A 72,089-nucleotide genomic window follows, 5' to 3' on the forward strand; every position below is an offset into this window, starting at 1 on the left:
TACTTAATGCAATTGTCTGTTGTTAGCAACTTAATACTGGAGGGGGTTCGGATGATAACCTGAAGGTGGACTTTTTAGGCATAGATGCATGCTGGATAGCGGTCTATGTACTTTGTCGTAATGCCCAATTAAATCTCACAATACTCATCATAATATGTATGTGCATGGTCATGCCCTCTTTATTTGTCAATTGCCCAACTGTAATTTGTTCACCCAACATGCTGTTTATCTTATGGGAGAGACACCTCTAGTGAATCATGGACCCCGGTCCAATTCTCTATCTTGAAATACAATCTCTTGCCAATCTTTGTTCTCATTTTTACAAACAATCATCTTCCACACAATACGGTTAATCCTTTGTTACAGCAAGCCGGTGAGATTGACAACCTCACTGTTTCGTTGGGGCAAAGTACTTTGGTTGTGTTGTGCAGGTTCCACGTTGGCGCCGGAATCTCTGGTGTTGCGCCGCACTACATCCCGCCGCCATCAACCTTCAACGTGCTTCTTGACTCCCTCTTGGTTCGATTAAACCTTGGTTTCTTCTGAGGGAAACTTGCCGCTGTGCGCATCACACCTTCCTCTTGGGGTTCCCAACGGACGTGTCAATCGCACGCATCAAGCAAATTTACGGCGCCGTTGCCGGGAGATCAAGACACGCTGCAAGGGGAGTCTCCACATCCCAATCTCTTTACTTTGTTTTTGTCTTGCTTAGTTTTATTTACTACTTTGTTTGCTGCACTAAATCAAAATACAAAAAAATTAGTTGCTAGTTTTACTTTATTTGCTATCTTGTTTGCTATATCAAAAACACAAAAAAATTAGTTACTTGCATTTACTTTATCTAGTTTGCTTTATTTACTACTGCTAAAATGAGTAATCCTGAAGTTGAAGTTCGTACGTTTAAGCAACGAGGGGGAGAATGTTTAAGAGATGCTTGGTATAGAATTAGTGATGCCCATAGTAGGTGCACTATGAAACACTCCACCACTATCTTACTCAGGAATTTTTATGTTGGTATCTCTAGCTGGAACAGGTATGTTCTTGATAGTCTCGCGAAAGGTAACTTCCTAAGTACTCCTGCATTAGAAGCTAGCTGCATTATTGAGAGTCTATTTGGAATACCTCCTGTCGATGAAGTTAAAACTGAAATCTCTCTTGAAAATGTTATGAAAAAATTGGAAACCATAGAGAAAAAATTTCTAAGTATTGAAGCTAAATTGGAGATGTTACTTGATAAAACTGATGAACTTGATAAATCCTTAGGAGAAATTGATGAAAGAATTAGTGTCCTAGGAACTTGTGCTGTCCATGATGATCAAATCAATAGGATTGACGAACTTGAAAAAGCTATGGGAACCTTGGGTTCAACATTTTCTTCTCTTAAATATAAGGAGAAAGCTTATGTGGGTAAGGAGCAAAAGTTTATGTATGTCTCTAAAATGCCTAAACCAAAGAAATATTATTATAGGCCTAAAATTGACAAATCCCTTAGTACCACTACGGATGGGGGAGCTTGTGATAACAACACTTCGTCTCTTGATAATACTTGATACACACTTTCTGCGCCTAGCTGAAAGGCGTTAAAGAAAAGCGCTTATGGGAGACAACCCATGTTTTTACTACAGTACTTTGTTTTTATTTTGTGTCTTGGAAGTTGTTTACTACTGTAGCAACCTCTCCTTATCTTAGTTTAGTGTTTTATTGTGCCAAGTAAAGTCATTGATAGTAAAGTTCATACTAGATTTGGATTACTGCGCAGAAACAGATTTCTTTGCTGTCACGAATCTGGGCTGTTTTCTCTGTAGGTAACTCAGAAAATTATGCCAATTTACGTGAGTGATCCCCAGATATGTACGCAACTTTCATTCAATTTGAGCATTTTCATTTGAGCAAGTCTGGTGCCTCGATAAAATTCGTCAATACGAACTGTTCTGTTTTGACAGATTCTGCCTTTTATTTCGCATTGCCAGTTTTGTTATGTTCGATGGATATTTCGATTCCATTGACTTTCAGTAGCTTTATGCAATGTCCAGAAGTGTTAAGAATAATTGTGTCACCTCTGAATATGTATATTTTGATTGTGCACTAACCCTCTAATGAGTTGTTCTAAGTTTGGTGTGGAGGAAGTTTTCAAGGATCAAGAGAGGAGTATGATGCAATATGATCAAGGAGAGTGAAAGCTCTAAGCTTGGGGATGCCCCGGTGGTTCACCCCTGCATATTCTAAGAAGACTCAAGCGTCTAAGCTTGGGGATGCCCAAGGCATCCCCTTCTTCATCGACAACATTATCAGGTTCCTCCCCTGAAACTATATTTTTATTCCATCACATCTTATGTGCTTTGCTTGGAGCGTCGGTTTGTTTTTGTTTTTTGTTTTGTTTGAATAAAATGGATCCTAGCATTCACTTTGTGGGAGAGAGACACGCTCCGCTGTAGCATATGGACAAGTATGTCCTTAGGCTTTACTCATAGTATTCATGGCGAAGTTTTTTCTTCGTTAAATTGTTATATGGTTGGAATTGGAAAATGATACATGTAGTAAATTGCTATAATGTCTTGGATAATGTGATACTTGGCAATTGTTGTGCTCATGTTTAAGCTCTTGCATCATATACTTTGCACCCATTAATGAAGAAATACATAGAGCATGCTAAAATTTGGTTTGCATATTTGGTCTCTCTAAAGTCTAGATAATTTCTAGTATTGAGTTTGAACAACAAGGAAGACGGTGTAGATTCTTATAATGTTTACAATATGTCTTTTATGTGAGTTTTGCTGCACCGCTTCATCCTTGTGTTTGTTTCAAATAACCTTGCTAGCCTAAACCTTGTATCGAAAGGGAATACCTCTCATGCATCCAAAATACTTGAGCCAACCACTATGCCATTTGTGTCCACCATACCTACCTACTACATGGTATTTCTCCGCCATTCCAAAGTAAATTGCTTGAGTGCTACCTTTAAATTCCATCATTCGCCTTTGCAATATATAGCTCATGGGACAAATAGCTTAAAAACTATTGTGGTATTGAATATGTACTTATGCACTTTATCTCTTATTAAGTTGCTTGTTGTGCGATAACCATGTTTCTAGGGACGCCATCAACTATTCTTTGTTGAATATCATGTGAGTTACTATGCATGTTCGTCTTGTCTGAAGTAAGGGAGATCTACCACCTTATGGTTAAGCATGCATATTGTTAGAGAAGAACATTGGGCCGCTAACTAAAGCCATGATTCATGGTGGAAGTTTCAGTTTTGGACATATATCCTCAATCTCATATGAGAATAATAATTGTTGTTACATGCTTATGCATAAAAGAGGAGTCCATTATCTGTTGTCTATGTTGTCCCGGTATGGATGTCTAAGTTGAGAATAATCAATAGCGAGAAATCCGATGCGAGCTTTCTCCTTAGACCTTTGTACAAGCGGCATAGAGGTACCCCATTGTGACACTTGGTTAAAACATGTGTATTGCGATGATCCGGTAGTCCAAGCTAATTAGGACAAGGTGCGGGCACTATTAGTATACTATGCATGAGGCTTGCAACTTGTAAGATATAATTTACATGATACATATGCTTTATTACTACCGTTGACAAAATTGTTTCATGTTTTCAAAATAAAAGCTCTAGCACAAATATAGCAATCGATGCTTTCCTCTATGGAGGACCATTCTTTTACTTTTATGTTGAGTCAGTTCACCTATTTCTCTCCACCTCAAGAAGCAAACACTTGTGTGAACTGTGCATTGATTCCTACATACTTGCATATTGCACTTGTTATATTACTCTATGTTGACGATTATCCATGAGATATACATGTTATAAGTTGAAAGCAACCGCTGAAACTTAATCTTCCTTTGTGTTGCTTCAATGCTTTTACTATGAATTATTGCTTTATGAGTTAACTCTTATGCAAGACTTATTGATGCTTGTCTTGAAGTACTATTCAAGAAAAGTCTTTGCTATATGATTCACTTGTTTACTCATGTCATTTACATTGTTTTGATCGCTGCATTCACTACATATGCTTTACAAATAGTATGATCAAGGTTATGATGGCATGTCACTCCAGAAATTATCTTTGTTATCGTTTTACCTGCTCGGGACGAGCAGAACTAAGCTTGGGGATGCTGATACGTCTCCGACGTATCGATAATTTCTTGTGTTCCATGCCACATTATTGATGATATCTACATGTTTTATGCACACTTTATGTCATATTCGTGCATTTTACGGAACTAACCTATTAACAAGATGCCGAAGTGCCGATTCTTTTTTCTGCTGTTTTTGGTTTCGAAATCCTAGTAATGAAATATTCTCGGAATTGGACGAAATCAACGCCCGGGGTCCTATTTTGCCACGAAGCTTCCGGAAGACCGAAGAGGAGACGAAGTGGGGCCACGAGGCGGCCAAACCCTAGGGCGGCGCGGCACGGCCCTTGGCCGCGCCGACCTATGGTGTGGGCCCTCGTGCCGCCTCTGACCTGCCCTTCCGCCTACTTAAAGCATCCGTCGCGAAACCCCCGATGCAGAGAGCCACGATACGGAAAACCTTCCAGAGACGCCGCCGCCGCCAATCCCATCTCGGGGGATTCAGGAGATCGCCTCCGGCACCCTGCCGGAGAGTGGATTCATCTCCCGGAGGACTCTACGCCGCCATGGTCGCCTCCGGAGTGATGAGTGAGTAGTCTACCCCTGGACTATGGGTCCATAGCAGTAGCTAGATGGTTGTCTTCTCCCCATTGTGCTTAATTGTCGGGTCTTGTGAGCTGCCTAACATGATCAAGATCATCTATCTGTAATTCTATATGTTGCGTTTGTTGGGATCCGATGAATAGAGAATACTATGTTATGTTGATTATCAATTCATGTCTATGTGTTGTTTATGATCTTGCATGCTCTCCGTTATTAGTAGATGCTCTGGCCAAGTTGATGCTAGTAACTCCAAGAGGGAGTATTTATGCTCGATAGTGGGTTCATGTCTCCGTGAATCTGGAGGAGTGACAAGAACCTCTAAGGTTATGGATGTGTTGTTGCCACTAGGGATAAAACATTGGTGCTATGTTCGAGGATGTAGTTACTGATTACATTACGCGCAATACTTAATGCAATTGTCTGTTGTTAGCAACTTAATACTGGAGGAGGTTCGGATGATAACCTGAAGGTGGACTTTTTAGGCATAGATGCATGCTGGATAGCGGTATATGTACTTTGTCGTAATGCCCAATTAAATCTCACAATACTCATCATAATATGTATGTGCATGGTCATGCCCTCTTTATTTGTCAATTGCCCAACTGTAATTTGTTCACCCAACATGCTGTTTATCTTATGGGAGAGACACCTCTAGTGAACTGTGGACCCCGGTCCAATTCTCTATCTTGAAATACAATCTCTTGCAATCTTTGTTCTACTGTTTTTCGCAAACAATCATCTTCCACACAATACGGTTAATCCTTTGTTACAGCAAGCCGGTGAGATTGACAACCTCACTGTTTCGTTGGGGCAAAGTACTTTGGTTGTGTTGTGCAGGTTCCACGTTGGCGCCGGAATCTCTGGTGTTGCGCCGCACTACATCCCGCCGCCATCAACCTTCAACGTGCTTCTTGACTCCTACTGGTTCGATTAAACCTTGGTTTCTTACTGAGGGAAACTTGCCGCTGTGCGCATCACACCTTCCTCTTGGGGTTCCCAACGGACGTGTCAACTGCACGCATCAGTTGGCTGCTCTTCTTCTTCGTCTTATCTTCGACGACTTGGCTTCCGTCGGCCACATCCTCCACATACTCGTTGCGCGCCGCGACAGCTGCCGTCGCCCTCGCCTCCTCTTGCGTGAAGAACCCCGGGCTCGCAGCGGCGGCGGCCATGAAGAACCCCGGGCTCGCAGCGACGGCTGATGGCGTGTATTTCACACGTTCGTTGGGCAACCCCAAGAGGAAGGTATGATGCGCACAGCAGCAAGTTTTCCCTCAGAAAGAAACCAAGGTTTATCGAACCAGGAGGAGCCAAGAAGCACGTTGAAGGTTGATGGCGGCGGGATGTAGTGCGGCGCAACACCAGGGATTCCGGCGCCAACGTGGAACCTGCACAACACAACCAAAGTACTTTGCCCCAACGAAACAGTGAGGTTGTCAATCTCACCGGCTTGCTGTAACAAAGAGTTAACCGTATTGTGTGGAAGATGATTGTTTGCGTAAAACAGAGAACAAGTATTGCAGTAGATTGTATTTCAAGAAGAGAATTGGACCGGGGTCCACAGTTCACTAGAGGTGTCTCTCCCATAAGACGAACAGCATGTTGGGTGAACAAATTACAGTTGGGCAATTGACAAATAAAGAGAGCATGACCATGCACATACATATCATGATGAGTATAGTGAGATTTAATTGGGCATTACGACAAAGTACATAGACCGTCATCCAACTGCATCTATGCCTAAAAAGTCCACCTTCAGGTTATCATCCGAACCCCCTCCAGTATTAAGTTGCAAACAACAGACAATTGCATTAAGTATGGTGCGTAATGTAACTAGTGACTACATCCTTGAACATAGCACTAATGTTTTATCCCTAGTGGCAACAGCACAACACAACCTTAGAACTTTCATCCTGTCCCAGTGTCAATGCAGGCATGAACCCACTATCGAGCATAAGTACTCCCTCTTGGAGTTACAAGCATCTACTTGGCCAGAGCATCTACTAGTAACGGAGAGCATGCAAGATCATAAACAACACATAAGCATAACTTTGATAATCAACATAACAAGTATTCTCTATTCATCGGATCCCAACAAACGCAACATATAGAATTACAGATAGATGATCTTGATCATGTTAGGCAGCTCACAAGATCCGACAATGATAGCACAATGGGGAGAAGGCAACCATCTAGCTACTGCTATGGACCCATAGTCCTGGGGTAGACTCCGCACACAACACCCCGGAGGCGCGCATGGCGGCGTCGAGTCCTCACGGAGATGATTCCCCTCTCCGGCAGGGTGCCGGAGGCGAGCTCCTGGATCCCCGAGATGGGATCGGCGGCGGCGTCTCTGGAAGGTTTTCCGTATCGTGGTTCTCGATGCTTGGGGTTTCGTCACGGAGACTTTTTATAGGCGGAAGGGCAGGTCAAGAGGCGGCACGGGGGCCCCACACTACGGGCCGGCGCGGCCAAGGGGGGGCCGCGCCGCCTATAGTGTGGCCCCTCCGTGGCCCCTCTTCGTCTCTCCTTCGGACTTCTGGAAGCTTCGTGAGAAAATAGGCCCCCGGGCTTTGATTTCGTCCAATTCGAGAATATTTCCTTACTAGGATTTCTGAAACCAAAAACAGCAGAAATGAAGAATCGGCACTTCGGCATCTTGTTAATAGGTTAGTTCCGTAAAATGCACGAATATGACATAAAGTGTGCATAAAACATGTAGATAACATCAATAATGTGGCATGGAACATAAGAAATTATCGATACGTCGGAGACGTATCAGCATCCCCAAGCTTAGTTCTGCTCGTCCAGCAGTAAAACGATAACACGTATAATTTCTGGAGTGACATGCCATCATAATCTTGATCATACTATTTGTAAAGCATATGTAGTGAATGCAGCGATCAAAACAATGTATATGACATGAGTAAACAAGTGAATCATAAAGCAAAGACTTTTCATGAATAGCACTTCAAGACAAGCATCAATAAGTCTTGCATAAGAGTTAACTCATAAAGCAATAATTCAAAGTAAAGGCATTGAAGCAACACAAAAGAAGATTAAGTTTCAGCGGTTGCTTTCAACTTGTAACATGTATATCTCATGGATATTGTCAACATAGAGTAATATAATAAGTGCAATAAGCAAGTATGTAGGAATCAATGCACAGTTCACACAAGTGTTTGCTTCTTGAGGTGGAGAGAAATAGGTGAACTGACTCAACATTGAAAGTAAAAGAATGGTCCTCCATAGAGGAAAAGCATCGATTGCTATATTTGTGCTAGAGCTTTGATTTTGAAAACATGAAACAATTTTGTCAACGGTAGTAATAAAGCATATGCATCATGTAAATTATATCTTATAAGTTGCAAGCCTCATGCATAGCGTACTAATAGTGCCCGCACCTTGTCCTAATTAGCTTGGACTACCGGGTCATCACAATGCATTGTTTTTACCAAGTGTCACAAAGGGGTACCTCTATGCCGCCTGTACAAAGGTCTAAGGAGAAAGCTCGCATTGGATTTCTCGCTATTGATTATTCTTCAACTTAGACATCCATACCGGGACAACATAGACAACAGATAATGGACTCCTCTTTTATGCATAAGCATATACCAACAATTAATAATTTTCTCATTTGAGATTTGAGGATTGTTGTCCAAAACTGAAACTTCCACCATGGAGCATGGCTTTAGTTAGCGGCCCGATGTTCTTCTCTAACATATGCATGCTTAACCATATGGTGGTAGATCTCTCTTGCTTCAGACAAGACGAACATGCATAGCAACTTACATGAAATTCAACAACGAAAAGTTGATGGCGTCCCCAGTGAACATGGTTATCGCACAACAAGCAACTTAATAAGAGATAAAGTGCATAATTACATATTCAATACCACAATAGTTTTTAAGCTATTTGTCCCATGAGCTATATATTGCAAAGGTGAATGATGGAATTTTAAAGGTAGCACTCAAGCAATTTACTTTGGAATGGCGGAAAATACCATGTAGTATAGGTAGGTATGGTGGACACAAATGGCATAGTGGTTGGCTCAAGTATTTTGGATGCATGAGAAGTATTCCCTCTCGATACAAGGTTTAGGCTAGCAATGCTTATTTGAAACAAACACAAGGATGAACCGGTGCAGCAAAACTCACATAAAAGACATATTGAAAACATTATAAGACTCTACACCGTCTTCCTTGTTGTTCAAACTCAAAACTAGAAATTATCTAGACCTTAGAGAAACCAAATATGCAAACCAAATTTTAGCATGCTCTATGTATTTCTTCATTAATGGGTGCAAAGCATATGATGCAAGAGCTTAATCATGAGCACAACAATTGCCAAGTATCACATTACCCAAGACATTTATAGCAATTACTACATGTATCATTTTCCAATTCCAACCATATAACAATTTAACGAAGGAGAAACTTCGCCATGAATACTATGAGTAGAAACCAAGGACATACTTGTCCATATGCTACAGCGGAGCGTGTCTCTCTCCCATAAAGTGAATGCTAGGATCCATTTTATTCAAACAAAACAAAACAAAAACAAACCGACGCTCCAAGAAAAAGCACATAAGATGTGATGGAATAAAAATATAGTTTCAGGAGGAACCTGATAATGTTGTCGATGAAGAAGGATGCCTTGGGCATCCCCAAGCTTAGACGCTTGAGTCTTCTTGATATATGCAGGGGTGAACCACCGGGTGCATCCCCAAGCTTAGAGCTTTCACTCTCCTTGATCATGTTGCATCATACTCCTCTCTTGATCCTTGAAAACTTCCTCCACACCAAACTCGAAACAACTCATTAGAGGGTTAGTGCACAATATAAATTGACATATTCAGAGGTGACACAATCATTCTTAACACTTCTGGACATTGCATAATGCTACTGGACATTAGTGGATCAAAGAAATTCATCCAACATAGCGAAAGAGGCAATGCGAAATAAAAGGCAGAATCTGTCAAAACAGAACAGTTCGTATTGACGAATTTTAAAATGGCACCAGACTTGCTCAAATGAAAATGCTCAAATTGAATGAAAGTTGCGTACATATCTGAGGATCATGCACGTAAATTGGCTTAATTTTCTGAGCTACCTACAGGGAGGTGGACCCAGATTCGTGACAGCAAAGAAATCTGGAACTGTGCAGTAATCCAAATCTAGTACTTACTTTTCTATCAACGGCTTAACTTGGCACAACAAAACACAAAACTAAGATAAGGAGAGGTTGCTACAGTAGTAAACAACTTCCAAGACACAAAATAAAAACAAAGTACTGTAGGTAAAAACATGGGTTGTCTCCCATAAGCGCTTTTCTTTAACGCCTTTCAGCTAGGCGCAGAAAGTGTGTATCAAGTATTATCAAGAGATGGTGCATCGTTATCATGAGCTCCCCCATCCATAGTGGTACTAAGGGCTTTGTCAATTTTAGGCCTATAATAATACTTCTTTGGTCTAGGCACTTTAGAGACATACATAAACTTTTGCTCCTTACCCGCATAAGCTTTCTCCTTATATTTAAGAGAAGAAAATGTTGAACCCAAGGTTCCCATAGCTTTTTCAAGTTCGTCAATCCTATTGATTTGATCATCATGGACAGCATTAGTTCCTAGGACACTAATTCTTTCATCAATTCCTCCTAAGGATTTATCAAGTTCATCAGTTTTATCAAGTAATATTTCCAATTTAGCTTCAATACTTGGAAAATTTTTCTCTATGGTTTCCAATTTTTTCATAACATCTTCAAGAGAGATTTCAGTTTTAACTTTATCAACAGGGGGTATTCCAAATAAGCTCTCAATAATGCAACTAGCTTCTAATGCAGGAGTACTTAGGAAGTCACCTTTTGCGAGACTATCAAGAACATATCTATTCCAGCTAGAGATACCAACATAAAAAATTCCTGAGTAAAATAATGGTGGAGTGCTTCTTAGTGCATCTATTATGAGCATCGCTAATTCTATACCAAGCATCTCTCAAACATTCTCCCCCTCGTTGCTTAAACGTGCGAACTTCAACTTCAGGATTACTCATTTTAGTAGTAGTAAATAAAGCAAACTAGATAAAGTAAATGCAAGTAAACTAATTTTTTTGTGTTTTCGATATAGCAAACAAGATAGCAAATAAAGTAAAACTAGCAACTAATTTTTTTGTATTTTGATTTAGTGCAGCAAACAAAGTAGTAAATAAAACTAAGCAAGACAAAAACAAAGTAAAGAGATTGAGAAGTGGAGACTCCCCTTGCAGCGTGTCTTGATCTCCCCGGCAACGGCGCCAGAAAAAGAGCTTGATGGCGTGTATTTCACACGTTCGTTGGGCAACCCCAAGAGGAAGGTATGATGCGCACAGCAGCAAGTTTTCCCTCGTAAAGAAACCAAGGTTTATCGAACCAGGAGGAGCCAAGAAGCACGTTGAAGGTTGATGGCGGCGGGATGTAGTGCGCGCAACACCAGGGATTCCGCGCCAACATGGAACCCGCACAACACAACCAAAGTACTTTGCCCCAACGAAATGCTGAGGTTGTCAATCTCACCGGCTTGCTGTAACAAAGAGTTAACCGTATTGTGTGGAAGATGATTGTTTGCAGAAAACAGTAGAACAAGTATTGCAGAGATTGTATTTCAAGAAAGAGAATTGGACCGGGGTCCACGATTCACTAGAGGTGTCTCTCCCATAAGACGAACAAGATGTTGGGTGAACAAATTACAGTTGGGCAATTGACAAATAAAGAGAGCATGACCATGCACATACATATCATGATGAGTATAGTGAGATTTAATTGGGCATTACGACAAAGTACATAGACCGTCATCCAACCGCATCTATGCCTAAAAAGTCCACCTTCAAAGTTATCATCCGAACCCCTCCGATATTAAGTTGCAAACAACAGACAATTGCATTAAGTATGGTGCGTAATGTAACTAGTGACTACATCCTTGAACATAGCACTAATGTTTTATCCCTAGTGGCAACAGCACAACACAACCTTAGAACTTTCTCACATCCTTGTCAGTGTCAATGCGAGGCATGAACCCACTATCGAGCATAAGTACTCCCTCTTGGAGTTACAAGCATCTACTTGGCCAGAGCATCTACTAGTAACGGAGAGCATGCAAGATCATAAACAACACATAAGCATAACTTTGATAATCAACATAACAAGTATTCTCTATTCATCGGATCCCAACAAACGCAACATATAGAATTACAGATAGATGATCTTGATCATGTTAGGCAGCTCACAAGATCCGACAATGATAGCACAATGGGGAGAAGACAACCATCTAGCTACTGCTATGGACCCATAGTCCAGGGGTAGACTACTCACACATCACACCGGAGGCGACCATGGCGGCGTAGAGTCCTCCGGGAGATGATTCCCCTCTCCGGCAGGGTGCCGGAGGCGATCTCTGGATCCCCGAGATGGGATCGGCGGCGGCGGCGTCTCCGGGAAGGTTTTCCGTATCGTGGTTCTCGTGATCTTGGGTTTTCGTCACGGAGACTTTTTATAGGCGGAAGGGCAGGTCAAGAGGCGGCACGGGGGCCCCACACTACAGGCCGGCGCGGCCAAGGGGGGGGGGCCGCGCCGCCCTATAGTGTGGCCCCTCCGTGGCCCCTCTTCGTCTCTCCTTCGGACTTCTGGAAGCTTCGTGAGAAAATAGGCCCCTGGGCTTTGATTTCGTCCAATTCCGAGAATATTTCCTTACTAGGATTTCTGAAACCAAAAACTGCAGACAAAGAATCGGCACTTCGGCATCTTGTTAATAGGTTAGTTCCAGAAAATGCACGAATATGACATAAAGTGTGCATAAAACATGTAGATAACATCAATAATGTGGCATGGAACATAAGAAATTATCGATACGTCGGAGACGTATCAACGGCCATGGAGCTGGAGGTGATCATCTCGTGGATCTCCTCGTCGTTCGGCGCCGCCATCGCACCGAACGGGAGCGGCCCTCGTCGCAGGGCTGGTGAGGTGCCCTCGTACTGGTTCCCGCTGCCGACGTCGAGCTCGGGCGGCGACGATGTGAACCTGGACGGTTGGACGTAGGCGCCCTCTTGGAACATGGCAGGCGGCGACGGCGAGTAGATCGAAGGGGAGAAAGTCGATGGGGAACTGCTTGTACCTTGCGTCGGCCATTGGCCGGGGAACATGGCGCCGCCGCTGCCGCCGTGAGCATGGCCCATGCTCATGGCCATGCTGATCTTCCTGGCTTGTTCGTCCTGGGCCGCCGCCACTGCCCTCTTGGCGGCGGCTTTTTTCTCCCTCTCCGCCCTGCCGCTTGTTTCGACCTGGCGCCGGATCTCGTCCGCCGGCCACTCTGCGTTCGACATACCCGGCGGCCGCTCCTTCTTCGCCCACGCCTTCCTCGCCGTCGCCTTCGGCGGCATGGTGGTGGACGAGAAGACGAGGAGGGGAACGGTGGTGGACGAGAAGACGAGGACGGGAACTAGAACTGGAAGACGAGGAGGAGAATGGACAAATTCGGCGGGAGAGTTTGGGGATATGCAAGCAAATTGGAGGGAAATCGACAGGATTTGGCTTTCCTGTCGCCGACTACGAGGGTCCACACGACGTTTCGCGCCAAATGCTTTCGTCCGGAGTCCCCGAGCGCGCCCCGGGGGACCGGGGATGGCGTGGGCTCGCCGGATGGATGAAGGGCCAAATCCGGACGAAAACGAGGAACCGGGGGTGCGACTAGGCCGAATTTAGCCATCCGGATGGAAAAAACGTTGCTCGGGGATCTCGTCGGGGAGACGAGTGGAGATGCTCTAACATATCCATATGGCTTGGACCACCACTTTAAGGAATACCACTTTACCACCACTATATGTAGCCATGGGCAGCCCAGATCGAAAATCCCGAACCTAGGCCTAGATTAGTTGGCTCGATGACCGGGCCTGTGCCGGGCCTGGTAGCTCGAAATGACCATTTAACAAAGCGGCTCAGCCCGTGGCTCTACAGCCCAACATGCTTTCTAGGCTTTTGGCTAGGCGGGGCTAGGCTTGGGCCTAGTTTTTGTGCATTGGGATTTTTTCGGCCCAGCCTGGCTCGATAGATAACCACCACAGGAGAAAAGATTTTCTATGAATCTCTTTAATCTTTCAATAACTCTCTCAATAAGATGAATAAAACAGTCCGATCTATCAACATCTATTTGGGTTGGCAAGCCCAAATAAATATCAGTACCATTCCGTAAGAATGTTCAGTTCCAAACATACTGTTGACTGCACCTCAACAGTTGTACATGGGCTGGAAAAAATACTCGACTTGGCTTCACTCTCCAGCTCTCGACGTAGCACACTAGACAACACAACTGATATTTCTCTCTCTTTAATTAACCACGGGTGATGATCAACTTGTGTTGTGCACTTGTTTTAAAGAAAAGAGTGAATTCCACTTTTTACCAGTTAGTTGTGCATTTGTGACACATATTATCCGATTTAGTGAAACTTCTACCAGAACATCTTATTTAGGAGACTTCAAACATAGTTTAGCCAGAATATAGCATTTTTATTGTTATTATTAGATAGGATAGACATGATACATCAATGTGGAGCAAAAAATTATGTAAATACCGGAGGTCCTCGTGGACGATTATGTGCAAACGTTTTTAATCCACATGTCCCATTCCTTACCATCATTTTGATATTATGGACTCCAGTCACCACCTAACACCTTGCCCAATGAACGCACATCAGAAAACAAAGGTCCAAAGCTTTTAAAATGGGTAACCTACACGAATTTTCACTCGACAAGATAATTAGTGTCATAAATGCATAACTAGAAGGTAAAAAGTGGAATTTACTCTAAGACCGGTCATAGTGAGCAGTATCATATAGGGGTATCATACATATGATACTTGTGTAGGATATTATCTCTATAGTGGATAGTATCATGGAGTAGTATCTTAATCTTGTAGTATTTATTGATTTGTAAAATCTTAATGTAAAATTGTGTACAAGATTTATTTAATATTAATTTTTCTCGTAACCCCGTGCACTATAATACAACATTCACCTATGCTACTCTAATTTTTCTCTCCTCCTTAATTAGCTACCACATCAGTATTTTTGTGGGACCAACATACATGATAATAGCTACGATGATACTAGAATAATGGCTAGCATAAAGAAAACATCCAATTGGCACTTTGTAGTTCCTTTTTGTTTGTTAGTGTCAACTGTCAAACCCCCAACACGGTGACCGTTATTGAACTTATGCGTGGTCGATCGGTCCAGACCCTCTTTCCTATTTCTCCGTCACCATTCTGCTCGCACGGGTAGAGAGATAGAGAGAGAAAAGACAGAGGAGCGCCATCAGAGGAGAAGAAAGGGGAAAGAAATTGCAACCTGTGATCCCCCATTCAGGTAACCGGATCATCTTCTCTTTGGAAAATTTTCATTCGTTATCTTGCAACAACGAGTGTTAGGTCATTTTGTGGGGGAGAGAAATGGGGGTAAATGCTGATTGCAAATGACGATCTTGATTTTGTGCCGATGCCCTTGTATGATGCATATCGATCATTCTTTTTGGAAAATTTTCACTTGCAACAGCGAGGGTTAGGTCATCTTGTGGGGCAGAGAAATGGGGGTAAATGCTGATTGCAAATGACGATCTTGATTTTGTGCCGATGCCCTTGTATGATGCATATCGATAATTATTTTTCTGAGGTAATGAGTTTTTGGATATTTTAATATCAAATTGGAATTCAGGGAGAACTATGGCAAATACAGATCTTGATAAATGACCTAAATCATATATAGCCACGGGAATTTAATTGGTGAAAGTTCCACCTCAATTTTTGTGCGAGTGTTGCTACCTTAGAAATATTACCATGTACCAATAGTTAAACTGTTACAGATTCATATCAGGAAAGTACTAACTGAAAAGTAAAGCCTGCATCTAACTTGAAAGCAGTATAACATGATTTTGCGAAAACAAATGCTGCTTATTTGCTTTGCTTGTGCCCGCTCACACAATCTGAGATTTTTCCCATGACATCAAGACTGTCCGTAAATGTGTTTCTTAATCTTATCAGACCCATGCAACAGAACCTGGGAAAGTTACAATGAAATGGCGAAAGGTTTTAAAAGAGACATACACCTTACAGACTGCAGGCCGATTCTGTCGGCGTCATCCTTCAGTTCTCTGCTTATTGCTTTGCGTGGTTATATTGTACAAGTACTACTTCAGCTGGTTCTCCCTCCTTGTGGCCACATCGCCAATCCTCCTACTCACAGGTTTCTTCCTTGGAATTATCCTAGCTTATGGTGAACCGAACAATCCAAACAATGATAATATCTACAAAAAGATACAAAAGGCTCCTCAAAGTCTGAATATCCACGATAATGCTAAATCAGTTGGGGATGTATCTCGTCCACAAATTCCATCTAGTCAGGAGAGATTAGTTAACCACAAAAACAGTGAGAAGAAAATCCATAAGGGATCTCATGGCCGAAGTTCTTCTTCTGAATCAGTATCAGGTGCATCAGATGGCTCAGAAACAGATACCCATCCAATGCTTCACGCATTTCATCAGCTCCGGTCGGCAACCAGTTCATCAGTTTCATCTCAAGATGGAGATTCTGGTAGTAACAGCACTGAGGATGAAACTGAGAATCAAGACGGCAATGATGAGAGCAGACTCGAGAAGAAAGATGGTGTTAAAGTTGTGGCATGGACTGCTGATGATCAGAAGAACATACTGAAAATTGGATGTTTGGAGATTGAGAGAAACCAAAGGCTGGAGACCTTGATTGCTAGGCGTAGGGCTAGGAAATATGTAAATAGGAACTTGATAGACTTTGACAGCAGTGAGTCCCTCCCAACAGTGGAGGAACTCTCAAAGTTTAATGTCCAACTTCCAACTGTTTTTGCACCTAGGAGAAATCCTTTTAATCTTCCCTATGATGAAGACAACTTTCCGGAATCTGCTCCATCTGCACCGTTGAAAATGAGAAACGCATTCCAGCTTCCACGCAAGCAAGAAGATGAGAGTAGCTCCACTGGAGGAGATAACTTAAGTAATGTGGAGCCTGGTACTGTTGCACCTCAACCACAAAAGAATAGAATGCTTAGGAGGCATGAGAGCTTCACAGAAGGAGCACCATTCATCACTGACTTCTGGCAAGATTTACAGCCTTCTCGGTTCAGACCATACTTTGTTACGGAAACAACGGATAATGATGGATTTACAGTTCCAATTCTTGAAAGAGAAACTAGTGCAAAGAGTTCTGTTCAAGACTCAAACAGTACTGCTTCAGTTGCTGATCAAGAAATCCAGAAAGAGCTATTGGAGGATAGCTCAAACCAAGGACAGGGACCGTCATTTAGTCAAACCGATGAACAATCTCCTTCAGCCCAATATATGAGAGAGGACCCTTTGGCACTCGACATCGACCCACCTGTACTAATTAGTGAGTCATCGGATGATGACATGCCGCTACCTGATGGGCATATATATGATTGGGAGGAAGCCCAAGGCAGTGAAAATTTGAACTTATCTCACTTGGAAGATCTTAGTGTTATGCAATACCCACAAGAAATGGAGATGACAAGCAATGATTTCCATCAAATTTCTCCACATTCAGATGATCTTGAATCGATGTCATCATCAACAGAAGCTACCGGACTTTTTGAGGTTAATAACATCGAACTAACAGGTAATGGGAGGAACACCTCTTCCTTGTTTCTAGGAATTTATGTCACCGACTCCAGATTTAATAACTGATGATTATTTCGTTCTCTCTAGGCAGGGAATCTGAGATCGATGAAACCCAGATTGGTGATCCAATCTATGATTCAAGTCCATCAGGGACCGATAAGCCCACATCTATGGGTTCACCAATTGATGCAGTTTTTCTGCAAGAAGGTAATCAAAGATTGAAAGGACTTGATTTTATTGTGAACAAAGCATTTCGTTCTTTTTCCTAAAGCATTTTATGATGCAGGTAATGCTCATAATTATTCTGATGCTCAAGCTAGCAAGGAAGAAGAGGGCTCACCATCAAGGATTGAGGTTCCTTCCAATGAGATAATTTCACCTAGTTTGTCTTCAATGGAGGCAAGTAGACAAAACGGAACTTCAGAGATAATGGATCATGCCATTGTTGATTATGGAGTCCACACAGATTCTCTTTGTCATCCAGACCCAGCAGTATCAGATATTAGTTCTCGTTCAGTTGCAAGCAGTTAACTTATCGGTACATCTTATGACTATGACCTATACCTTTGTGATTTTAGTTATAAATTAGAAATCTATCCGTTTATTGCTTAGTAAAAATGTTGATTCGTGATCTATATGAAAGCTGAAAATATCCGAGACACATCCAAAGACGTATATAACTGGCTAACTGAATTTTAGTGACTTGTGTTACATACTTGTACAGTTCAGCTATCCTATAATTATAATAAGTTGACTTTCCATGCTTCATTTCCTTGATTTTGTGTCTATCATATTGCCATTTCATAGATGATGTAGCTTAGGTTATTTCAATTATATATGTCCAGTTTACTGCAAATAATTGCTTTAAAGTATCATATTATAAAGTGAACATGTTTCTACTAGTTCCTATCAAATAGACGACATCTGCACATCGGCGCAGTCTCCCATATGCAACTTTGTTTTGAAAGTATTTTGAATGATAAATCAAGTGATATTATTTTCACTTTCCCAGTTCAGACAAATGTATTATATATTTGGAACATGAATCTTTCATGTAATAATAATCTATGCATAAAAGAAACATATTGCTTGCTGAATTCGATTCTCTCCTATTGATGGGCGAGCTTAACATGTACCTTTTCTCCTCCGTTCACATGTCAGCAGGTAAATCCAGCAGCAAGTCATATCATGTCACAGTTGAAATAAAACAGTTAATGGATTCTAACGAAAATGACAGGGACCTAAGAGCATCTCTAGTAGTGCCCGTATTTTTTTGAACCGAAAAGACGGAGTTCTCCCGAATGTTTCAGTTTCGATGTTTTTAGTCGCCGGGCAGAATAGAAACCGAAAACGCGAACTGAAAAACGGAAATCAAAAGTCACTGGAAAAATTGCTCCGATGATCATGCGAAATGAAACCAAATCTTGCTCCGATCAAGCTACATTCGAACATAATTTACAAATACTACTCAAAATACTCAACTAAACCTACTCCACCTCGCTAATTTGACCAGTAAATCTATGAAATTAGCCCCGGGATTGTCACCGGGGCTGTTAGCGGCAGAAGACGGTTTTTCCGCGCCGGCGATGCCTATGCGAGGACGAGCGCGGCCAACTATGCGAGGACGAGCGACGCCTATGCGAGGAAGAGCGCGGCCACCTATGCGAGGATGAGCTGGCGCGCGAACCTACGCGGCCACTTGCGTGCCACCCGCTTCCAAGCTCCGTCGGAGCGCGCCCGCCTCGCGCGGTCCGCCTCCGACCGCACACCCGGCGGACACGGTGGCGATTTCCCGCCGCCGATTCCCCCTCCCCTACCGGCCCGTCTTGCGCAGGCCATTACGGAGTGAGGGGTGGTGGCGGCAGACCGGAAGAGCCGAAGACGGCGACGAATTTGCTCGCCGGAGGTGGAGCGGAGACGCGGCGGAGCGGCGGCGGGGGAGTAGGGTTTTGGAACCCAACTCGCCCCTGCACCCTGCATAAATACGGGGCGGCCATCGATTTTCTCGGGCCCCCGAACTCTGTTTACGGGACGAGCTGCGAGTTCGGGCACTACTTGGACCTGAACCCGTGAAGTCGCCGAAAATTTTCGGTTCTGGCCCCTTTTTCAGTTACTCTTAGAGTTGCTCTAACAATGAGCATCATCGGCAAGGCTATTCAGAAAGAAGTGCTATCAGGCCACTCGGGTTGAAGTAATTAGAGGCAAAGATATAGTTTTCGGTACTTCAGGGACAGGATTAAAGTTTTGATCCACATATAGAAAACAGCGGCATTATTGTACTTCGCTAATGTGAAAAAAATAGCTGATATGAATTTTGGTAGTTCCAATGTGAATAACACGAATACCTTTAGGCTGTCAAAGTTCTATCTTTTGTTGGTAGTCAACAAAGTCCTGCAACATCAAAGTCCTGCAAACAACAAAAGTTCTATCTTTTTGCACACCCCATACTCAAAAGACCAAGGACCGAGAAGACAACAACAACGAAAATTGGGGAAGTTAGCGATAAAAAGATTGTTGATTAGAAAAAAACGGAGACTATTAATTGAAAGGCAACAACGCTACATCTACGCAAAATTTCCTACGGGAACACTTCACTATGCATGCACGTAATCCCGTAGAATTTTTCCTGCAAGCTGCTTCCCGTAAGTGTAACATCATTGAGTGGGGTTAAAATCTATAAGAGTGGCTACTTTGTAGTACTAGCTGACAGCCCGTGCGTTGCTACGGTTTCACTTTTTTTTCTCACAATGTAACAATACAATACAATAGTTGTTAAAATTTACGTGTATCAAAAAAAATAATCACAAGATATTAATTTTTTTTCATAAGATTCTAACCCGTCTGAAATATATATTTGACAACCATTATATTTGACATCGTTTGAATATGAAATAAGTACTGCACTAATTAATTATTTTATATAAAAAAAAATGTCCTTCTCGGTGCTCGTTAGAGTATGCCGTACAATGTATGGAATATTTTCTAGTGCTTCATTTTTATGGTACTTGAGAAAGCGTACCATGAAAAATCTTTCCGCGCAACAATACTTGTCATTAGCATGTATAGTTTTAGTGAAATACCCACGGTGTATATTGGATGAACCACTTCTTTACCATTCCATGAGAGCATAATATAAAAAATAAAATAACCAGATGCTTTCCTATAGATAAATGTCTCGTCATTATCTTAATTACCAAAGAAAGTAAAACATATGAGTTTTATTTTAGAGATACTCACATGCTGCAACTTTGCGGAATACCGGTTGGTGACTTGCGTGGCCAGAAAAATATATCGGCATCCCATCTAGGTTTTAGGTAGATTGTAATTCTTTGTATTTTTAGGCGCTGACATGATAGATTCACTGGTGCAGACGTAGTCTGCCATGATATATAAGTTAGGTAAAAATAATCAAGCAAAAAAGGAAATAACGACAATAGAGCGGAACTGAGTACCTTTAGGTATAACATGTGTGTTCGCTTTCTTGGTCTTATTATGTCGTAAATGCACCTCCTTTGCATGTGTAAAAGCCTGTGAAATATCTTCCAAAAACATTGTGTTAGGCTCTATGATGGTACCTTGTTCCGGAACATTGAAGACATCCATATCTATATTGTTCATTACCTGCAAAAGTGCAACAATTTTATGTGCAAAATTTATCGAAACAAAATAAAACTTAAACATTGGCATATAGAAACATGCGTAGAAAATAAAGACAATCACCTCATTTTGTTGTGGTTGTTTAATAGTCGATGAGCCTATGGAGGTGAGTTCTTTTGGAGTATGGATAATATGTGTTTTGGCCCCAGCCATGATCTACAAAGGTGAAACATATTATCAAATAAAAATTCTACATATCGAAATATGAAAAATGTATTTAAACACAATTTTTTTATTGCACCTCTTTTGGATATGTCAAACTCGGTGAGCTTTTGTTTCCGGCAAGCATCATCCCGTCGGGGCTTATTGTCTCCATGTGTTTATGCAATCTAAAAAGCAGAGTAAAAAATAACTGAAATAAATGATGATCTCTTGAAAAAAACACTCTCAGTCTCTCTATCCTATTCCCTCCTCATCCTAACATTTCTCTTCTTCTCTGCCCATGCCGGAGCGGTCGCTACTCACCCTACCCAAATCCTCTAGCCCGCCCGACAGTCCTCCGCGCCACCACGCCTGAGCCCTCCCGCCCGTCCTCCTCTTCCTCCCTTTCTCAACCCCGCCGACCCAATCCTCGAGCCGGCGTCGTATCGCCGCTAGTCAACCTATCCCGCGCGGCCGTCTTCCAGCTCGCCAGCGCGACCCCTTCACGCCGGAGCCCGGTCGCGCGGCCAACCCCCGCCTAAACGTAAGAATATGATCAAGATGTATCAAACTTACCGTTTGTATTGACGGTATAAGCTTGTGTGCTCTCTAAGGTTATCTGGGGGCGGTGCATGTGTGCTTGACAATGGGTTGGGCGCAGACGATGTACCTACATTGGAGCAGGATATTGCGATGGACTCGGCGGCTAGGGTGTTATGCTTAGTCGCGAAGCGAGCATTACAACGTTCGTGTTGTGCATGCCTCTCCCCGTGTGGTATGATTTGCATGTTTGCTCTTCGGTGTGCAATCTGACGTCACCTCTCAGCATCGTCCAACAATGCTATTCTGCTCGCTCCCGAGCCCTTTGTTGAGATCTGCTAAATGTTACACTACTGGTAGAATTGATTCAACAGCTAAGAAGCATACATAAACCTGATAGACAAGCACCATATAGTAAAACATCAACGAGAGAAGTAAATGGTACACTACTCTTTATGCATATTGCAAAGTACGTGGACATTTTCTCATTGCCATCATCGTGAGAAGTACCGGTTATCAGCCGGCTTGAACATGTAGACCATAAAGACCATCGAGAGAAGTAAACCTGAAGTGTGCTCCGAATACCTGGAATGGCAGGGAGAAAAAACGAAGACACGGTTCATGGACAATGACGGACAACGACCTGGTGCGACATCGTTCTTCCTGGAAGGATCTTTGTACTTTTTTTTGTTTCAGTTGGGTGGTAGAACGACCTGGTGCGACCTGTATTTTCGGTTGGGTGCTAGAAGGATCGTTATTTCAGGAAGGTATGTTGCAATGAGGTGTATAATAGGAAAGGTATCGTGATTCCTGGATCCCTATCGTGATTAACCTTCAGGTCATTATTCCTGGAAAGGTATCGTGATTGACGTTGAGGTCATTATTTCCTTAAAATGTATCTTACTGATGACGCGTCAAGCACACGCCCGTTGGGAACCCCAAGAGGAAGGTGTGATGCGTACAGCAGCAAGTTTTTCCTCAGTAAGAAACCAAGGTTATCGAACCAGTAGGAGTCAATGAACACGTGAAGGTTGTTGGTGACGGAGTGTAGTGCGGCGCAACACCAGGGATTCCGGCGCCAACGTGGAACCTGCACAACACAATCCAAATACTTTGTCCCAACTTAACAGTGAGGTTGTCAATCTCACCGGCTTGTTGTAAACAAATGATTAATCGTATGGTGTGGAAAATGATGTTTGTTTGCAAAGAACAGTAAAGAACAATGATTGCAGTAGATTGTATTCAGATGTAAAAGAATGGACCGGGGTCCACAGTTCACTAGTGGTGTCTCTCCAATAAGAAATAGCATGTTGGGTGAACAAATTACAGTTGGACAATTGACAAATAAAGAGGGCATAACAATGCACATACATATCATGATCACTACTATGAGATTTAATCGGGCATTACGACAAAGTACATAGACCACTATCCAACATGCATCTATGCCTAAAAAGTCCACCTTCGGGTTAGCATCCGCACCCCTTCCAGTATTAAGTTGCAAACAACAGACAATTGCATTAAGTATGGTGCGTAATGTAATCAATACAAATATCCTTAGACAAAGCATTGATGTTTTATCCCTAGTGGCAACAGCACATCCACAACCTTAGAACTTTCTGTCACTGTCCCAGATTCAATGGAGGCATGAACCCACTATCGAGCATAATTACTCCCTCTTGGAGTTACAAGTATCAACTTGGCCAGAGCCTCTACTAGCAACGGAGAGCATGCAAGATCATAAACAACACATATATGATAGATTGATAATCAACTTGACATAGTATTCCATATTCATCGGATCCCAACAAACATAACATGTAGCATTACAAATAGATGATCTTGATCATGATAGGCAGCTCACAAGATCTAACAATGATAGCACATGAGGAGAAGACAACCATCTAGCTACTGCTATGGACCCATAGTCCAGGGGTGAACTACTCACACATCAATCCAGAGGCGATCATGGTGATGTAGAGTCCTCCGGGAGATGATTCCCCTCTCCGGCAGGGTGTCGGAGGCGATCTCCTGAATCCCCCGAGATGGGATTGGCGGCGGCGGCGTCTCTGGAAGGTTTTCCGTATCGTGGCTCTCGGTACAGGGGTTTTCGCGACGAAGGCTCTAAGTAGGCGGAAGGGCAGAGTCGGAGGGCTGACGAGAGGCCCACACCATAGGGCGGCGCGGGCCCCCATTGGCCGCGCGGCCCTATGGTGGCGGCGCATCGTCGCCCCACTTCGTAATCCCTTCGGTCTTCTGGAAGCTTCGTGGAAAAATAAGACTCTGGGCGTTGATTTCGTCCAATTCCGAGAATATTTCCTTTGTAGGATTTCTGAAACCAAAAACAGCAGAAAACAACAACTGACTCTTCGGCATCTCGTCAATAGGTTAGTGCCGGAAAATGCGTATAAATGACATAAAGTGTGTATAAAACATGTGAGTATCATCATAAAAGTAGCATGGAACATAAGAAATTATAGATACGTTTGAGACGTATCACTTACCATAATTAGCTTGTCCGTGGAAGATTTTGGGGGGGTCTGAGACTTGATAATTTGTGGGATCTTACTTGATCGGACGAAGCGGAGTAGGGAGAATAGATTGGATGGCTAGGATCTTTTCAATGACGACCACCAAAGTGCGTTGACTGTCAAACGACCAACTCCCATCTATACCTAATAATAAAGGAGCTAAGATTTCTGCCAAAAAGTTTCGTCGACGCTTTTTTTTTGGACCGTTTTTCCCTCCCACCAACTCACATAATACTGCACCTGCCACCATAATACCGGTTCAGTTTATGATGTTTTCAACTCGCCGTGAACTTATGGCCGGATCCCCACCGCAAGCACAGACATTCGATTCGAGGAGAGCAGGAGCAAAGAATTTTTTTCGAAAATGGGCACTTTATTACTTGCGCAATAGACACGGCCTCTGCATAACTAAGATGCACACAGCCGCTCACAAATTCGTTACAAAACCACAAGGTGTTCAAAGAAAAAACTAAGTGCGAAAGCAGGACAACGTCTAGCTAGGAGGATCCAGCCGAAGGTCACGCTGCCACCCATGTTGGGAGAAAATATCCCTCGCCGTATCCTCCAACCGTGAAGACACCTCCGTAAATAGGTCCCGGTGCTCCACGCGCTGCAACAGTATCCATGAACGAAGCAAGGTTGTGCACCGGTATATGACCTGCAAAAAGGAAGAAGAAATATTATTGAAAATCTTATCATTTCTACATAGCCACAACGACCAAATGATTGCAATCGCTGCCATCCTAATAAGACGTTTAAACCTAACATCCACACCATTGAGCCAGTTGCCAAATAAATTGACAACACTAGTTGGCGGGTATAAGGTGGACCCTATTTGGACGGCTGACCATATAGACCTAGCTAACTTACATTGGAAGAATAAGTGTTTAATTGTCTCGTCTTGATGACAGAAAACACACTTTTTACTTCCATGCCAGTTGCGTTTGCCAAGATTATCTTTAGTAAGAATTACCCCCGGCGGAGATACCAGGCAAAGATTTTTGTTTTCAGTGGTATCTTCATTTTCCAAATTTTGGAATTATTATCGACCGGAAGTTCAGGCTGAATTAAAGCATTGTACATGGAAGCCACTGAGAATGAACCATTCCCAGTAAGATTCCAACGAAATACATCCGGTCCCTGCGTCAATTGAACTAACTCAAGACGCTGTAATAATTCCTGCCAAGAGGTTTGTCTGGGACCGATAAGACTTCTTCTAAACTCCACATTTGGTGGGAAATTTTCCAACACCTTAGCGATAGTATCGCTTTTGTGGCGCACTATACTGTACAATGCCGGATATTATTCTCGGAGTGTGGTGTTACCCAACCATTTATCCTCCTAGAAGCGAATTTCCGATCCATCCTTAATAGAGAAAGATCCATATGGAAAGAAAAACTTCTTTGTTTCCATAAGACCAGCCCAAAAGTGCGAATCTCCTGGTTTCCAAATAACCTGAGATAATGCCTTTGAGCCAATATACTTCCTCTTGAGGAGTGTTTGCCATATGCCCTCTTCGGTAAGTAGTTTATACAACCATTTACCAAGAAGTGCCCTATTCTTGACCTGAAGGTCTTGAATACCAAGTCCTCCACGATCTTTGGGCCGACACATCACACTCCATTTAGCCAGCCGATATTTACGTTTCTCGTTATCCCCTTGGCAGAAGAATCTTGATCGGAAATAATCCAACCGTTTTAAGACTTCTCTGGGAAGTTGGAAGAAAGATATCATATATAGTACCATATTACTGAGTACCGCATTTATGAGAACTAATCTTCCTCCCAAGGACAACAATTTACCTTTCCAACTGCTTAATCTAATCTGAAGCCTTTTCTCAACCAATTTCCACTCAACGTTGGTAAGTCTCCGATAGTGAATCGGAATTCCCAAGTACCTGATTGGAAATTAGCCTTGGCCACAGCCAAAAAGTTCAGCATACTCTGCAACATGGTCTTGGGTCTCGCCAAAATAAAACAATTCACTTTTATGGAAATTTATTTTCAGACCCGACAAAAGCTCGAATGCAGAAATAGTTAATTTTAGGTTCCGAGCCTTGTCTATGTCATGATCCATAAAAAGAATTGTATCATCGGCATATTGAAGAATGGATAACCCTCCATCAACCAGATGAGGAATAACCCCTTCAATTTGGCCCTCAGACTTTGCACGCTCAATCAAGACAGCAAACATATCTGCCACTATATTAAATAGCACTGGAGATAATGGATCTCCCTGTCTTAGTCCTTTCTTAGTCTGAAAGTATTTGCTCACATCATCATTGACTTTAATGGCAACACTTCCACCCGAGATAAAACTATTGATTAACGCACGCTACTCGCACTCGTTAGAGAAGCCTTTCATTCTGAGAGTTTGTTGTAAAAAAGACCACTTAACCTTATCATAGGCCTTTTCGAAGTCAATTTTTAAAATGACTCCATTCAACTTCTTTCTATGCAATTCATGAACAGTTTCGTGGAGGATTACAACCCCATCCAGAATATTCCGTCCTTGCATAAAAGCAGTTTGAGAAGGTCTAATCACGTGATCTGCCACCGATGGGGCAAAGAGATACGCGGGCCTTGGATGGGGCCGAGGAGCCGAGCGGCGGCTATCTCCGGCGGGGCTTGTGGTGTCTGGCAGCATGCTCGCAACCGAGAGCGGTTGCCGAACAACAGGACGCGGACAAGCGAATCCAATCCCCTCCCTTGCCTCCGATGCTCGCGCCCGCGGGGACTCATCTTTGCAGGGGAAGGGATCAGGGGTGGCGGTGGTCGGTGGGAGGCGCGACTTGCCCTGAAGTGCGCAGGCGTGGAGAGCGAGGAGAACGCGGATGTGGACGCGTAGCTGTGCAGGTAGAGGCGAGCGTGGAACTGCGGAGGTTGCGTGTGCAGTCCAACCAGTTTCTCAAGGCCTTGGATGCCGCCATTGCTGCTCTCTCGCGCGGCTTCAGCTCCAGCGGAGAAACAAGGGCGGCGGTATGGGGAGAGGACGGGGTTGCTGGAACGAGCGTGCAGCGACTCGGTCGGTGGGGCAATACGCCGCTGAGGCCGGATGCCTCCATCCACAATCGGCAACCAGGGTGGCTGAATCTATCTCCAATGAACGACGAGGTCGGATTCTTCCATCACTGAACTGCGAAGACGCATGCCACCGTAGATCTTCCCGTACCCAATCTCAACCTTCTACGCTGGCTCGGATTCATTCGTCAGTCGCCATTGCACTGCGGCCGCGCATCCACGCCCATCGACCAAGCCCAACTCCGCCTCCTCCTTGACGCGGAGCGTCTGTCTCTGGTGGTCGCAGCCTGCTATCGCTGAAGCTGATTCGCAGGCAGCGGGCGTCGATGTAGCCACAGGGCACGAGCCTCATCAGCTTCATGTCGTCATTTGTACGTACCCGAACAAGCGCACCGGTCCTCCAAATCTCTTTCCCGTCCTCTCCAGATCTCTCCCGATCTACTACTAATACCACAAACAATTCTCTGCCTAGAGTCCCCTCCCGGCCAGCGCCTATTCACTTCGCGGGAATGACAGTGTCTACGAGTGGGAACTAGATTCCGTAGCTCACAGCCTGAATTTTATTTCTATGTACTGTATGTGTGTGGATGTGCATGAAAATGGTTCAGTTTTCTTTGCTAAAAAGAAGGTTCAGTTGTGATTCTGAATTTCGAAGTTACTGTACCATATTTCTCATTCTGAATCTCAGCAAATTCTCTCTAATCAATGGATTTCATCAAGTTTTGCTAAGCTCTGGAATATGGTATCATCTGTATTCTGTGATTGAATGGGGCGAATAGGATCAACAGATTACGTTGGTGCTAAATTCTTGACATTGAACCAAATAAACACTTTGCGGGTAAATTCTCTGATGCTAGCTAGATTTCCAGTTAATAGTTCAGATGGTAGGTACTAGCTTCAAACACCCAATAATATATTTTCTTCTTTAACACAAAGGTAGTTTTGCTGAACTTAATTTTTCTAGCACTTCAATCATTTATTATGATGACCGCTGTATGCAAACATTTTGATCTCTATGATTCGAGCTTCCCCAAAGGTAATGGACATTGTTCCTGGTCCATCTCACAGATTCGACTTATATCTTATCTTTGCATTATTTCTTCTTTTTCTGCAGCCATATATCTTATAGACTTTCATATTCAACTTATTCTTCCATGTTGCTAGAGTATTTTCTCGTTTTGTATTTTAAACTCGATGTATTTCTTTTTCCGCAGCAAAGCGCGGGCATTGTCCTAGTTTAATAGTAAAGATTGTATTTGTTCCGAAGAACTAAGTGTATATTTCTAGTCAAAAGTCAACTGCAACCTTTGATCAATATTTATTAAAAATATTCATTTACAAAACCGAATCAATACAAATAGATCACTATAGACGTTGCATTTTTTTTAGAACGGAGGTAGCGGTAATTTCATCACAGTAACATTGTTCCACTGACATGTCGTCCCCACAAGCCTTAAACCCATCGTCAAGTCGTCTCCTCCGCCCGCCCTCTTTCCCTTCCCCGAAGCCGTCACCGTCATGAATTGCCGTCCGCCTCCGGTCACCGGCACCGCCGTCACCAGCACCAGCAAGAAGCCAACGACCGCCGGCTCACACGCCAACCTCCTCCCTACTTCTCCTCCCGCCGCGTCTAGTCTCCACCTTCCCCGCTTGCCGCCGCCACCTCCCCTTTCATGCAGCAACCACGCTCCCGTCCCCGCTGCCACCTCCACCCTCTCCAGGAACCCCGCCACCGCCACCCTCTACCCATCCGATGATTCCCTCTCCACCATGTCCCCGCGCGAGCAGACGGCGCTACTCTCGCGGCAGCGCCACTGGCGCCGCGCCCACGACCTGTTCGACCGTTTGCGCGCGCTCCCGAGCTACGCCCCCAACCCTGTCCACTACAACGTCCTCCTCCGCCACCTCGCCCGCGCACACCGGTGGCCCGAGCTCGGCCGCACCTGGCTCAGGATGTCCCGGGACGACGCCGTGCCGCCCTCCAACCCAGCCTACGCCGCCCTCGCCGACGCTCTTGCCAAGGCCGGTTTGGCGCATGAATCCCTCCTGCTTCTCCTCCACATGCGCGCACGAGGTGTTTCCCCTGACGAGGTATCCATGAACACCTTCGTCCGCATCCTCAAGAACACCGGCCGCTACTCGGACGCACTCATCCTCTTCACCAACTGGTGCGATGGCAGGTTCGATGTTGAATTCCTCCATCTTGAATACAGACCCGTTGATTTCCATGGGCCGATGAAATTCTTGCTAGACGACATGTCCCATGAGAAACTTCATTCTGCTGCCGCACCGGGCGTTGAGGAGGTTCCTAGTAGGAAGCCAAAGCTTGTGGTGACGTATAACACCATGATCGACCTTTATGGAAAGGCTGGGAGGCTCAAGGACGCGATGGACTTGTTTCTGGATATGCTGGCTTATCAAGTTATGCCAGACATATATACGTTCAACTCAATGATCAATGTATTTGGCTCACATGGCAGCATAGAGGAGGCAGAGGTGCTGCTAGCTAACATGCTCGTCAGAGGGATCACTCCCGACATTAGGACCTTCAATGTGCTGATGACGGTGTCTGCGTCAGTGGGGGATGTGGAGGGAGCTTTGAGGTACTACCGTCAGATTGGGAGGACCGGGTTATGTGCCGATGCTGTGAGCTATAGGATTATGCTGCAGGTGCTATGTGAGAGGAACATGGTGCATCAAGCAGAAGATGTGATCCAAGGGATTATCAAGTCTGGTACTGGTGTTCATGAACAGTCCATTCCAGTTGTCATGAAGATGTACATTGATCAAGGATTACTTGACAAGGCAAATGCATTCTTTGAAAGGCATTGCAGAGGTGAGGAGGTGTCATCCAGGAATTATGCTGCCATCATGGATGCTTATGCAGACAAGTGTCTCTGGGAAGAAGCGGAGCATATTTTCCACTGTGATAGGGGAGCTGGGGGCAAGAGGGACATAGTGGAATATAATGTCATGGTTAAGGCTTATGGTTTGGCAAAACAGTATGATAGAGTCGCACCTCTACTTGAGAACATGAAGGGCTCTGGTATCTCACCTGATGAGTGCACTTACAATTCCTTAATTCAGATGTTTTCTGTTGGTGGATTTCCACACAGAGCTAAGAAGCTTTTGCGTAAAATGAAAGACACGGGATTTAAACCAGCATGTGAGACATACTCTGCTGTTATTAGATCTTATTCCCACAATTCCTTGGTACCTGAAGCCATAGATCTGTACAATGAAATGAAGGCCTCTGCTGTTGAGCCAAATGTGGTTGTTTATGGTATGATGATTGATATGTTTGCGGAGACAGGACAAGTGGATAAGGCACTGCACTACAGCAATTTGATGGTAGAATCTGGAATCGTTCCAAATCATATTATTTTGACTTCGATAATCAAGGCCTATAGCAAGGTCAATTGCTGGAAGGAAGCGCAGATTTTTTATACAAGGATGAGGAACATGGATGGTGGCCCTGATATCATTGCCTCTAATACCATGCTAAACCTCTATGCAAAACTTGGGATGGTCTTTGAGGCTAAGGCGATCTTTGACAGTTTGACCAGAAATAATCAGGCTGATGATGTTTCGTACATTACCATGATATTCCTCTACAAGAACATGGGCTTGCTAAGCGAGTCTATTAAGATCGCCCATAAATTACAGGATTCAGGTTTACTATCTGACTGTGCTGCATATAATGCTGTTATGGCATGTTATGTGGCCAAGGGTAACTTGAGAGAATGTGCAGAATTGGTGCAGAAAATGGTGGAAGATAGCATCTTTCCAGATGCCTCAATGTTTCGGATGATATTTTCTGCAATGAATAAAGTTAATATTTCATCTGAGGAAGTGTTGCAGTTAGAATCAGCATATAATGATGGCAGGAGTTCTGCCAAGCATGCTATACTTGCATTCTTGTTTTCCATGGCTGGCATGCATGCTACTGCATTAAATATCTGTGAGCAACTTTTAAAGCCTGAGTTGGCAATTGATCCATGTGCATACAATGTTGCCTTCAAGGTGTATGCTTCCTGTGGAGAGGTGGACAAAGCTTTCAGTTTGTTCACACAGATGCATGCTTTAGGGCTAAAACCGGACACGGTTACTTACATCCATTTGTCAACTTGTTATGGGATATCTGGAATGTCAGAAGCCATGAGAAGGATAAATGGTCTTCTTGCATATAGAAACAGCGAGTTTAGCAAGTCTTTACATAATGCACTGGTTTCCTTCAGAGAATCTGGAAACAATGATCTTGCTGCTCAGTTACTAGTCAAGAAATGTTAAGAGTTCATCTAAGGAGCTGTAAACACACAGGGTGATGATGACTTCATTGTGGACTTTAAGATGTACAAAGAAGGGATTCAGAATTATTTACATGATTGATGATTGGAGGTGAGCCTAGTCAGTCTAATTCAAACGTCATCACATTTTTTTCTACTTATTTATTTCCGCATGTGCCGTTAGCTTACGCTTCACCAATTCTAACAGGGATAAATTATATTATGTCGGTCATCACCAAATGAGCACGTGCAACATGATAACTTGCTACGCATGCAGTTAAGGGGCTGAGCATGCACATGGCTCCATGCGTAGTAGCCACATCTTGTGCATGGAAACGGGCAAACTGCAGTTTTGCAGATGAAGGTGATGTTCTGGAAGTTATGTTTTCGGTGGATCTGTTGGGCGTTTGTCTCTGTAGACTGAATAAGGGGTTAGTAAATGTGTAGTAACTAAAGCATTTTTTTTCTTGCCTTGACACGATTATTATGTTAATAATGGGCTCCATTCTGACAGCACATCAAGATATGATTCAGCTGTCTCAGGCTCCAACTAAAGCTCATTGAAAGGTGAGATGACCTGCCGCTTATTAGTCAACAGTCAGAGCACTGAGGTATATTGATCCTCGGCGAATTTCAGTGGGCAGATCCCTGTGTACATTAGGCTCTTGGCACCCTCTGTAACTTCATTAAAGCTTGATCTAAATGGAGGGCCATATACATTGAGTAACTGATCTTACATGCTGTGTTATCGTTGACTTCAGCACCTCAGTGCTGGTTTCTTAGCCCTTTCTTTGATCTCACTTACTACTTGCATTGAAATTTTTTGGCCATCATGCAGCCAGCTAGCTGGTGAAACCAACTCTTCACCACTAAGCAGTTTGAATTGAAACGTCTGAAGAGCATTGAGCTCTCACTCATGTTGAGAATGCAGGTTTCGTGCATGCCCTCTCTCTGAAAGCTGTTCGGATATACCAATACAACTTCAAGTGCTTCTGAAGAGCATAAAGGCAGAGGTGATAGATGGGGCTTTCTTTAACCTCATTATAGGATACAACATAGTGGCTACTCAGATATTCTGTTTTGTGTCCTTTTCTTCAAGAAGAAACATAGTTCTCTGAGGGGGTTGTTTATGTGCAGTTGGCTGGGAGCCTGCAAAAGTTGGGCTGACTAGAAAGTTTATGAAAACTGAGATTACAAGCAGGAACCGCTACATTTGGTTGTTCCGCATCTATGTATAGATTTTCCATGCGAGGTACTGAATTGATCTCTTGGATTTTTTTTATTGTGAAATTATTTATTTTTGTCATATTACAATTGATTATAATTACTCAATTAGGGTTCTGTGGTACTAGGAACCCGAACAATGGATATGCTGACACTTTTTTTTTGTCTCCTCTCAATAAGTTTAAGTGAATGAAAAAAATAATTCTCTTCACTTTGTGGACTTAGGATGTTTTCTCGAACATATGCAATGAAACATCTGTAAGTGGCGCCAGCATATCACACGATAAATTATTAATGGTGTAGATCTATCTTCTTGTAATATCTATTATAAGTGTAGAACCATGATATATTTCGACACCGAAAGCATGGAGCTAATCAACATAACAAGATACATTTGATGTTTAATTTACTTGTGGCTGTAAGTACACAGATACAACTATAAATTAACCTCATGATTTGGCCTTTCTCTAACCATATCTTAACCACAAATTATTCACCATGTAGTAAGCAATAATAATTGTAATAATCAAATAATAATATGCAATAAAATAAATCATCGGTATAGGCAGCTCCTGTAGGGTGGGGTCCAGTAATCCGGGCCGTTGCTATCCCTATACACCTGAGGCGTGCATGAGACTGGTACCAAGCACAGCCCTCGACTCCTTAGGTCAGCCTCAGCCTCAGCCTTCTCTTTCCTTTCCAACCCTCCCCATGGGTTGTAATCCTGAGAAAAAGAAGGAAATAACATGATGTTATATGCATGAAAATATTGCGATGGCCAGGTGTATGTCTTAACAACTGTAATAGGTTCCGCTAAAAACCGCGGAAAAGTTTGATAGCTACTGATCTCAGTTATCTGATCAGTGTGAGAACAAAGAACAAAACACTGGCTTGAAAGATTGAATTCACCAACTCTTGGGGTTAGTTATTTCATAGATGTGTAGTTTTTGTTTTGTTTTGCTTCTTACTTGATAGAACCGGTCATGCTTGTGGTTTCTAATGAAGCTTTACGACTATCATTTTTGCAAGGACGCCTAGATTCAAAAGAAGTTCCGTATATATAGGTTTGTGGTTTTACCTTGCTACTGCTTGACTTCATGTAAGGATCACTGAGCAGCTGCATGAGAAAGACAAGAAAATATCGAGTCAAATTGAAACCAAACAAAAGTGGGTTCCCAGATAGATATGCGAAAAGTTTTCCATGTCGTATATCATGAACTGATAGAGCCAAACTGCAAAAGGAGGTAGCAACGGGGCCATGACCATGCATTCCATTACACAAAAGCAGGAGCACTAGTGACATTCATGCTGTACAAAATACGAACAAAGGAAGGCTACCATGGGGTCCTCCAAGAGGGGGGCATGAATGAATTGATTAGCCATAGGACTACGGTGCGACACGTGTCCACCGATAATTGGTTGCTTTTCATGATCATTCCCCTCTAACTAATCTTAAGGAGTGGCTTTCCCCCAGAAATATTAGGGCCTTTTGCAAAACATCTTTTTGACAAATCAATAATTGCAGTGATTATGTTGCTCGAGTCAAAAAGATCGTAGAAAGCTCTCAATTATCAAAATATGTTAAGGAGAGAAAACTCCCTTATCCTTTTTCTGATCATGTTGATTGAATAGTCCTTTAACAGCATATGCATTATACATAATAAAAAAGGCAAACATACTTATTCCGTTAATCCTAGTTTGCTCAAGGCTTATCCAAACTATTTTTGAAATAACTGAATGTCCAGCTAACTTTCTTAACTTAATATGGAAGATATACACTTTCTAACATTAGAAAGGCTTACAAGATCAAAAATACTGTAGAACTCTACTTACCAAGTAAAAAAAGTTAGTTTTAAACATAAATTAATATAAATCAATCCGCATATATGGAGAATAAATAATTAATCGGCTAGAGGGAAGAAAATGTTTAGTAAGCTAAGTTACCTGCACTTGTTCATGCAACCACTTGATATAATTTATCGCCTCATATAGAACTGATGCTGTATCAGTCTGCATCATGTAGAAGAGGAACAGTGTCAGTATTCCCTTATTATTTCTTATACCTTTGTTATCATTGCATTGTAAATAATGTTAAAAAACAACAACAATCGAACACATATGTAGGTTTGAACTTACCTTCCCAAATGGCGAAACTATCTGTTGAAGTGCCGTTATCTTGTCTCCTAGCTTTACTTTTGGCACTTGCGCCTGGTAAACAGAAGCTGATTAATTGATTAAGGAATGCTACTATCGTGCACATACCAAGGTTCGTGCACAGGAGAACTATCTCCGGCAGCATAGATTGGTTTGAGGAAATTGGTATCTTAAACAAAAAATCGTTATCTTAAGTTAGATGTTGTTCAGCTTCATGCGCCGGCTAACGCAATGATGAAAATGGCTAGCCAATCCAGAGATATACTTCAAGAGATGCAACATTCCCATGCATGGTGTTTGAAACATGCATATGTTATGGTTTGAGTAGTTCATGGGTTCGTATTTCCGAAATAAGTGCTTAGAGAATTAATGTAGTAACTATTTGTGAGAGAGAAAAAAAAGGTTGAGCTAATCGTTGATGGTTTTCATGTAAATAAAATAAAATAAAAATAATTGATGGTTTTGGTAAATTTATGTTTCAATAGTTCACTATATCGCTCCAAGCAGGATTTATAATTTGCAAGCAAACATATAATTGGTCGAGACTCGGGAGGTAATTTAGCATATCGAATCATCCATTGATGTTAGAAGAAGCACACGATGCATGCATGGCTCGTTGATCGATCGATGAACATGTATGAATGCATGCAAGTGCAATTGTGCAAGCAACAATAGCATACTTTGAGAGACGACGAGGTGGGCGATGAGGCTTCGTGCTTGGATTTCTTCGCATTCCCCTCCGACGACCCCTTCTCCTCCTCCGATCTCTTCTTCTTCCCCTCGCTCGATGCCGCCTTGCCGCTGCCACTGTTCGTCTTCGCCTACGCACACAGTATGTACTACATCATCGGTTGATCAGCGTGAGCATGCAGAGCTTATTCTTTTACACGTACCGGCGACGAGATATCCTGCACTTGCTTCTTATTACTGTACTCCGCCGACGACGCCCTCGCCGGCGATGCTGACGGCGCGGGCTTTCCCATCGCCCCGCCGAAGGATATCAGGTCCGACAGGCTCCTAGCGTCGCCACCATTATTGTTGCTTCCCCACTGCACCTCCAAGGCGGCGTCACCGCCACCGCCACCGTACATTCTGTTGCTGAGCCCTAGCATGGAGCTGTACCCTAGCCCTATGGGCCTTGTGAAGTCTTGGCTGCTGGTGCTGCTGCTCCGGGCCGCTTCCTGCAGCATCGCGGCATGGCCGCCCATCTCGTGCTTGACGTTGCCGCTAGAGTCCAGAAATAGGGCCTTGGCGCCGCCGTGGCCCATGTCGGCGGCGTCATCGCATTGGCCCACGCGCCCTTGGAGGTGGCTGCCGTCGGTGTGGCACGGGTTGGGTGGCGCGATGGACCAGTTGCTCACCAGGTCCGAGAGGTTCGCCGTGAGCCGCTCTGGCGCGCCGTGGTGGTGAGCGAGCGCATTGACGTAGCCAGCTCCGGCTAGGTGCTTCTCCATATTGGCCGCGTTGAACTGGTGGACGTCCGGCCATGGGCCGCCACCACCATGGCTGCCACTGTACTCCATCTTCTTAAGGTAGTCACAGGCTGGCGGCTCAGCGAAGAGCTCTGGGGCAAGCGTCCTCGAGTTGAGCAGATCGAGAAAGTTCTCGCTGTCGTCGTGGGCGTCATGCACCGCCTGCATGCTCCTCCCGACCTCGCCGCCGGCGCCCCTGAGTTACGTTCCAAGAGAGAAGCAATTAAAAGGTGAACTAAAAGATCGACGACCTGCACTAATCCTGCTTCACGGCAATTAAATTAGTTTATGCAATTTAGCTAGTCCTGCCTAGTATTTGTCATCTATCATTAGGCAATCAATTAAAGTGTGGAAAGCCTCTTTGAGACGAAGAGAATGTAAAGAAGGGATCGTCTTTGGGAAATGGACTAAAGTACTGGCAGTAAGCAAGGAGACACTGATGCTTTGATATGGTTCCACTTTTTGGCTAGCCGTACCAAACAAACAAATCTTTAGAGCATCTCCAGTCGCGTCCCCCAAACCGTCCCCCAAAGGGATTTGGGGCGCGCCGGACAAAAAAAGAGTTCCAGCCGCGTCCCCCAAAGCCCATTTTTGTCCGGCGCGGCCCGATACGGTGTCCGGCGCCCCGAGCCCGTCCCCGTCCCACAGGGGACGCTCCGGGGACGCCGGACACAACGAAATGAGAGGCGAGGAGGCGCGGGGCCGACGCGTCAGCGGCACAGTTAATTTTAACCTAACCGTCGCCTACCTCGCGACGGAAGTTATTCGCGCGCAGCGGCATCTTTGCCTTAATGGCGACGGAGGGGCAGGCGAGACGTCTCGTCGGTGCTGCGCAGCCTCCACGCGTCGCCGGCGTTCGCACGCCACCGCCCGTTCCCGCGCGATCTTCCCGCCTCTTCTCGTCTGTTCCCGCGCTTTCTTCCCGACGCCGGCGTCTATAAAAGGTCTCCCGGCTCATCAATGGAAGCCACCACACCCCGCCGGCAACAAACACAGCCCTCGTCGCTCCACAGCCGTCTCCTCCATCACCAGTGGCAATGGCGAACCGCCCCGGCGATGGCCACTTCCCTCCACCGCCGTCTCCTCCATTGACGAGCCGGCAGCGGCGTGCGGCACTCGAGGAGGCACTCGAGGAGGAGGCCCGCCAGCGGCGTGAGGCGCAGCAGGCGGCGGAACTAGCGGCGTTCTCCGCCCCTGCCTCCGCAGCTGAGGAGGCCGCGGCGGCAGCAGCGTGGCAGGAGCAGCAGTGCGACACCGTTGCGGCGTTCGACGCCTCGACGGGACAAGAGGCGCGACGGCGCCGGTACCGGGAGGAGATGGAGCAGCGATGGGCTGACGAGCGCCGGCGCCAGCGCGATGAGAGGCAGGCGCTGTTCCGTGAACGGCGTGACTCGATCGAGCGCCGGCGGCGTGGTCGATCGAGCTCCGCAGCGGCGACGGCGGAGGAGCGTCGATAGCGGGAGGCGGCGCTTACGGCGCTATGGGGGAGGCGGGCGGAGCGATTGGCGGCGGCCGACGCGTTTGCGGCGGCGATGATGGAGGCGCCAACAGATGTGGAGGAGGAGGCGCCAATGGAGGAGGAGGAGGCCGAGGCGGAGGAGACCGAGGTGGAGGACGGCGACGACGAGTTCGACCGGTCCGACGACGACGCCCGCACCCGGACGAGACGGCCGATCAGCAACGCGCCCTCGTCGAGTCCTTCGAGTCGGAGAAGAAGCTCCAGGACGACGCCCGTGCCCTCGAAGAGGCGCATATTCGTCGCGCCATCGAGCTCTCCCTCCAGGCGGCGCAGCAGGGGACGGCGGAGGACGCGCGGCGGGAGCGGCACCGTCTGGCCACCGCCGAACGCAAGGAGAGGAGGCGCGCGCAGGAGGAGCTGCGGCGTAGGGGAGGCGACGACGGGGCGGGGCCGTCGAACGCGCCGCCGGGCGGTCAGTAGTCTAGGTTTAGATGAAATCTAGCCGTTTTCATTCAAACTTTGTAATATATAATCAAAATTGAATAAAAACCTTTATTTTCGTGCACAAATATTCATTTGGGGGCGGCGTTTGGGGGACGCGGCTGGGGAGCGACGTCCCCCAAACGCGGCACGAACAAAACACGTCCCCCAAACGCTCGATCCGGCGCGGTTTGGGGGACGGTTTGGGGGACGCGACTGGAGATGCTCTTAGTTGCATCTCCACTTAAATATTTAAGTACTAACTGACAGTAGCTTATGTAGTTTGGCATTGTTATCTAGCTAGGTTCTACAAAAGCCTAAGCAACTCTATATATACCAAGCATGCATGGAGCTTTATGATTATATTCTTTAAAGAAGAAACAAAATTTTGTTCGAAGCAAGCAATCCCACTTATGCTGATTCCAATTCCAGTAGCCTTACCTGCAAGTCTACTTCATATATTATTTAAAATTTTGTTAACATGTCAGGTTAAAGAACCTTATGAGCGAAGGATCGCAATGATGCCTCTATGGCTCTATATGCATACACATGTAACCCTGGCAAACCGAAAGGCGCATCTAGATTTGCATTGTCAGATCGAATTACCCTTTTCCTATATCACACTGTTTGTAAAGCTAGCTGGCTCCTTTGCTTTGCTTTGCTTTTGTTCCTCTCTTGTGCTAGCTTTCCCTTGCACTGGCTCTCTAGAGTGAGTCCAGAGTAGAATCCATCATCATCATTTTGTAATAAATATTCATATAAAGATATGTATGCTTGCACATATATTCTTGTTCCATTTCAATTTCTTCTTTAATTAGCGTAGCTTAGCTAGGGAATCGATAGAGATGAGAATTAAGCCCAGTAGGATGGATTAGATCGATCGAAACCGGTATCATGACACTAGCTAGGTAGACAATATATATTCGCGAGATTAGAATCTAGGCAAAGCGATGCTGCTTTCTTTTTCTCTGTCGGACAAGAGGTAGTGGACGCATGCCGTCTTTTCACTCCCGGAGAATATGCAAATATGCATGTAGTGATGATTTCTGTACTCTAATACTCACATGAGGACTTGGTTCCAGAGGTGGCTCTCGGCGGCTGCTGCTGCGGCGGCCGAGGAGTCGTCCATGCTGATGCCGGAGTGGTTGGTGGTGGAGGTGTTGGTGTAGGAGGTCTGCATGGTGGCGTTGGAGGCCGACATGTCGTCTTCCGCGCCGGAAGAGGACGTCCGGTGCTGCTGCTGATGCTGTTGGTGGCCGAACGGAGGCCATCGTTGCGCAGCGGCGACAGGTGGTGGCGGCCAGGCCGGGGTAGTGGAGTAAGGATTCATGTCGCGCCACCAGGTGGCCGATGATGGTGGGTGCGGCGGCGCAGGCGGTGAGCTCGCGACGGAGGCCTCGGAGCTCTCCTGGGCCATGCACTGCATGCACGACGTACGTGCTTGGTGCAAGCTAGGGAATTAATCAAGCTTGGGCGGGCGTGTGGCTGGGTAGTAGGGAGTTGGGAATGAAGGAGAGGAGAGAGGGAGGAGGAATTTGGCTTTGTCTAGAGGGGTGATAGGAGTTCGTGGGTGTCTGCTCTGCTGGGAGCTTTTTAAAGGAGGGGATGGCTACGCTGGGGGTGATGTCACACTCTGGAATAGTCTCTGTCTTTGGACATCTCAATCCTTTTGGGGATCTGGTTAAGCAATGGGCGGGCGTCACCATTAGTCTACCTATCTAGTGAGCGAGTTGTAGTACGAAAGAATGTCTTTCTGGCTGCTACGTGGGTGTGCTAGCCTACATAGCTTTGAGTTAAGGCTGCGAAAAATAGCTCTGTTCGTTAACCTCGAACTATGTATGTATTTCGAGAGGAGCAAAATGCACCGACAGTCTATGAACTTGGATGGGATGTGCACTTTATTAGCACATAACCTGGCAGATTCTGCCGCCACCTGGGTTGCAAGTTCAGTACGACTGAGGCCAAGCTCGCAAGAATATCGTCACGTTAGCTATGACAATAATACTAAGAAACCCTTATCAAACATGTCACATAGGGTTTATGAGAACCCTTCCGGATAGTAATAATCGCATGCGGCTAGCCCTTAGGATGACAATCTCACTTTGAGGATCGGTGGTGAGTTTATTTGTTCAGCAAGGGGCTCGGGTCAACAGGTTTGGATCAAAGACACGATATAGATGATGAAAAGCTTCTTTCAGACTTCATATTGGCTGTAACCACATGAGTGTACAAGGATTTATAAGGTAAACTTGACGGGCTCACTACTAGGAAATCCATCTTCTGTGGCGCACCATTTTCAGCTTCTGTGGCGCATATGCCATGCGCCACAGAAGTCACACGACATATATTTATTTCTGTGGCGCATGTCGGGATGCGCCACAGAATTCTGGCGCATGGGGTAACATGCGCCACAGAAAGGATGAACATTCTGTGGCGCATATTGGAGGACGCGCCACATAATTGTGCACCGGATTATGTGGCGCATCTTCCAATATGCGCCACAAAATTGGTTTTTTTAGGATTTTCGAATTTCTTGCATTTCAGTACTATATCCAGATATTATACAGGAAATATATAGTACTATACAGGAAATATACATAGAAGATCCAGAAATACAAGGAGAATACATTTTATACGCGAAATGACATGATACACTCACAAATGTTCATCATTACATCATTTAGAGCCAAATTATTACACAAGTGTTCATTATCTCACATTATAAATGTTCACATGTCTTAGTCACCACCTAGACTAAAGTAAAATAGAGTACAACCGCGGTGCCGATGAGTAAGAGGGGGACCAAGAACTTCAGCCGGTTCGTCTTCTTCCCCAGGTGTCTCCTCCATTGTGCTACCGCCTCCTCTCTAGTCGCGTATTCCTTGTAGTTGTTCCTGCTGAACTTATGCACATGTTGGTGATAGTCCTGCCACTCCTCGTAGACACCTGGAACCCGACCCTTGTACACAACGTACGTCGGCATCTCTATTGACAAGGCATATTAGTATATCATATTAGTACATCATGCATATATGTTGATAAATATTAGAGCAAAGCATTCATAAACGTAACAGATAACATTGATGACAATCAGAGAACAAAGACCACATATAGTAAAGTTGAAAACAACAACAACGACCGTTTAGAGGTAGGTAAGTTAAGTTTGCGACACACACACACACGACGACGTCCATCGATACACACAAACCGATGAAGATAGTACTTAGAGTTTATGACCCACACACGACGTGTACCATCGATACACACACTAAGTCAAGGAGCAATGGCCTCGCAGGGCTCCGGGAACGCCTTATACAAATCTTTCGTCGTCCTCGTTCTAATGTCACCCTGCGCTTTGAGGCGTTCTTCGATGTCCCTCCTACATAACACTCTACCCTGGTGTAAGAGCCCCCCCCCCCCTATGATGACATCTTCAATGATGACATGTGATAACTTGACCTGGGTAGCATGGAAGTCTTATCTAAGATCATCATCGTCGATCTGCGCCAACTTTTCGGCCCATCCTCGGAGAACAGATGGCAGCATTAAGTTCTGGCTATCCTGGACAAACCCTTTAAAGGTGATGCATGACGTAGAAGGCCTCCTTCACGCAGCCAGCCGACTGCTTGACACATGGGAACTTGAGCACGTGCTTGAAATTGTGTTTGCCATCGTCTGTGAGACATTCTGTAATGTCCCAGGATTAGAGACGATCGAGGGGTAGATTTTAGAAAGGGATGTGCATTGCATCGTAAATTCTGGTGAAATTTCGCGTTTTTAAAACAAAACTGCATCGAAGGGGGACAAGTTTCTCTTTCGACACCTTACAGGGTTAGGGTTTCGAGAGTGCGACAAACTTGTTTCTTATTCAATTAGGTTAGGGTTTGAGAAGAGAGGAGAGGTATTGCATCACAACTTAAGTTGCATGATTGAATTCAAACCTAAGTTGACTTTGAATTTCAAATTCAAACATCAAATAAATATCTCATAATTCAATTGTGAGGAAATTCATTAAGTAAATTATAAATAATAAACAATATGAACAATTAAAATAAAGTAAAGCTCATTAGAGAAAACTTTGAGCTTTATTGATAAATACACAAGATACATTGTCTTTACAATATTCACAATTGAAATAAAAGAATAATTACAACACATTACAAGAATTTGCATAAATAGAAAAGGAAAAAGAAATGAAAATTACAATTCAATGAACAATTCTAAACTACAAGCTAATCTCCAATAGATGCTTCAGTTTGATCTTCACTGGATCTTCATTGATCATCTCCAAGCTCACTGCACACTAACACAACAAAGCAAGAGTTATGCCAAGTGGCAAAGCCACTTGGCAGGTTAGAAGAAAAATGGCAAATGAAGGGATATGATCACAGCTCTGCCGAGCTGATCCACTCAAGGCCAAGCACAAGCCAGATACCAAGCACTTAGCACACACACACAGCCAGCCTGCTCACCAGGCAGTGTGCATGCAGCACAACACACACACACCCGCAGTGAGTCACCAAGTGCTGTCAGGCCTTGTTGTCGACCAGGAGATCAAAGCAAGGTTCATATAAAACCTTTTCCACCACCAGAACCAGCAGTTCATCGATAGACCAGCAGCTGGGTAAGTTCACAAGAACACAAGAACACAAGAACAGGTTGAACAGCCACTGTTGTTCAACATATCTTCACAACCACAGAACTGAATCAAGCACCACAGGCTTGCTAGGAGGAGCAGGGCAAGCATAAGATCATCACAGAAGCAAATCGTCTACAACAACAAAACCATCTAGGAGCTGGAGTGAGGTATAAATCAAATCAACCTGAGCAAAACCAAGTTTTGCTCATAAATAAGCATCCAATGCATCACAGAAGCACAGAAGGGTAGGATACCCTGTTTGTGTCATCATCTGGCTGTAAAGCCATTTGGTGCAAGCAAATATGGGTAAAGACCATTAGGCAATCATCCTATGGGAACAACAGTTATGCAAATCAATGCATAATTGAAGAAATCCAGCAAAAGATGAAGTCACAGCTAGCCTAGCCCACACACTTAGCACCTACAGCTACCTATGCCATCAGACTATAGACAATTTCTTGTCTATATACTTTGTCAACATCAAAAGGCCACTGGAAGTCCAATATTGCATCATGCCAGTGAACAGCTGTTCCATTCCAGCAAACCATCATCAATCATAGCAAGTCACAGAGAGGGGAGCAACCATGACAGCATCACAAGTGCTGCCAGGGCCACCTCAACCCTAAGCCAGCACAAGAACCCACACATCATTATCCATTTGGATTCAGTAGAGGGCTAGGGTACACAACTGAGTGTTGGCATCCATCTAGCCCTGTCACAGTTAATAGGATGATCACAACTGCAAAGCAGTTCACATCACTTATCTATTTCAGTAAATCCAGGCAATACAGATAAGTGAACAACACAAATAATCAAAGCACCAGGGCCTTGCAGATGATCCAATGTATCATTGCAAGCATTCACTGATGCTTATGTAAGCACCAGCACACACCAGGACCAGCCTGTGTGATACACACACATCACAGGTTGAATAGAAGTGAAGCACTGAAACAACACAGCAGCTTTTACAAGCAACTGATGATCATATGATCATCAGAAGCTTGCTAGAGCATGCCAGGGCATGCTAGGGCATCACTGGCATCAACACATGAATCATATAAATTAAATAGCCACAGTTAAGCAACAATTGAATCACAGATAATCACATAAACCATTTTATGATTGTATCCATAAGCATATCATCAAGGAATTGATGTATATGGACAACAATTAAGCAAGGCAGAGCCTACCATGAGCCAACAACCTTTAATCATCACCCAAGCAACACTGGTTCTTGCTAAACAGCAAGAATCGCACACAGTAGTGAACCAGGGGAGCCAGAGCATAGCACAGCACAAGCAAGCAAGCAACACCAATGGCTAGGGATGCTCAGATGAGCATCTAGATAGATAATAGCATGCATAATCACAAGGGTGAGCAGAGACAGGAAACAAAAGAGGCATACGCCACAGTAGGATTAACACACGGGCATAAACTTGGGCGAGTAGAGCAGCAGCACCAACACTGGCATGGCCATGGCAGCAATGGCCAAGGCCAGTGGAGCATAGCAGCACGAACAGCAGCAGCACAGCAGCTCAGGAGCAGGCAAGTATGGCGCAACAGAGCACAACAGCTCATAAGCCAGCAAGCAAGGCGCAACAGTAGAGCAGTGGCATGGCGAGCATCTCTACAGAGAGATACAAGCCATGGCCAGAGTTAGAGGAGAAAGAAGAACAGGCACAGGAGGGTGAGAGAAGGGTGGCGCACGTACCGGGGCGAGCAGACAGGAGTCGAGGCCATGGCGGCCACGGCGGCGCGAGCCGTGAGCACGGCAGCACCTGGCCAGGCCAGGCCAGGCTCCGACAAGCGCCGCAGCACCCCGCACCACCATGGCGAGGTCCACGGCGGCGCCATCGCGCCTGGAACCCTGGGAGCTGCGGGATCGCCACGATCCCGTAATCCTAGCCGCCGCGAAGGAGGTCGAGGACGAGCGGGAGCAGCCTCTGCTCCAGATCGACGTGGATGAGGTTGACCGCCGTCGTGGGGCGCGTCGATTGCGCACCATGGCGAGGGCCAAGTCCGGCAGAGCTCGCCGGAATCGAGCGGCGACGGCGGAGGCGACGCGGATCACCAGAGAGGGGATTAGGGTTAGGGTTTCACACGCGCGCGAGAGAGAGAGGAGTGAGGCTAGTCGAGCCAGACCAGGTGGGTCGGTTCGACCTAACCCCACTGGGTTACACCGACAGGTAGGCCCAGGGGTAATTTGGTCATTTCCAAATTCATATAAAAACACAAACTTTGACCAAATTCTATAAAATCATTATAGCTCTAAAAAGATAATTAAAAATATGAAAACTACTCAGTATAAAAAACTCTATCATAATAAAATATGAAATGGAATTTTTGAAGTTAAACAAGAATAAGTTCAAATTTAATGATTTAAATAATCATTTAAATCACACATTTTATTTTCAATAATGAAAATAAGTCCATAAATTCATTTGGACTCTAAAAACACCTTGACAACATTTCAAGGTTGTATTTTGCCCTAAATAGAGTATCCCTAAATCATTCTTAGTATTAACCTCTCATGAAATGATAAAGACATCGGAAGGGGGGAGCAAACCCTAAAATTGGAATCATGCATAATTGCTTCTTTAACCATTGCCCTTATCGGACAATGATGCTATTTTTCAGCAACAGAGGACAAGGGTCAGTCCACACCATCCAACTGCAACACTTTGCAGTGTTCAGGCAAGTTCATCGCTTGCTCATGTCATTTGAGTATTTTTATCAAATTACTTGCAAAGTACTATAATTATCACTATTGCATGAAAATCAAAACCACTAGTTTCATTACTATGAATATGACTAAAAGGTGGGCAATGGAACCATGGATTGTGTTGATATGGTGGAGGTTCCATTGCACGGGTTTATATCCATCTAGGATTAAACAACAAATGTCGTCCAGTGATTCTTGTGCCGTAATACCCGTGTTAACCATAAGACCTGGAGTGGGACGGAATAGTCAATTGTATTTCCACCTCTTGTACATCAACGGACGCGCTTTACCGTAGACACTTGTATTCCAAGGGTGCATTTGGTGGCTGGGGAAGCCTAAAGTCCCCACGGCATTGTCCGTAGAACACTTGTAGCCCGAGGATCATTTGGTGGCTGGGGAAGCCTAAAGTCCCCACGGTATTGCGGTCTATGAGGGGTTGCATCTACCGGCGAAGGAGTTTGGTTCGATCCCGGACTGTCGTCGTGGTCGGGGTCCACCCTATAATGGGAATAATGGGACCAGCGAGGACCCAGGGTCGGGGATGCAACAAAGGGTGGGTGTGCGAGGTAGCGGAGGAATATAATTGGCAATGGCCTTATACCGGGCCTCACACCATTGGAAGTGTGAACGGGAAAGCTGCCCGGTTGGCACCAAGGTTAAGATCTCTTATGGGTAAAGCAACACACCTCTGCAGAGTGTAACGAATCGTGACCAGTCACTCCTTGTTCCGGGTTTTGGAACTGCGAACGCTGCCAGAAAGGAACTCCATGAAGTTCTAGTAAAACGGTGAAGGCTGACGGACATAGTTCTTTGAAATAAAAGCAACCTCTTGAAGAAATGTTTATCAAAACTTGCATTGGTATTAGACTTTCTGGTCTAATACCGTAGTTAGTGCATCAAACACCTCTTTTCTATAATATGAACTTGTTGAGTATGCTCGTACTCATACCACTCTTAAATCCCCTGCTTAGATTGTCTGAACCATCTGGAGGAGGACAACGACAACCCTGAAGGAGCCGACATCATCGGCTATGAAGAACCAGACCTCTCTGGAGGTGTCGAAGGTGTAGACTACCTTATAGTCTACGGAACCGGGGAGGGTTCCGGAGGAGAACAAGCTTAGACCTATCGAGTAGTAGTAGTATCCGAGTAGTATGAACTCTTAGTACTTAACTGCTCGAGGAGAATAAAATGTATAACCTAGTAAGACTGTTGTATTGTAAGTTAAGATGGGTTCGCCTCGAACCCAGGAGTATCCCTCTTAGGACCCAAGAGGAGCTCTGAGATGATATGTACATGTTGCTTGTAATAATAAATGAATGAGTTATGGACCTGCTATGTTCTGTTGTACTACTCCGAGGGATGTAATATTTGCGAATTGGTACTTCGTGAATGTTATATCAACGACTGGCATACTACAACATGCAGTGGTATGCAGGGTCACCACAGTTGGTATCAGAGCAAAAGCTTTGACCTTAGGTTGGAACCTAGTAAATGGGACGAAACGTTAGGAGTCAAATAGGATTAGTAAAGAATTCTCTAAAAATATGGTGTATATTCACTTGAGAATAAAACAATCATATGTTTTAGTGCGATAATTCTTTATTATCTCTATTATGATGCATTATTACTAATCTTATGTTCTCTCTTTTCTACAGCCAACTATGGCAAGTTCACGCCCGGGACGTAATGTGAAAGTGAAGCCGTCAAACTTGAGTGAATACGACGGAGGACTTGCAGACATTCTTTGTGCCATGTTACTTGAATTTGGGTGCGATCCCCAAATCCAAGTGATGAAATACTGGTACTATGACGGTCCAGTATTGGCAAAGTGTAGGGTAGGACTAATACTTCCAGAAGCCCTAGGAATGAGTGTAGTGATGCCAGCAGGTGAGGCTAGAACTATCCAAACAGCCTACCACATAGCTATCATGAGAGCAATCACTGATATTCGGGAACATAAGACGAAAGAGCTGATTGGTTCCGAATTCTCACACATTCCTCATATGGAGGAGGAAGATGATCCTATGCTTAACCACTTCAAGTATGCAAAACGCAAACCAGCAGAAGCCGCTAAGTATATGGATAATAGTCGCAACCTACTGTCGTTGTTCTTTCAATTGAACCGACATTTGTCGGGAGCAATTGATACAATGCTGGAAGAGTTCACTGCGCCCAAGGAGGAGACTAAGGGGAAGGAACCAATGGGGAATGAGGTTCACACACCAGTTTATTCAGCTGGTGATTACATTAGTATTGACCATCCCGAACAACAAACCACACCCATTACACCCAGGTACTTTCATAGTAGTTCCCATGGAGGTTATGAGGGTGGAGAGGAATCCGAAAACAATCAGCGTTCCGAGACTCCTATAGAAAACTCCACAGGTTGGCGTTGGGGATCAGATACTGGAAACCATAGTGATTCAGTTAGATATAACCCGGAGATGAATGAAGACACCACAACCCAGAACCAGAGTTGTCAGTATAATGGGGAAGACAATGGAGGGTATCCGATACAGATCGACTCGGATACGAATGTTGGAAATACCTATGGTGGAGTCACAGGGGAGTACACCCGATGGGTGGACTATGATGCACTGAATGACCAGTTCATGAACACTGATTTCTCCCTGGGATCATCCTCTGATTCCGACTACCAGCCGACGGGGAGACCTTATGTTCCAGGTTTTGTCAGGAGGACTACACGTTCGACCGGATGGAAGCCTGGAATGTACCGGGAGTGAAGCACGACTAGAGACTACCATGGGAGGCGAGACTACAATACAGTTGTACCACATGTATTGTAGTATGTAATATTTGTATAAATTTGTACATATACTTCAATAAGTGAGTTTGCATACTCACAACGTCACTGAGTATTGTAATAAGACCACTTAAGTATGTATATACACGGTATATGTTTTGTATGATTTGGATTTGCTTCTTGATTTCCATTGCGTGACTAGTTCTGTGCACAAAGTTGAGCTCAGAAAACTTGCGGATGGAGTAATTATGAGTACCACTTTGTGTTGCAGAACTAGGGGGATATGTCGGGAGCGCCGAGTGAGGAGAGCGAAGCACAGCGCCTCGAGCGCGAGGCAAAGCAGAAAGAGGAGGCGGATGAAGCAGCCAGAAACCAGTTTCCACCACCACCACCGATGACGCAGCAGAATTTCCTCCAGTACATGCAGATGATGGAGGAAAGATAGAGGATCACTATGGAGCAGCAAAATAAGTTCTTCCACGATCTGCTGCAACAGAACAAGGTAGAAAGACCTGAGAATCTGGGAGTCACTCTGTCAGACTTCCAGAACACCAAGACCATATCCTTTGCATACGCGCCCGAACCCATGGACGCGGAGGATTGGTTGATGGACACTGAGCGTAAGCTCAACACTGTTGGATGCAACGACCTGGAGAAGGTCATGTACGCAACACACTTGTTGTGTGGACCCGCCGCATCTTGGTGGGATAACATAGTAGCCGTTTATCCGGCTGAGAAGGTATTCACTTGGGAGGAGTTTAAGAGGAAGTTCAGGGAATCTAATGTCCCTGAGAGTATTGTGGAATTGAAGCGTCGAGAATTTGAAAGTCTCGAGCAGAATGATAAGGCTATCCTGACATACATCAGGGAGTTTTCTGGATTGTCCCGGTACGTCGTGGAGGAGGTCAACACTGAGGACAAGAAGAAGAAGAGGTTCATGCGAGGATTGAATCCTCAGTTCAAGGTACAGCTCAGGATGTTGAGAGCAACCGAGTTCCAGGAGTTGGTGGATGCAGCCATCACTCTTGAGGATGACTTCAAACAACTGCAAGAGAAGAAGAGGAAGAATGCTAAATTCGAGCCTAAGAGATTTGTCAGCAACAAGCCAAACATGGCTTTGAGTTTCAAGCCAAGGTACAACAACAACAACAACAGGAGGAACCAAGGATTCCAGCCTGGGAACCAGATAAATTGCCGAATCTGTGGAAAACCAGGAAACCTTTCCAAGGATTGCAGGAAGCCAAGGATAATATGCTTTGGTTGTCGCGAGGAAGGACACATGCTCAGGGATTTCCTTAAGAAGAAGAATGGAGGAGGTCAGTCAGGAGGAGGAGGAAACCGAGGCGGGAATACCGGAGGGAACTGGAAGAACAAGAAGCCCTTCGGCAAGTTGAACTGCACCAGCTTGGAGGAGGTGGTGAACTCCGATCAGGCAGTGATAGGTACGCTTCAGATACTTACTCATCCTGGCAAAGTACTTTTTGATACTGGTGCAACTACATCATTCATTTCTCAGCAATTCATCATCAAACATGGGATTAGATGCACTAAGTTATATAAACCCATAACCATACTTTCTGCGGGGGGAACAATATTAGTAACCCACACCAAACCTGGACAAGTCATTATGATCAATAAGTGTGCGTTTGACGCAGACCTGTTCATTCTACCGATGAAGGACATTGATGTCATTCTTGGTATGAACTGGTTAGAGGAAAATGGAGCACTGATAGATTGTACCCATAAGACAGTGTCTCTGAAAAGCCCAGGTGGAGAAAGAATCATATACCAAGGAGATAAGCATACTCAGATTGAAGTTGAGTTAAAATTGAATAGTATGAAGGAGGTGAAACTCGAGGACATTCCAATTGTCAACGAATTCCCAGATGTATTTCCTAAGGAATTACCTGGAATGCCACCAGATAGGGAGATAGAATTTACTATCGACCTAATTCCAGGAACAGCTCCAATTTCTAAGGCACCATACAAGATGGGGCCTAAGGAGTTGAAAGAACTCAAGGAACAGTTGGATGACCTGGAACAGAAAGGATTCATACAGGAGAGTATTTCACCATGGGGATCACCTGTGATCTTTGTGGATAAAAGAGATGGAGGTCGAAGGATGTGCGGAGACTACAGGAACTTGAATAATGTTACTATCAAGAACAAGTACCCACTTCCTAGAATACAAGATCTTTTCGATCAAGTTAGAGGCGCGGGAGTCTTTTCCAAGATTGATCTAAGATCCGGTTATCATCAGATAAAGATCAAGAAGGAAGACGTTCCGAAAACAGCCTTTGTCTCGAGGTACGGACATCATGAATACCTAGTAGTACCTTTTGGATTAACCAATGCCCCAGCAATATTCATGAATCTTATGAATAAGATCCTCATGCCATGTCTAGACAAGTTTGTCATCGTATTCATCGATGATATCTTGATTTATTCCAAGAATAAAGCTGAACATGCTGAACATCTTAGGATAGTGTTGCAAACACTAAGAGAACATCAACTCTATGCCAAATTCAGCAAGTGTGAGTTTTGGCTAGATCAAGTAGAATTTCTTGGTCATGTTATTAGCAAGGATGGGATAGCAGTAAACCCAAGCAAAGTAGCAGCAGTTTTGGATTGGGAAGCACCCAAGAATGTCAAGAAAATCCGAGGATTCTTGGGAATGGCAGGATACTACCGGAGATTCATCGAAGGATTCTCTAAGATAGCAGGGCCAATGACCAAGCTGTTAAGGAAGAACACACCATTCGTGTGGTCTGATGAGTGTGAGAAGAGTTTCCAGACTCTGAAAGAGAAACTCACCACAACACCGGTGTTAGCAGTTCCGGAAGTTGGCAAGGATTACACCGTGTACTGCGACGCATCCAAACATGGATTGGGATGTGTACTCATGCAAGATCGGAAAGTAATATCCTATGGATCGAGGCAACTCAGACCTCATGAGGTGAATTATCCAACACGTGATCTAGAATTAGCAGCAGTAGTATTTGCACTTAAAACTTGGAGACATTTTCTCTATGGAGCCAAGTGTGAGCTCTATACGGATCATAAGAGTCTCAAGTACTTCTTTACTCAGAAGGAACTCAATATGAGACAGAATAGATGGCTGGAGTTAATCAAGGATTATGACCTGACCATCAATTATACTCCAGGAAAAGCTAATGTTGTAGCAGATGCCTTGAGTAGGAAGAGCACTGGAGGAGTGGAACAAGAGTTATCACCGGAGTTGAAGAAAGAAATAAGCCAAGCCCAGATACAACTTTGGGAGAAAGAAGCTCATGAAGGACTTTCGGCTTTACAAGTAGCCGATGAGCTAAGTGTTAACTTAAAGAATGAGATAATCATGGGTCAATTAGACGATCCATTCATCGTGGAGGAGATGAGAAGAATTGATGAGGGAAGACCATCCGAATTTCACCGAGGAGACATGGGATCATTATGGTTCCAGAAAAGGATTTGCGTTCCAGATATTGATGAGATCAATGAAGTCATACTCCGAGAAGCACATCAAACACCATACTCTATACATCCAGGAAGTACAAAGATGTACATGGATCTCAAGGAATTATTCTGGTGGAATAACATGAAGAGAGAGATAGCACAATATGTGGCGGAATGCCATACATGTCAAAGGGTGAAAGCTGAACATCAAAGTCCGGCAGGAAAGTTACAACCTTTACCAATCCCAGAATGGAAATGGGAGGAGATAGGAATGGATTTCATCACCGGACTACCCATGACTAATAAAAAGAAGGACATGATATGGGTAATCGTGGACCGGTTGACGAAGAGTGCACACTTCTTAGCAGTAAACCAGCAGGATAAAGGGGAGAAACTCATCGACCTTTACATTAAAGAGATCGTGAGTAAACATGGAGTGCCCAAGAAGATCGTGTCAGATCGAGGATCCGTGTTAACATCAGCATTTTGGAAGCAACTACACGAAGCTCTAGGATCCAAGTTAGATTATAGCACCGCCTATCATCCTCAGACAGGTGGACAAACAGAGAGAACAAATCAGATTTTGGAAGATATGCTTAGGGCTTGTGCCCTAGACTTCAGAGTATCATGGGAAGAACATCTACCACTAGCAGAGTTTTCATACAATAATAGCTACCAAAGCAGCATCAAGATGGCACCATTTGAAGCACTGTATGGAAGGAAGTGTAGATCACCGATATGTTGGTATGAGGCAGGATCAAGCAAGGAGTTCAATCCTGATTAAGTCAAGGAAAAGCAACAGATCATTGACATTATAAGAGATAGGCTGAAGATAGCTCAGAGTCGACAGAAGAGTTATGCAGACCAGAAGAGAAGGACTTGGGAGCCACAAGTCAGAGACATGGTGTATCTTAAGGTAAGTCCGATGAAAGGTCTTCAGAGATTTGGAGTAAAGGGAAAACTGAGCCCTAGATACATCGGACCTTTCAAGATACTGAGTCAGAATCGAGGGTTAGCCTTTGAATTGGATCTACCGGGAAGGTTAGCTCAAGTTCACAACGTATTCCATGTGTCGCAACTCAGGAAATGTTTAAAGACCCCAGATGAGCCAGTATCACATGATGAGCTCGAGTTACAACCAGATTTGACATACATCGAGAAGCCAGCGAAGATTCTCGAGGAGAACTAGAAGCAACTCAGGAATCGAGCCATTAAGTACTGCAAGATACAATGGAAGCATCACCCCGAGAGGGAAGCCACCTGGGAAAAGGAGGAAGACCTGAGGAAAACATACTCCGAACTCTTCAGGTACTACAACCACAACTTCGGGACGAAGTTTTCTTTAAGGGGGAAAGGCTGTAATGTCCCAGGATTAGAGACAATCGAGGGTAGATTTTAGAAAGGGATGTGCATTGCATCGTAAATTCTGGGGAAATTTCGCGTTTTTAAAACAAAACTGCATCGAAGGGGGACAAGTTTCTCTCTCGACACCTTACAGGGTTAGGGTTTCGAGAGTGCGACAAACTTGTTTCTTATTCAACTAGGTTAGGGTTTGAGAAGAGAGGAGAGGTATTGCATCACAACTTAAGTTGCATGATTGAATTCAAACCTAAGTTGAATTTGAATTTCAAATTCAAACATCAAATAAATATCTCATAATTCAATTGTGAGGAAATTCATTAAGTAAATTATAAATAATAAACAATATGAACAATTAAAATAAAGTAAAGCTCATTAGAGAAAACTTTGAGCTTTATTGATAAATACACAAGATACATTGTCTTTACAATATTCACAATTGAAATAAAAGAATAATTACAACACATTACAAGAATTTGCATAAATAGAAAAGGAAAAAGAAATGAAAATTACAATTCAATGAACAATTCTAAACTACAAGCTAATCTCCAATGGATGCTTGAGTTTGATCTTCACTGGATCTTCATTGATCATCTCCAAGCTCACTGCACACTAACACAACAAAGCAAGAGTTATGCCAAGTGGCAAAGCCACTTGGCAGGTTAGAAGAAAAATGGCAAATGAAGGGATATGATCACAGCTCTGCCGAGCTGATCCACTCAAGGCCAAGCACAAGCCAGATACCAAGCACTTAGCACACACACACAGCCAGCCTGCTCACCAGGCAGTGTGCATGCAGCACAACACACACACACCCGCAGTGAGTCACCAAGTGCTGTCAGGCCTTGTTGTCGAACAGGAGATCAAAGCAAGGTTCATATAAAACCTTTTCCACCGCCAGAACCAGCAGTTCATCGATAGACCAGCAGCTGGGTAAGTTCACAAGAACACAAGAACACAAGAACAGGTTGAACAGCCACTGCTGTTCAACATATCTTCACAACCACAGAACTGAATCAAGCACCACAGGCTTGCTAGGAGGAGCAGGGCAAGCATAAGATCATCACAGAAGCAAATCCTCTACAACAACAAAACCATCTAGGAGCTGGAGTGAGGTATAAATCAAATCAACCTGAGCAAAACCAAGTTTTGCTCATAAATAAGCATCCAATGCATCACAGAAGCACAGAAGGGTAGGATACCCTGTTTGTGTCATCATCTAGCTGTAAAGCCATTTGGTGCAAGCAAATATGGGTAAAGACCATTAGGCAATCATCCTATGGGAACAACAGTTATGCAAATCAATGCATAACTGAAGAAATCCAGCAAAAGATGAAGTCACAGCTAGCCTAGCCCACACACTTAGCACCTACAGCTACCTATGCCATCAGACTATAGACAATTTCTTGTCTATATACTTTGTCAACATCAAAAGGCCACTAGAAGTCCAATATTGGATCAAGCCAGTGAACAACTGTTCCATTCTAGCAAACCATCATCAATCATAGCAAGTCACAGAGAGGGGAGCAACCATGACAGCATCACAAGTGCTGCCAGGGCCACCTCAACCCTAAGCCAGCACAAGAACCCACACATCATTATCCATTTGGATTCAGTAGAGGGCTAGGGTACACAACTGAGTGTTGGCATCCATCTAGCCCTGTCACAGTTAATAGGATGATCACAACTGCAAAGCAGTTCACATCACTTATCTATTTCAGTAAATCCAGGCAATACAGATAAGTGAACAACACAAATAATCAAAGCACCAGGGCCTTGCAGATGATCCAATGGATCATTGCAAGCATTCACTGATGCTTATGTAAGCACCAGCACACACCAGGACCAGCCTGTGTGATACACACACATCACAGGTTGAATAGAAGTGAAGCACTGAAACAACACAGCAGCTTTTACAAGCAACTGATGATCATATGATCATCAGAAGCTTGCTAGAGCATGCCAGGGCATGCTAGGGCATCACTGGCATCAACACATGAATCATATAAATTAAACAGCCACAGTTAAGCAACAATTGAATCACAGATAATCACATAAACCATTTTATGATTGTATCCATAAGCATATCATCAAGGAATTGATGTATATGGACAACAATTAAGCAAGGCAGAGCCTACCATGAGCCAACAACCTTTAATCATCACCCAAGCAGCACTGGTTCTTGCTAAACAGCAAGAATCGCACACAGTAGTGAACCAGGGGAGCCAGAGCATAGCACAGCACAAGCAAGCAAGCAACAACAATGGCTAGGGATGCTCAGATGAGCATCTAGATAGATAATAGCATGCATAATCACAAGGGTGAGCAGAGACAGGAAACAAAAGAGGCATACGCCACAGTAGGATTAACACACGCGCATAAACTAGGGCGAGTAGAGCAGCAGCACCAACACTGGCATGGCCATGGCAGCAATGGCCAAGGCCAGTGGAGCATAGCAGCACGAACAGCAGCAGCACAGCAGCTCAGGAGCAGGCAAGTATGGCGCAGCAGAGCACATCAGCTCATAAGCCAGCAAGCAAGGCGCAACAGTAGAGCAGTGGCATGGCGAGCATCTCTACAGAGAGATACAAGCCATGGCTAGAGCTAGAGGAGAAAGAAGAACAGGCACATGAGGGTGAGAGAAGGGTGGCGCACGTACCGGGGTGAGCAGACAGGAGTCGAGGCCATGGCGGCGCGCGCCGTGAGCACGGCAGCACCTGGCCAGGCCAGGCCAGGCTCCAACAAGCGCCGCAGCACCCCGCACCACCGTGGTGAGGTCCACGGCGGCGCCTGGAACCCTGGGAGCTGCGGGATCGCCACGATCCCGTAATCCTAGCCGCCGCGAAGGAGGTCGAGGACGAGCGGGAGCAGCCTCTGCTCCAGATCGACGCGGATGAGGTTGACCACCGTCGTGGGGCGCGTCGATTGCGCACCATGGCGAGGGCCAAGTCCGGCGGAGCTCGCCGGTATCGAGCGGCGACGACGGAGGCGACGCGGATCGCCAGAGAGGGGATTAGGGTTAGGGTTTCACACGCGCGCGAGAGAGAGAGAGGAGTGAGGCTGGTCGAGCCGGACCAGGTGGGTCGGTTCGACCTAACCCCACTGGGTTACACCGACAGGTAGGCCCAGGGGTAATTTGGTCATTTCCAAATTCATATAAAAACACAAACTTTGAACAAATTCTATAAAATCATTATAGCTCTAAAAAAATAATTAAAAATATGAAAACTACTCAGTATAAAAAACTCTATCATAATAAAATATGAAATGGAATTTTTGAAGTTAAACAAGAATAAGTTCAAATTTAATAATTTAAATAATCATTTAAATCACACATTTTATTTTCAATAATGAAAATAAGTCCATAAATTCATGTGGACTCTAAAAACACCTTGACAACATTTCAAGGTTGTATTTTGCCCTAAATAGAGTATCCCTAAATCATGCTTAGTATTAACCTCTCATGAAATGATAAAGACATCGGAAGGGGGGAGCAAACCCTAAAATTGGAATCATGCATAATTGCTTCTTTAACCATTGCCCTTATCGGACAATGATGCTATTTTTCAGCAACAGAGGACAAGGGTCAGTCCACACCATCCAACTGCAACACTTTGCAGTGTTCAGGCAAGTTCATCGCTTGCTCATGTCATTTGAGTATTTTTATCAAATTACTTGCAAAGTACTATAATTATCACTATTGCATGAAAATCAAAACCACTATTTTCATAACTATGAATATGACTAAATGGTGGGCAATGGAACCATGGATTGTGTTGATATGGTGGAGGTTCCATTGCACGGGTTTATATCCATCTAGGATTAAACAACAAATGTCGTCCAGTGATTCTTGTGCCATAATACCCGTGTTAACCATAAGATCTGGAGTGGGACGGAATAGTCAATTGTATTTCCACCTCTTGTACATCAACAGACGCGCTTTACCGTAGACACTTGTATTCCAAGGGTGCATTTAGTGGCTGGGGAAGCCTAAAGTCCCCACGGCATTGTCCGTAGAACACTTGTAGCCCGATGATCATTTGGTGGCTGGGGAAGCCTAAAGTCCCAACGGTATTGCGGTCTATGAGGGGTTGCATCTACCGGCGAAGGAGTTTGGTTCGATCCCAGACTATCGTCGTGGTCGGGGTCCACCCTATAATGGGAATAATGGGACCGGCGAGGACCCAGGGTCGGGGATGCAACAAAGGGTGGGTGTGCGAGGTAGCGGAGGAATATAATTGGCTATGACCTTATACCAGGCCTCACACCATTGGAAGTGTGAATGGGAAAGCTGCCCGGTTGGCACCAAGGTTAAGATCTCTTATGGGTAAAGCAACACACCTCTGCAGAGTGTAACGAATCGTGACCAGTCAGTCCTTGTTCCGGGTTTTGGAACTGCGAACGCTGCCGGAAAGGAACTCCATGAAGTTCTAGTAAACCGGTGAAGGCTGACGGACATAGTTCTTTGAAATAAAAGCGACCTCTTGAAGAAATGTTTATCAAAACTTGCATTGGTATTAGACTTTCTGGTCTAATACCGTAGTTAGTGCATCAAACACCTCTTTTCTATAATATGAACTTGTTGAGTACGCTCGTACTCATACCACTCTTAAATCCCCTGCTTAGATTGTCTGAACCATCTGGAGGAGGACAACGACAACCCTGAAGGAGCCGACATCATCGGCTATGAAGAACCAGACCTCTCTAGAGGTGTCGAAGGTGTATACTACCTTATAGTCTACGGAACCGGGGAGGGTTCCAGAGGAGTACAAGCTTAGACCTATCGAGTAGTAGTAGTATCTGAGCAGTACGAACTCTTAGTACTTAACTGCTCGAGGAGAATAAAATGTATAACCTAGTAAGACTGTTGTATTGTAAGTTAAGATGGGTTCGCCTCGAACCCAGGAGTATCCCTCTTAGGACCCAAGAGGAGCTCCGAGATGATATGTACATGTTGCTTGTAATAATAAATGAATGAGTTATGGACCTGCTATGTTCTGTTGTACTACTCTGAGGGATGTAATATTTGCGGATTGGTACTTCGTGAATGTTATATCAACGACTGGCATACTACAACATGCAGTGGTATGCAGGGTCACCACACATTCCCCCTTATCTTTGAAGGTGCCTCCCTTTTTGTAGTAGCCCTCGAGAGCATCATGCAGAACACCCCTTATTCTGGCGTAGTTCTTCTTCTTCGCACTCCCCGAGTCGAAATAGGTGGCAATCGAATACTTCGGGGAGATGGAGATGAGTGTGCAGTATGTCTCTGCGCAACACACAATTGGAACAAGATGTTGGACAAGAAATATATTAGACGGCTAGCGGATGTGTACCTACTCGGGAAAGAAAGCCAAAAGGATGTTGTCCTTCCTCTTGTTGTCCAAGAAGAACTTCTCTAGGTACGACGTCGCATGGGCCTGTGTCGCTGAGGAGGCCAACTGGCTGTCACGCATGTAGTAGGGATCCGCTACCGCGACATACGAGGAAATTTCTCTCTTGATCTTCATCATCTGATTGAGCGCGAATAGGCGGACCAAGTCATATTCCAGCCTTCTCGAGTGAAACAGCTTGAAGATGTCCTCGTACGCTATGAGGAACACATCCGCGGGGGCATCAGTGATGAAGCCCACATCCCTTGGCACCCTGACCATGAAGACCGGGTAATTCAGATCTTTGTCCTTAAGAAGGAGTGACTCTAGGTGCAGGATACCTTCCTGCAGACACAACATAGCTCTGGAAGCAAGGTGGCGCAACTCTGAACCCAGTATTGGTTTACCAGCTTCATGCATTATGGTCAAATCATCCTTTTGGGGAGGTACAACATCGTCCTGATGACTGATCCACGGAGGTGGCTGGCTCGCAGCCTTCTCCTTGTTCTTACTAGGTCTCTTCCGGTGCTTCTTCACAACAACGTCCCCTGACACTTCAAACTGCTCATTGACTTTCTTAAGTAGTGTGTTAGGACTGAAAACGTTTGCGGCGGACGACTCTTGTGTATCGGCGACCGGAGGCGTCTCTTCAGAAAGCCACGGAACACCAGGCGCTGTTTGGTTGCCTTGGCCAGGCCAGCTTGATCGTCGCGAGCGTGGAATGGTTCTTCATCCACACGAGGCATGAACAATTCATCTATGTCGATGCCGGTGTTGAGGTAGGCATCGACGTCAATCGGTGCATCATCATCCATGTCATCATTTGTCACCATGTCCACGTCCTGGGGTGGTGGCGGGGGCGATGGCGGTGCAACGGCCTTGGCTTTAGGCGGCGCTGATGGCGGTTGAGGTGCAGACGCTCCCATCAGTTTTTTGTGACAGTTTGTTGTGGCGGCGATGACGGGAGGTGCCTTCCGAGGCGTCCGAACGATCGAGGTGGCGCCGGTGGAGCGACTCCCAAGACGAATCTGGGTCTTTGGCCATATCATGGTCCAGCCATGGCAATTTTCAAGGGTCAGGTGCTCGTCGGCTCCCGAAGGTTGTATTGGGGGTACATGTCTTTGCACCCCGGCAACACCCGACCCAAATTGACCCTCATCACAGCATCATCCATTGCCATGTCGTCCATTGCTTATGTATGCACCCGATGAGGTTTATAGATGGATCTAGGTTTTATGACTATGGAGACTATAGAGCAACTTGGCATGGATTTTAAACTTGGTCTTCTAGACGAATGGTCTGTGATATATATAAGTGTCATTGGTAGGTGTCTTCATGTTGCATGCTAGTTCTTGGAAGTCTTGTACATCACGTACGGTTGGTTGAGGAAGTCTTCTTGGAGTCCTGGTGTAGCACATCAGGTTAGGGCTGGTTGGAACTTATGGATGAGGGCCTTCACATCATGGTATTCTTGGGCTTCGTGGGCTGAGAAGGGGTGTATGCCCGTGTAATGTAGGGTTACGGTCAGACTCCACGTATATCCGACAAGCCCCCTATAAGTATATTTAATGAGACAACTGGCCTTGAGATGTTCACTACTAGGAAAAAGCCTATAGGTGGAGGCAAGTGATGCCGGCGCACAACCTTGGACGTGCGCCGGTGGAAACAGTTGCCGGCGCACCACTTTGCAGCCGCGCCGGCGATGCAGGACTACTGCCGGCGCACCTCCGGAAAAGACGCGCCGGGGAAAAACCCTGGCATGGCCGCGGTCGATTCGAGCCAGGCCCAAGAATCATTGCCGGCGCACCAGCCCAGGGGTGCGCCGGCGGAAAATGCGCTATTGCCGGCGCACCCCTGGGCCGGTGCGCCGGCAATGATTCTTGGGCCTGGCCCGGGGGTGATATAGCCGAAAGGGCTATGTGCTGCCGGCGCACCCATGCCCTGGTGCGCCGGCGGTAACCTGGGCAGTTATTTCTGCTCAACAACCACTCCCCCACTACTACCACTCCACTCCTCCACACAAACCCGAGCCTTCTCCCAACCCAGCTCATTTTTGCCCATTTCTATCCCCAATTTCACCAATTTGACCAAACAAAATCATATTTTTTGAGCAAATCTTCCCTTCCTACATGCATCTCCCACATCCCCCTATGTAGATCTAGATCTACTATCCCGCATTGACCGCTCAATCTAGATCTAGATCTAGAAAGTCGGCTTCCATACGCCATTGTCGCGGCGCGTCGTCTCGATCTTATCGACGAATATATCAAACAAATAGGTGATTAATGAACAAATTAAGGAATGAAATCGACGTATGTTGGACATTTGAAGCAAAGCTCTCGTGTGTGGCATATATATATGTTGTGCTTGTGCTTGTGTGTGTGTTGGCGTTGAAAATGAGTTGCCAACGTTGCGCCGAAATGTTGATTCTTCAAGTTTCCGTTTCGGCACATTTCTGGCGCTCCTATGTCCTACCGTGTAGGAAGGTAATGCCGAAATTTTCCGTGAAAACTACCGACGGATGCATGGTTCTAATCAATTATGTAATCTTACCATGCAGGCGATAATGGTTATCGAGATGAGTGAAAGCATCGTGATGAGATATCTGAAACACGCGATCATCGACATGTATGAAAATAACCGCACGGAGGTATTGTGTCCGTGCCGGAGATGCAAACGAGGGAAATGGTTTGACCCGTATTCAGGCAAATTGCGGGGGCACCTGATCACTAATGGTTTCATGCATGGACACACTCAATGGATGAGTGATGATGGTGCGGAGGTCAATGGGCGACGGCGGCAGGTGGTAATAATGGCCGGCAAGAAGGAGGGCATCATGATATTGATGACGATGAAGAGTTTGTCGCATAGGACGATAACCTTGACAATGACAATAACCTTGACGACGAAAATAACCTTGACGACGAAGAGGTGCCGCTAGCTTCAGTCGTGCGGGACCCTCATCTTCAAGATCTGCTTCTCGAAAAGACGAAAGGCGCCAAGCGGAAATCAAAGCTTGAGCAACTCGAGATAGACTCGAATACTCCGTTGTACGACTCAAGTCACGGGTTGGGGGAGTCTCGCTTGAGAGTAGCTCTCGATGTGCTGCAGATGAAGGTGAAACACGGATGGACGGACACAAGCGTCGACGACATCCTGGAATACGTGAAAGATCTCCTTCCTGCCGGGAACACGTGTCCTGGTAGTCTAGCCGAGGCCAAGAGAATCACGTGCCCTCTCGACTTACCCCACGAAAAGTATCACGCCTGCATCAACGACTGTATCATGTATCGCAAGGAGCACATGCACAAGACCAAATGTCCTGTGTGTGACGCTGAACGGTACAAGAATGGGAAGAAGAAAGCTCCTCGGAAAGTTGTGTGGTACTTCCCGCTCGCCCCCCGGCTTCAACGGTTCTACGCGGACCGCAAGGAAGCAAAGCTCATGCGCTGGCACGCTGAAAGAAAGCAGGCAGTGTTGAATGATGAAGAGCGGATTGAGCACCCAGTGCTGACGCACCCTTCGGATGCAAGCCAGTGGAAAGCATTAGACAATGAATTCGGAAGTTTTGGGGCAGATCCCAGAAACATCAGGTTGGGTGCGAGCACGGACGGATTCAATCCGTTCGGAAATCAGAGCAGCACACATGGCACATGGCCCGTGTTTGTATGGATCTACAACCTCCCGCCCTGGCTGTGCATGAAGAGGAAGTACATACAGATGAGTATGCTAATTCAAGGGCCGACACAGCCAGGAAACGATATCAACATGTATCTCGAACTATTAAAGGAGGAGCTTGAAACATTGTGGGCGGAGGAAGGGGTAGATACATGGGACGCCGTCGCGGAAGAATATTTCCCTTTGAGAGCCGCGTTGATCACGACGGTGCAGGACTACCTCGGATACGGTTACATTTCGTGCCAGGTGTGCCATGGACACAAGGCATGTGTCAGGTGCATGGAAGAGATAATGTTTTTGCAGCTTGGTAAGGATCCCGGCTCTTCGAAAACAGTTTACATGGGGCATCGAAGGTGGCTACACAAGACTGACCCGTGGAGAAAGCGTGGAGATCTGTTCGATGGTACAAATGAACCCCGAGGACCTCCACGTAAGAAGAGCGGCGAAGAGATCGATACATTACTGAAAGGTTGGAAGGAGTGCCCCGCGCTGGGAAAGATTCGTCAAAAGCCTGGAGAGAAGAAGAAGAAAAAGGAAACGGCGCCGCTTGTTGGTGTATGGAAAAGGAGGTCCGTGTTTTGGGACTTGCCGTACTGGAAAATTCTCGATACACCTCACTGCCTTGATGTCATGCATATTACAAAGAACGTGTGCGAGAGCTTGCTTGGCACTCTTCTCAACATGCCGGACCGGACCAAAGATGGGCCGAAAGCAAGACACGACCTGAAAGTTTTGGGCATCAGGGAAGAGCTTCAGATCCCGGCGGCCCAAGAGGGACAGTCGGAGGAGGAGGCGAACGGCGGTCAGAAGCGCAAAAGGATTAAGCAGCCAGACTATTACTGTCCCCCCTCCTGCTTCACTTTTAGTCCAGCTGAGGTCGATCAATTTTTCAATTGCCTTCTAGGAGTCAGAGTGCCCTTCGGTTACTCCGGGCTAATAAGCAGATACATGGACCCCAAGAAACGAAACTTCAGCGGCATGAAGTCTCATGACTGTCACGTGATGATGACGCAGATTCTTCCGGTTGCAATCCGAGGTATAATGGATGACCATGTCCGTGCAACGCTGACTGGGCTCTGTAACTTCTTCGACGTCATAACTCGGAAGTCGATAAGCGTGAAGAAACTCGCAAGGCTCCAGGAAGAGATCGTGGTGATCCTATGTGAGCTTGAGATGTACTTCCCGCCTGCATTCTTTGACGTGATGGTCCATCTGTTGGTCCATCTCATGGATGATATCGTCAGTCTAGGGCCGGCATTCTTACACAACATGATGCCGTTTGAAAGAATGAATGGGGTCATTAAAGGATACGTTCGTAACAGTCACATCCGGATGGAAGCATCGTCCAGGGCTGGCTCACCGAAGAGTGCATCTCTTTCTGCATGAATTATCTAGACATCGAGGACCCTGTTGGTTTGCCTCAAAACAAGCACCTCCGCAGGTTCGAGGGAGTAGGCCACAAAAATGGAAGGAAGGAACTGCACGTGCACATGTCTGGTCGGACTTCCGACTTTGACAGGGCCAACTTAGTAGCGCTACAACACATTGACTTGATTGATCCTTGGTTGAAAGAGCACAAAACCATGATAGAGAACAGTGGCAAGCCGATGATGACGGAAGCAGAAATATACAGAGAGCACAACTCCTCTTTCGCGCGCTGGTTCAAAGACCACATTGATGCTAATCCCCCACCAATGGATTCTGACAAGGATAAACTAGTATTGGCCTTGTCACATGGCCCCGCGCCCAACATCATGACTTACCAAGCGTACGATATCAACGGGTACACATTCTACACGGAAGAAAAAGACAAGAACAGTGTTTACCAGAACTCAGGGGTAACAATGGATTCCTGGACGGGTGACGTAAAGACTAGATACTACGGAAGAATCGAGGAAATTTGGGAGCTTAGCTACGCTGGGGAGAAAGTGCCGATGTTCCGTATCAGATGGGCTAAGAGCGTCACAAAAGAAGACCGGTATTTCACCACCATGTTCCGTACCAGAAGCCAACAAATCAAAGTCCACGAACGCCACCGCGCAGAATGAGCCATGGGTACTGGCAGAACACGTGCACCAATGCTTCTTCATAACCGACCCATCCAGGCCTATCCGTGTTATCGTAAGGAGAGGCAAGAGGACTATCGTCGGAATGGATGGAGTCGCCAACGAGGAAGACTTCGAAGGACAAGTCGGAGACCCAATGATGGAAGAATCCGAGGACAAAGACACAACATACACCACAAGAAGAAGCAGGACCACGCTACCGAGGTCAGGTCGACCCTTCAAAAGAAGAAGTCACGACACGGGGCTAAATTATTCAACGACGAGCAAGAAAAGCAAGAAGAAAGCGAAACACTCTTCTCAATCGATGATGTAAAACTCATATTTTGTGTAATTCATAACTACTCATATGGTCATGGCCAATATTTTATGTATGACTAATTAATATTGTGTTGGTCAATATTTTGTGTATGTATATATAACTCATATTTTTTTGTAATGCATAATTAACTCATATTGCTTGGTTATTATCTAGAAAAGAGAAGGAAATAAAATAGTATAGGATTTGGGGGAATAGAAAACCAACATAAAAGAAAGAGAAAGGAAATAAGGAAATGAAGAAAAAAAAAGGAAATGGAAATGGCCAGGCCTGATTTGGCACAGGGACAAGTCCTAGGTATAGCCGTGCCAAGGTTATTGCCGGCGCACCAGGGTCATAGTGCGCCGGGGGTTACACTTGTCCCCGGCGAACCAAAGGGGTAGTGCGCCGGCAGTAAGGGGTCCGGCTATAGTGGGGACTTAACCGCACGCGTGGTCCTCTTCCAGTCACATTCTCTTCACGTGCCCTAGCACACGCCGAACCCTAGCACCGCCGCCCCTGCGCCGTCGTCGACCTCTCTGCACGCCCCTGTGCCGTCGTCGACCTCGCAGCACGCCGGAGCCGCCGCGCAAGGAGGAGCAGGCCGTCGCCGCGGAGAGGAGGGGGAGGGCGTCACGCGCCGGCCACCGTCGCCACCGTCGATGAGAGGAGGAGGAGGCCGTTGCGCGTCGGCCACCGTCGCGGAGAGGAGCAGCAGGGCGTCGCCACCATCGCCGTTGGTAAGAACCTCTCTCCCTTCCCCTCTTCCTTCCCCTCTCCACCCCCCTCTTCCTTCCCTCTCCATCCCCCTCTTCCTTCCCTCTCTCTGCGCCGTTGTTCTTGCAGTAGTTGAATTCTTGCGCCGATTCTTGTATTACTCATAGAAAATTGAATTTGATGCCTTGTACCCTTGCAAATTTGATGCCCTGGTTGGCCCTGTAATGCCCTATTCATTGGTTGAAATGCTACTGCTCATGCTCAATTTGCTACTGCTCATGCTCAATTTGCTATATATTCATGTTAAAGAATTAAATAAATGCAATAGCAGGTGAAAGAGTCAATTTTGAAGTTCAAATTTGAAGAATTAAGCACATCATTGTCTATATGAGTTAAGTACTTAGGTTGATTAGTTAGTTTTACTCAATGTTAGGCTTTTTCTACAGCAAAATTGATGATTTAGGCTTTTTCAATGTTAGGGTTCATACAGAATGAACAAACAGCAATCAGGCTTTTCCAATACCAACCATCATACTGACCAATAGCACTAAAATCATCAATCTGAAATTTTTTGGTTTGAAATAAAATGATGAAATGCAGTAGCAAATGATGAAATGCACTCATATTCATTCTCTGGTTTGAAATTTTGAGAGAGCACTAAAATGAATTCATTCTCTGGATGCAAAAAATGCTATATATGCAATTATCAAGCTTGCCATAAATGCAAAAAATGCTTGCTCATGCTCATGCTTGCCATAAATTGCTACTGGTTCAAATTGCTTGTGATATGCATGGTTCATTTAAAAAAATGATGAAAAAATGGTCATGCTACTCCTACTGGTTGATTTAGTTGGTTAATCAAAATGCTTGGTATCTCAAGTTGAGATTTTGCATTCTCTGGTTCAGTTTGTGCTATTTGAATTTCTCTGGTTCACATGCTATTTCTCTGGTTTGAATTTGTTCTCTGGTTAGAAAATAGAAAATGAAATGCATGCAGTAGATTTGTTTATATGAAATGCAAAATGCAGTAGTTGCTACTGCTGCTATATATGCAGTAGTGGTTCTTCATTTAAATGCCTACTGCCAAGAATTGGTTGATATATAAAATTCATTGGTTGATATGCAAAAAATTCATTGGTATTTGCTTCTTATTTTTGAATACATAAAAACTAATTAAGCATCAAATGCCACCAGTAGCAAGTGTTAGGGTTAGGCATACCTCACATTTATTCACTAGCAGTAGGTTTACTTTATTTAAAAAGAACAAGTGATATGTTCATTCTCTGGTTTGAATTTGTTAGTTGAAAAATCCTAAAATGCTATTTCTCTTAGAGAATGCTATTTCTCAGGTTTTAATTTGTTCTCTGGTTTGAAAAAGGAAAATGAAATGCTAGTTGGAGAAGAACTAGGCAGTAGGAAGTACTCCATTCTTGATTAAATGAAAATGAAAATGAATTTGTTCTCTAGTTTGAAAAAAAATAAAATGAAATGCAAAATGCAGTAGCTTGGTTTAGATGAAATACTTGGTTTGAAGTGCAGTGCTACTGCTACTAATTTATAAAATAAGCAGTCGGTTTAGTTCACTATACCATTTATAAAATGCCCAGAAAATGCTAGCACCTTGACTCGTGTTCTCTGGTTTAAAAATGCTACTGCATTTATTCTCTGGATCAAAAAAGAAAGAATACAAATTTTACTTGATGGATTCTTGTGAGCTTTAGATTATGGTTATTTAGTTCATAAATGATTTGTGCTGATGGTTTACATGAAAAATTCAGTAGCTACTGGTATAAAAAATGATGAAATGAACACTTTAGGGTTTAATTCATTCTCTGGTTCATTTAAAACAAAATGAAAATGATGTACATGGTTCTCTGGAAATGAATTGGGGTTTTTTATTATAGTGGAAATGCTACTGGTGGTATTTAAATGCATGCTAATGCTGTGCATGTTGCTGTTATGGTTATGGTTATGGTGATGGTTGAGCTAAATGAACATGCTGATTATGGTGATGGTTGAGCTCCGGTGAAAATGAAGTTGTTATATATATGTTTGCATTTCTGTTACAGGGATTGAGTTGCTATTGAGTGCCGGAATGTCGATTCATTTCCATTCCGGCAATTCTAGCACTCGGCATGACCAACTTTTAGCAAAGGTCATGCCGAATTTTTCCGTGAATTCTAACTCTTTTTCATCTTCTATTAGTGCAAGCCACCATGGCGTCTGAAGAACAATTAGAGGAGCACTACAATAGGCACTTCTATAGGACGGAGGAGGATGCCGAGGCCGCTGGTGTTGGCGGCGACGAGGACCATGAGATGGAGGATGACGCTGGGGGTAGTGCCGACGAGCCAAGCGGCAACGAGGCAAGCGACGCCGCCGGGGGTAGTACCTACGCGCCAAGCGGCGACTAGGCAACCGGCGCCGCCGGGGGTGGCGGCGAGACAAGCGGCGACGATCCTAGCGGCGCCGCCGGGAGTAGTGGCACCGGGACAAGTGGTTCCAAGAGGCCGCGGAAGGCAAGGCGCCAAAACACGGTCGCCACCGGCAGAGACACAATAAAAGAGGTGGACCCCGCCAGTGGTTTGCCGGTGGAGCCTAAGGATGTTGCCAAGGGGTACGGCAACCAACTGGCATGTATCCTCCGAGAGGTCGTCAATCTCAACGAGACGGACCTCCGAGCTGAGAACAAAGCGCCTTTGCGAGCCCAGCTCATTGCGAGGTTGCACGCACGATACAAGTTCCTAGGCGACTACGCCTCCAGTCATCAAACCAACAACATTGTGAACTCACAAGCCCTCCTGAAGTTCGCCAAACACCTCAGCAGCTATAAGTACATGGTGCGGAAGCTGATTGCTGAGGGCAAAGGTTTCGAAGAGGTCCACTCCGCCTTTCCGCATGTCTCCCAGGCGGACTTTGATGCTTTTGTGGCCAATGAAGAGCTACAAGCAACCAAGAATCGCAAGTTGTGGGGGAAGGAAATGCGGGAGCTTAACATCGGCAACCACAACCTTGGGAGCCGTGGGTACGAGGGAAAGGAGCCCTATTGGGCGAAGGAGGACGAGGCGTATGTAAATGCCGGCATTGAGAACCCCTGGCTCAAGTACAAGGACCCGCTTGAAAGAAGATTCATCAGGTCCCGGTACCATAAGAAGAAACTAACCGGGGAACTTGTCACGGACCCGAAGGTCGTAACCGACATAATTTGGTTCACGAACGACAAGAAGGTCCTGGCGTTGGAGAAAAAACTGGTAAGCAATTTACCAGTTTAATTAGATCAAGTATCGTTCATATAATAGTAGCAACATTTCTAAATGGTTCGCGTTTCTTCCGCAGGAAGAAGAAAGACAAAGACTTTCTCAATGTGACGAAGGCTCCTCCTCCCAGGCGTCGACGGGCAGGGTAGCCTGGGACAAGCCTCTCGTACGGGCGCTAAACATCGTTAATGAGCATTCACCGACGAGAAGGCCGCATAGAGGCCGTGTGGCTGGCGCCGGTACAGGCTACAAGCATGGTCACTACGGCTTGTCGTCTGCGGCCGATAAAAATGCGCGCAGTGAGAGGAAGCAGCGGGAGGCGGAGGAAATGAGGGAGTCAATCCTAGCCCAAGTCCAAGCTGGTTTGGTACCGCAACTCAAAGCTACGCTCGTACCTGAAGTCAAAGCTGAAGTCGCCGCTTCAGTCCAAGCAGATTTCGACGCTCTACACGCGTGGTATGAGGGTGGCAAACAAGGCCCCCCCCCCCCCCCCCCGAAAATGCAAGTGGTTAGCTTCGACGGCAGCAACTCGATGGCGCCGCCGTCCACCGGCAATGACAATGTTATAATGGAGACTCCTCCGACCGCCGGCAATGTCGCTGGTGCTAGGGATTCACCGTCCATGCTGGGTAGCAGCCCCTCCGTCACTTGCACGCCCGCTGCCGCATGAGCCGGCCCGTCGACATTAGCCGAGCTCAACGCCCTCACGGTAATTAACTAATGTGTACATCAAGTTAATATATTAGTTTCGTCATCCTTGCCCTCTCTCTAACGCCATACACATGTTCTCGCAGGCGCTCTCAACGCCATGCACCTTCCTGATGAGAGTAAACGGCGAACTCAAAGACGTCGCGAGGGGGTCCATCCTTCGGCCCCTGGATAAGAAGTGGCACACACGAGATATGGAGGATGACGTTTACCGGGTTGAAGTGGATCGGGCGTTACCGGGCTATGAGGATTTGTTTCCTCCTAATCAACCGCATGGTGCCGATGACGATAGCCCGTTGAATCTGGCCTCACTGAAGGGTTGGGTACTGCTATGGCCGAAGACCCTAATTAGGATCAACACCTACTCGGGGTCGACGACAAGCAAAGACAAGCACCTTGTGGCGCCACAGGTCAGCGTCCCTCCACGACAGCCAGCGGCGCCGGTGGTCATCGCCCCACCACAACAGCCAGCTACGCCAGAGGTCAGCGCCCCACCACAACAGCTAGCTGCGCCGGTGGTCAGCGCCCCACCACAACAGCCAGCGGCGCCAGAGGCCGAGGAATACGAACGTGACGACTTCCAATGGGATATTCCTACGTCTTCACAAGTTGTCCATGAGGATGCGCCGGCCTCGAAATATGTGTGCTCCAAGAAGCTGTTCGATTCTCAAGAAAAAGGCTGAGGAGGAAAATCCTGAGGAGGTCGCCGCCGCCGCCATCAAAAAGATGCTGAGCCCAAACACACTCCGTGCTACGGTTACGGCGATGGAAGATGGTCCAGTACTACAACCCAAGAAGAGGAAGAGGCCAAATAAGAAGGACGCCAAAGACAAGGCGGCGGCCAAAGACAAGGACAAGGTGGCACTCCTTGACAAGTAGCCAAACAATTGGCGACCTCTGCATCACTTGGGTGAACCGATGCTGCCGGAGCATGTCCTCAAGTTACTCACCGGGGATATGGCGAGCTTGCATAACCAAGTCCAGTATTTGGAGAAGCAGCTTCTCAAATCAAAAGATCCTAGTTACCCTCTCTTCGTGGCGAAGGTGCCAACTGGCATGAACTTCGTCGAAAAGTACCCCGCGGACTTGTGCTTCATCCGCTTCAATGACATCTTCAGCATCTTTCGCATGCAAATGCTCCACTTTAGTGTGGTTCGCCTAGTTGCTCTTAGCTTGTCTTCCCAGATCGTTAAGGAGGGGACGCCGACCATCGCGATAATGGACCCCTTCTATATGCGGGAGAGCATCATCTGCAACCCTGGGGATCAGGCGATTGCCACCCAGCAGGTCGAGGATTTCATGCTGGCGAACATTAAGAAGGGCGCCATTCTCATCCCTTACTTCCCCGAGTAAGTAATCAATCGCTAGTCCCCATCACCATTCTATCGTATATCTCCATTTGCATTTCCAAAGGTTAATCCGTGTGTTTTCCGCAGAGACAAGTTCTGCACCCTCATCATCGTGCACCCGCAACACTCGCATGCAGTCTATCTCGACTCGGGTAGGGACAAGAAGAAAGACTACTCCCACATCAGGGCCCTTCTCAATGATGCTCTCACCGGCTTCGCCAACAAGGCATGCCCCCTCAAAGTAGAGAGGAAATCCCGAGGAGGCTTGGTCTTAACCCACACAACCAACTTCCCCTGCCTCAGGCAGTCGAAGGAAGACAATGGGATGGACGCATGGTACGCCATCCTTCAGATGCAGGAGTACATAAAGTACGCAGATGACATGTTGCTGCCAGAGAATCTCAGAAAGAGGTTTGGAAACATGGTGGATGCCCCTGATAGGGAGATTAGAAGGAACTGGGGTCGCATCCAGCAGTTCATTTGCACGATACTCGTGCATGATGTCAACAATAGGTCTGGCGAGTTCTTCTACGGCTACGGTCTACCACCTAATGACAAGATAGAACTCCGCTTGGAGATGTCGCGTGATGAGAGGCCGTTCAACACGCTTGAGGGCTGCCGTCCATTCCCCCCTAGGCGTACAACCTGATCCTATGACGGGAACACTATTGCTAAAGCTTGAACGATAAGTCTTTGAACTTCCGTATTGTAAAACTTGCTACATATTCCCATAGAATCGACTTGTTGATTTTATTTAGTTGTATGGATGTGCATGTGAACATGTGTCTATAGTTTCATTTACTTTGCTATATATTTCAAGATTATGGTGTAGATACCTTAATAATTATTTGCATTTACTCGACCCCTACTTGCCTCGTATTTGGAGTTCGCCGATGATTAGAATGTTCGGTCACTCGTACACTCGGGGGTGGAGCCAGTGCGCCTTGGTGCGATGGCCACAAGTATCAATCTATTGTGCATCCTACCTATCCTCACTGACTCCATCCCTGGATGTTAATATGTGTTTCGACCGATAAAGTATGAGGCACGCTATTTAATTCGTACTACTTGTCTTTTATTTGAGTTCGCACTTCTTAATTGCATTGGCCGATGATTAAAATGTTTGGTCACTTGTACACTCCGGGGTGGGGCCAGTGAGGCTTGGTGTGATGGCCACAAATATCAATCTATTGTGCATCCTACCTAGCCTCGCTGACCCCATCCCTGTATGTTATTATTTATTTCGACCAACAAAGTATGAGGCACATGTTATTTAGTTCATACTACTTGTCTCTTATTTGAGTTGGCACTTGTTCATTGCATTGGTACCAACGTTTTACTTGTCTTGTGCATGGAG

At 45.3% G+C, this 72,089-nt stretch overlaps 3 protein-coding genes across 3 annotated transcripts; 2 read left to right on the top strand and 1 right to left on the bottom strand.

The window, feature by feature from the left end:
* Positions 1-14,977: 14,977 nt before the first annotated feature.
* On the top strand, positions 14,978-18,065 carry LOC127330221 (uncharacterized). Its single transcript, XM_051356503.2, has 4 exons — positions 14,978-15,089; positions 15,761-17,384; positions 17,474-17,593; positions 17,673-18,065. Exons 2-4 carry the CDS (start codon positions 15,791-15,793, stop codon positions 17,915-17,917), a joined length of 1,959 nt encoding a protein of 652 aa, XP_051212463.1. The 5' UTR covers positions 14,978-15,089; positions 15,761-15,790; the 3' UTR covers positions 17,918-18,065.
* Positions 18,066-28,793: 10,728 nt separating this feature from the next.
* Positions 28,794-32,487, top strand: LOC127333643 (pentatricopeptide repeat-containing protein At1g73710). The gene is made up of 3 exons (XM_051360030.1): positions 28,794-31,673; positions 31,770-31,992; positions 32,076-32,487. The coding sequence occupies exon 1, from the start codon at positions 28,794-28,796 to the stop codon at positions 31,563-31,565; it is 2,772 nt and encodes a 923-aa protein (XP_051215990.1). The 3' UTR covers positions 31,566-31,673; positions 31,770-31,992; positions 32,076-32,487.
* A 670-nt stretch (positions 32,488-33,157) lies between these two features.
* On the bottom strand, positions 33,158-39,921 carry LOC127333644 (uncharacterized). The gene is made up of 7 exons (XM_051360031.2): positions 39,415-39,921; positions 35,833-36,607; positions 35,620-35,760; positions 34,922-34,993; positions 34,730-34,795; positions 33,864-33,902; positions 33,158-33,509 (listed from the first exon to the last, which is right to left on the bottom strand). Exons 1-7 carry the CDS (start codon positions 39,774-39,776, stop codon positions 33,339-33,341), a joined length of 1,626 nt encoding a protein of 541 aa, XP_051215991.1. The 5' UTR covers positions 39,777-39,921; the 3' UTR covers positions 33,158-33,338.
* Positions 39,922-72,089: the final 32,168 nt, after the last annotated feature.

The sequence above is a fragment of the Lolium perenne genome, chromosome 2 (assembly GCF_019359855.2).
Source record: "Lolium perenne isolate Kyuss_39 chromosome 2, Kyuss_2.0, whole genome shotgun sequence".
Lineage (NCBI taxonomy): Eukaryota > Viridiplantae > Streptophyta > Magnoliopsida > Poales > Poaceae > Lolium > Lolium perenne.

Coding starts and splice junctions, on each gene's coding strand:
- LOC127330221 (XM_051356503.2), top strand. CDS start 15,791: ATGAAATGGCGAAAGGTTTTAAAAGAGACATACACCTTACAGACTGCA. Junction 17,385..17,473: donor TAATAACATCGAACTAACAG/GTAATGGGAGGA, acceptor CGTTCTCTCTAG/GCAGGGAATCTGAGATCGAT. Junction 17,594..17,672: donor TGCAGTTTTTCTGCAAGAAG/GTAATCAAAGAT, acceptor TTTATGATGCAG/GTAATGCTCATAATTATTCT.
- LOC127333643 (XM_051360030.1), top strand. CDS start 28,794: ATGAATTGCCGTCCGCCTCCGGTCACCGGCACCGCCGTCACCAGCACC.
- LOC127333644 (XM_051360031.2), bottom strand. CDS start 39,776: ATGCAGTGCATGGCCCAGGAGAGCTCCGAGGCCTCCGTCGCGAGCTCA. Junction 33,903..34,729: donor GGTTGCATGAACAAGTGCAG/GTAACTTAGCTT, acceptor TTTCTCATGCAG/CTGCTCAGTGATCCTTACAT. Junction 33,510..33,863: donor TGAAGTCAAGCAGTAGCAAG/GTAAAACCACAA, acceptor TCTTTTTCTCAG/GATTACAACCCATGGGGAGG.